The 72089-nt window shown below is 40.4% G+C and overlaps 2 protein-coding genes and 1 pseudogene across 2 annotated transcripts; all 3 read right to left on the bottom strand.

Moving 5' to 3' along the window:
• Nucleotides 1–19840: 19840 nt before the first annotated feature.
• LOC140362291 (dynein regulatory complex protein 1-like) lies at nt 19841–21865 on the bottom strand. The gene has a single exon (XM_072448403.1). The coding sequence runs from the start codon at nt 21863–21865 to the stop codon at nt 19907–19909; it is 1959 nt and encodes a 652-aa protein (XP_072304504.1). The 3' UTR covers nt 19841–19906.
• Nucleotides 21866–29334: 7469 nt separating this feature from the next.
• LOC140362316 (clusterin-associated protein 1 pseudogene) lies at nt 29335–30178 on the bottom strand (annotated as a pseudogene).
• A 1396-nt stretch (nt 30179–31574) lies between these two features.
• Nucleotides 31575–32843, bottom strand: LOC140362315 (dynein regulatory complex subunit 2-like). The gene has a single exon (XM_072448429.1). It carries the CDS (start codon nt 32841–32843, stop codon nt 31575–31577), a length of 1269 nt encoding a protein of 422 aa, XP_072304530.1.
• Between the last annotated feature and the right edge of the window lie 39246 nt (nt 32844–72089).

Here is a 72089-nt window from a genome sequence, read left to right as displayed (position 1 = left end):
AAGATCAAATTCAGAGTGCGCTAAACTACCAAACTCAATTAGTCTTTGCCACTTTTCTAGTCTACAGCAGGTCAAAGAACTGTTTAGGTGCAACGAGATGCTCAGGGACACTTACCATACTAATTTAGCATGTTTTTAGCTATAATCGCAAACAAAAACGGCGACCATTCCTACAGTATAAAACCACACTTTCAGCAAACACAGATAAGCGACATCATTGCGTGGAGCATTTGATTTTCGGACATGAAAGGAACTTATTTGCTGTCCTCAGAGGCAATAAACTCATTAAAGCGCGAGTAGTTTTCATAGCAGTTAGTCCACTAGAAGGAGCATAGCTTGTCACCTCTGCTGATGCAAAACAAGTGAGTACACGTCCAAACGCATATCATATTTTCTTGTCCGTTTCCTTTCTCGAGCACAGTTGAATCTCCTAGTCGGCCCCTAGTCTTTATTAAATTGTGCCATTACATGCAGCATCAATATGACTATACAGACTGGACTAGGTCACTTGTACGGGTTTCCTGGCGTCATTATTTTCATACTATCAAAATAAAACCATATACACAATGAAATGTCCTTGCAATGCTCAAGGCCTGCTTATCACATAATGTAGAGTAAATCAAATACCTCTTGTGGCCATTCATCGCTCTATCAATCAGGTTATATTTCTGTTTGAAGTTTTTATGAGGTCACTTATTGACTGATGTGATTGACAGCTCACATGCTGCTGACTCAGACACCCAGTGCACGAAGTAGAAATCGCTTCATAAGCTGATTTAGATATTGGATGAGTATGTGCGATGCATGGTAATTAATCTGAATAGCTATAATGAGGTATTTTGTATGTAAATTGGCTAGAGTAGCAGAGAGGAGATGGTATAAAAATATGTTGAAACTTAATGTCAGTGCAGAGTTTCCCAAAGAGATCACAACTGTCTCCCGTATTTCAGCGGTGGCAGATGTCAGGAGTAGATACCTCTAAACCGGCGCAAGTCAAACCAAAATAACTGCCATTCATATATTTCCCAGATAGACAGGCGGAAACATTGTCTACTTTTCTGCTATTTAGGTAAAATGATCTCTTAAACCAACCAGCTGGGGATTCAATTGCAATTTTTACACGTCCACTGCAATATTTAATCTAGATTCTTTGGGTTAGAGGTTCAATATATGATTTATCACAGGTCAGCGCAAACACTTGACCCCACTGTGAAAAATGCGTTTAACTTCAAACTCTTTAAAAGTTCTGTCTCAAAGTTCTCACGAGGGCTACATTGGAACGCTCTCGGTACAGTTTTTGCTGTGGATTTATGACAACGTTACCAGCTGCAGAAAGACAACATTAGCACAATATTTAGAGTGCCATGCATCACTTAAGCAGATAGCGATTGCTTGCTCTAACATTATTTATGCCACTTATCCTAATCTAAAAATTTTCTGCTTAAATTAGACGGAAAAGGTGACATGATTTATATGATTAGAGAATAGTCTTCGTTCTATAATATGCCGTAGTTGGGCAGCAGTGGGTCTAGCTTATACCTTCGTTGGTTAAATATGGGTTGCATCTTGTCATCACTCCTACTTGATTCAAATCAAACTTGTGCGCCGAATAATAACTTCCGTTTGCAGACTGCAAGTTTACACCAGCTGTTTTCTAATCTGCACTTCCTAAATTACACTTTCACTATATAAAGCCATCCTTTTCCAGTCATCAGCAGATTAATGTTGGGCTAGCAGGGACCGGGGGCCGGGTTTAGCTGTAGCGCATATCTAATTTGGAGCGCGCTCCATCATGCTGTGTGATGATGAAGCATTAATCTACAGGACTAACCGCCATGTTTGTGTGCGCCCTAACTGACAGCCCCTCATCTTGGCTTGCGTAATGAATAGGCCCTAAAGCTTTTGGGGCTTTTGTCATCACCTATAATTATAGACTCGTCCCAGATTTATACGCACAATTGAAATGAGCAGATAACAGCCTAAAGAGCCTGACATCCATGTGACAGTGTGGTGTACCCGGGGATTGTCATGTCAATTTACAAGATCTGTGGAGAAATTGACTTGACAGGACCAGCCGCACGCACTCAAACCACAATTTATTCATTCATCATTATGCATCCACCAGACATTTTTTATGTTTTAAATCTAAATTTCATTAATTGAAGGTCTAAAATGGAAAGTTGTGTCTCAAAAGGATGTAAATAATTAAATTTAGAGGAACTTTACCGCCGGGTTTATATCAAATGCAAGTCCTATGCAAGTCCTGCTAGAATGCCAATGACACTGGATCAATGCGTGCTGCCACACTGATCTGGGAGCACAGTGGGTGCAGGTCCAGGGAAGGTGCAGCTCTGCTGAACAAATCCAGAAGCAGTCTAGACACTGCAGCAGTCTGGAGCAGTTTTCAGGTAATTGGACATTATCGCATGAACCCATGTGAACCCGCGCTCCAGGGGTCAAATACTGGAGTACACTGTAGTTGGTGTGGCAGGAAGTCTACAAATAACACGCTCAAAATACGAGCAAACGTTCTGAGTGTAAATGAGACTTTCCATAATTATGATCTTTTTCCTTCTGGCACATACCTATATATTCACTTTTTGTTTGTACATGTTTAGTGTTTAGTGTTTTCTCGCTCACATTGATTGGGAGTATTTTTGTAACATCATCTGAATATCATTTGAAATATGTAACATCATTTATCCTAAATCAGAGTGCTCTGTGGTCCGAGTACCATTGGTGGTCCCCTGGATTCTCTGGAGCGGGGCCCTCCACACTGTCTTTGTTTTCTTTTGAGACAAATCTGTAAATGTTGTATTCCTCCATTTAGAATGAGCCTTTCCATGGTTGAGTCTCATTTTAGAATTTTGATTTAAATCTGGTTGTACTCTGAAAGCGTAATGTTATCTTAGGTGATATATTTGCGTGAAAAGTTTGGAACCGATGCCCTTGATACAAAAGCCGCATTGAGAAGATTACAGCACATTCTGAACAATCGACACTTTGATCCAAAACATTTTCTGGGAGATTCTAGGCAAAGCAATATGCAATGCACCTTTAAATTGAGATGTTGTTGAAATATGAGAAAATGTATTTATTGGGCCAAGGACACATCTGATATTACAATGAATTGTGTATTCAAACATTTCAAACACATTACCTCTAATAACCTCTTCGTAAGACAGGAAGATGCGTTTCTACTTGATCATTTCCCCGCATGCATTCTTATTTGATGAGATTACAGATTAATTACTCTTTAATCCCCATATGCCTTCAACAAGCCTGATTGCAGATAAGACTCTCTCACTCATACTCAAAAACAAGCCTTAAAAACAACAGCACCTGGAACACGGAGTCTGCGTAAGATTGATAATTACCGCCACTGGGAGTTGTCCTCAGGGATGCCTTTGCTGTCACTTGATCCTGAAAATTTGCATGTACAGTGTGTTTGTTCAGCTTGCTTCCTCACGGGGAGAATTCATTACAGGCGTCTGGAGCTGAAATGGGCGTGTGCCCCTTCCCTGATGCTTCCAACAGGCAATGGATTTGAATAAGGCTTAATATGTGCAAACAGAGCAGATAGAAATAAGAACGTCTTGCATTTCAATCAAATGTGGTGGTTTTTCATCTGGAGACAGTTTGATGAGGGGCTTGTATGTGTTGATAAAGGGAAGTATCGGGCAGGATATAATTGGATAAAAGAAACATATTAAATAAAAAGAAAATGTGAGTTTGGATTTGAATTGTATAAAAATGCATTTTGAGGCGTAGCAGGGTTGAAAATACATGCAAAGAAATAGCTTGAATGTCACAGCCAAAGCTGCTCAAATGACTAAAAACTACAGTATTATGTATCTGAAATGGAGCAAAGAGTAAAGTAAAGTTTTAAAATAAATAAATCACACTTGATGTCTGTTGGATTTATTTTAATTGTTATCTTTACTAATGTAATAATGTGTTGTGCTGTTTATCCTTTTGTAACCTTTTGCCCAGAGAAAGACACGCGGTGCTGCTGTCGGTGCAAAAGGACGGGGTCAAAAGGGGAACCTTGATATGTTGTAAATCATGACTGCTGAAGTAACAGATTCCCCTGGAAAGCAGAAATAGGCCCTCTGAGCGCCAGAAAGGCGACAGGGGGGCCTCTGAGAAAAGCAGAAATACCTCTCGACGACAGTCTGAACCAGCAACAGCGATGTGCATGTAATTTACTGTGATCCTTCTGGGCTGTCCACATATTTAGGGGCCGTCCAGATTATGTATGCAAGGCAAGGTCGGAAATGTGACGGTCATAAGATTGTAACACTTTCCCTCTGGTCACTCTCTCTCCGGATAATCAACATGCTGTTTCACTGTTTCTTCTTCTCTCTTGTGTATATTAATGATTGGGTTTGTGTAACATTAGAACCATCAATGTCCCTTTTGTATTAATTTTGAATGATGATGAAGATGATATTTTAAATTATTATTATTTTGATCTACTTGACATTTTTTTAAATTTTCAAATGGAATATTGATCTAAAATATGTAATAATAAAAAGGGGTTGGTTATATTCTGCAGTACAAAGAACAACAAAGGGCCGCTTTGAAGAATTGAACCTTAATGAGAAAATGGGTCTCTGGCTGTTTTCACACTTTCACACAATCTCATAATTGGGGCTTAACTGTGACTAAATCAGGAAACAAGCCTTGACTAGACCAGGACTAGACCAGGACTAGACCAGGACTAGACCAGGACTAGAACAAGACCAAACTATGTGTATGTCAGAACTAAACTGGGCTCAAACTAAGAACTAACCAGACAAAGCGTGCCCTTTCCCTCAAACATGTTATGGCTGAGTAGAATTCAATGAATCATCTTTAGTACAAAATAAAACAACTGAATTCACATTTGCATAAAAGCAGTTTTCCATTCGAACGTGCTTTAAATGTGTTACTTTGGAGAAGGTGAAAAAAACAAAGTCACACAGTTGGAGAAAAACAGTCTGGGATAGTTTGTTTAGAGGTCAGAATCACCATTACAGTGGAGCAGAGAATGTGACTGTGAACACTTCAGAGAGGACGGGCCGCATGGAGCTGTCTCCCAGGCAAGGTTAAGAGTGTTCTAAATTTAGAGCTAGCATTTGACTTGAGTTAATTTGAATAACAGTCACAATTGCACAGTACAGTGTATCCTTCTTAAACAATATAATGTGTAAATAACACCTAAAGTAGAAGTTGATTTAGATCATGACTTTATTTCATATTTCGTATAACCTCTGTCCTCTTATTCTGATAGCATTTTATGGAAAATACAAAGCTTGTAAAGAGAAGAGAAAAAAGAGAAAAAACTTTCACATTTAGATGGAGTTGGAGATGTTAATCGCTAACTGAGGTTCAGGAGCAGGACCACGCCTCAACCTCTACTCCATTAGTAAACACGCAACACTCTCTAACCACACCTCGAATTACCCAGAAGCCCTATTTATAAGGCCTATTCACAGCATATCTTGTTGTCTCTGCTCTCTCGACGCCGCCCTCCCACCACATGTCTCTATCATCTCCATCCTTAACACATCACCATCTACGGAGGGGGGGTTCTGAATCGGCTAGGCTGATTACCTGAGACAGAGTCCCCATGGGTCCTGAGTCTCTACCCAGCCAACTCTTGTGCTCGATCGTCGCTGCATCGTCGCTACATCGTCGAGCTCCATCGTCGAGCTCCATCATCGTTATTATCAATAAATATTCTTTCATACTCCGTTGTGGCGTGGTCGCTGCTAGTGAAATTGGCCCTAAAGAAGAGCAGTCTTGATGCCACAGTACTGAAAAATGAGGCCTTTTTTCCTTGACATCCTTGAAAAGATTTTTACTAACAACTTACTAATTTCCTCCCAATAAATCATGTTATGTTTTAGATTCCAGCACAACACAGAGTGCTCTTCTAAGAGAACTAATAGAATTACCTAAAAGTCTCAGTCTTAAACCTGTTAGATCTGAGTGCTGCTTTTGACACTCTTGATCATGGGATGCCGCCTTAAATTGGTGCCAGTCCTATTTAGAAAACAGGGAGTACTTTGTTGAGCTTGATGACTGTATCTCAGACGACCTGCCTTCTCCTGTGGGTTCCCCCAAGGGTCAATCTTGGGACCCCTTCTGTTCAACCTCTTTCACAACCTCCTCTTAGTTGTCCAATCACAACTACACAGACGACGCTCAGCTCTTTGTCTCATAACATTAGCCCTCTGCTTTTCTTTACGAGCATTTCTTAGTATCATCGGGAAAAAAAATCATAATCTGTTGACATATGTAACTGTCAAATGCACATCGCCTCAAAGCTTACTGAAACTATCTCATACAATTGGTTGATCTTTCCCTTTGGTGCCATTGTCTGCTTTTGGTATCCATCCTTGCAGCTTAATCTTGGCTGCGACATTCTTTATTGTCAGTATTGTCAGCTTAAATATGTCGCTGGGCGTGGCGGCGGAAATTCCTCATGAAAGGACAGTCCCATGTTACCTCTGCTGCTGTGAAGGAGATAAGCAAAAGGAGGCTTGTTGTGTCCTTGCAGCTTTGTCCAAAACTTTGAGGAGAAAATGGGATTCAGCCGCAAGTTTCGCCAGTGCCCGGAAAAGGAACACATTTCAGATATGCGGCAAAAGCCAATGTAACTCTTAATTAGAGATTCACTGTTTTTGAAAAAGTATTCAAACAGGAAATCCACAATGTTGAACTTTATCATTTTTGTGAGACCGGATCCACAAATTATTCATATTGGTTGTGGCTCAAAGGTAACTTTTCTAGTGAAGTCATCCGTTTCAATAGGAATATGTTATTGCTTTGCTTGGAATGTTCCACAGTATTAAACTTGTGTTTCTTCATCAAAATGACACCAGGCCAAGTTGCAGGTGAAGCAACCCACTTACGGTAAGAATACATGTTTTTCAGGATAATGTTAAGTAATGAAACATCTTTAATTCAAAAAATACAAGAAAGCAAACTTTAAAAACATACAGTAGAACATTTCGACAAAGCAATGATCTCCATGGAGCCAAGCATACTACCCTATGCTTTTTAATGTGGACAACATATTTCACCTTGTAGGCATTGATTAATTACAGAAATATTAACCATATACCTAATAAAAAAGTCATGAATATACGCGCTAACCACTTCAACTACTCTTGTATTGACTGCATTATCCAGACCTGTCAAGCCAAATTGAGTCGCATCTGGTCCCCACTTGCACTTCAAGATGCAGGGACACAGTTGGCAATGCCAGCAGCTGTTGAGTGGTGAGTTGAAATGCAGTACAATGGCGACTGGTGACGGCCACTTGGGACTTCATTAGGCTCACTTCGCAGTGATATGAGGAGGACGTTCTTAAATGAGGCCATAGTCTAATTAATGTGATCCTTGGGTTTTACACAGACACTAGGCTTCAGCAACAGCTTGCATACTTCTTTACATTTTGATGGAAATACACATTATTGTATGAGTATAGAAAAATATCATAACACACCAACCTTTTTAGCACATGTGTTTATTTTTGTTTACAATTATGAAAATGAGGCATAAGATATTAAGACATTTGCCTGACAACTGCACTCTATAGGACTCTTCATTTGTCTGTGTTTTTGAACACACTCTGCTGTTTTCTCACACATGTGCTCAGCAACACCGCAGTCAAACACCACTAAAATATGATTTGGTCAGTTTGTTTAAGCATCTACCTGCGCCGTTGCCACGAGAACAGGCTCCTCCTCTCTCTCTCTCTCTCTGTCTCAGGGCCTCGCTCGCCCCCACAGCTCGTTTTTTCCTTTCTCCAGGATCTTCTGCTCACACCACAGCCAAAGGTCCCTTAGACTTATATTTCTTCCTACAGTTTGTGCGCAAGTCTAAGTCTACGCCACGCGATCAATAGTTTAGAAGTGAAATGAAAACAAAGAGTGAAGCGAAGCTGTTCGATCTCGCACCGAGACGCACTCGTCTGCGTAAGTCGTCGTGACTCCATAAACGAAAAGAGCAGATTTAAACACAAGTAACGAGCCTGTTTTAATAATGTAAGGGGTAGAAATGGTAACGACAGTTACCTTGAAAAATCTATATACGACAGTGTGACATTACGACAAAAATGTCGTAACATCGTAACTGATAAACAGTAATAAGGAGTTTATTAATCGTATCTGCAGATGTCTAATTAGCAGCAGAGTAAGCCATTACTAAGGGCAGAACATTTAATTAACCTAACAAAAGTATGCAAATTAGAGGCTATTTAGATCATATATATATATATATATATATATATATATATATATATATATATATATATATATATATATATATATATATATATATACATATTGAGCTAGATGGTTAACCATCTCTCACATCCCGGGCTGTGAGTAGCTGGTGCCTGTCCAAGCACGGACCTATCGTCCTCATGCCTGATCCACGCACCCAGGAAAAATCTGACAGTCCGGCTATAGACTTCCTTAGCAAACTGTGAAATGTTTTTCCAATAGGTCACAGGTCAACTTTTGGTCCTGAAACATGATATTTTAACTACGTCTTTGGGGAAATTACATTTGGCAGGAACATTTATGTGATATTTTGAAGTTCTAATTAAGGTTTGGGAGTGAAAGGTCAAGATAAGAATGCCAATATTAAGTCGATGCACTCCATTTCACTCTATACGCATCATGTGTTGGATTGTGCTTTTACCACCATTTCTGAATTTAAAAATAGATATTTATACCATGAAATTTGAATTCACAGGTTTGAATTTGAATTCGAAACTGATAAGAGCGCTATTGTCGAGTGCACCATGCAAGAAGAAAAGAGGAGATAAAAATACTCAATTACAGAAGCTTCCAAAAGACACAGCCACACACATGATAAGACAGAGCAGAAAGGATAAGAAAAATGCATAAAAGGTAAAATTAAAAGCACAGTGTTAAACTTTTTCTGGTGAAGAGTTTGCCACCAGCTTGTCTGAAATAAAAATGCTTTTTCTTGAATGTTCTACAGTGTGGCATTAAACGTATATAGCCTTTGTCTTTATTCAGTACTAGTGTTTTATACCTTGAAAATGATTCGTGAGCGCGGTCACAGTTCAGTCCCGGTGTCGTCACCTTGTCTTTATGGAGATACATAAATACAGTGGTGGAAGAAGTACTAAATGGTGTTACTTTAAAAAAAAAAAAAAATTGAGTTGCTTTAGATCGTTCTCTATGGAGATAGATTAGTGCATGTTTTTCAAGTTTATTTTTAGATCTGAAATGGTGGGGCTTTAAGATACATAGATAACATTACAGATACATAAGCAAGGCATTATCTACTTCAATAAAAGTATTGAAGTACCTATTTAAAAATTATACAGATTCTGAGAACTGTTCAAGTGGTAAATGCAGTGACAGAGCAGTGATTTTTGTTCAACAGAAGCGAGTCAAAATGCCGAATGTCTTTTATGGGTATATTTTTATTTGCTCAAAACTGGAATTTGAACTTAAACCTTGAACTCAATATCGCATCTTAATAATAACAACCCCTCAAACCATATATACTGTAGTACTTTCCACTTTTCTAAGTTTTAACGGGGTAGAAAGTACAGACATACATGTAGTGAAGTCAAATTAAAAAGTACCCACTGTAAGAAAATTACTACAGATAGCTAAAAAATAAACTTAAGTACAGTACTTTTACTTTTGTAGTATAAGTATAATGCCATACTCCATCTCAATGCAGACAAGCATATCTAAAGAGTTACAGAAGGCACCCTGAAACAACTGTATTTATTTAATTGTTATCATTATTTTAATGGGTGGGAAGGACATTCAGCAAATAGTCAGAGCCGGAATCAAACTCAGGATGCTGTGGCCTATTGAAGCATTTTTAAATCGAGAATTGTGATAATTGCCTTATGCCACTTCAAATTCCTGAATTCGTATTATAATTTAAGTGTTGGTAGGTTCTGCTCTGATGAAAAATAATTGAAGTACTCGCTTGACAACATAGATTTTAAAGTATTTAAATATTTTGCTTGCTCTAAAAACTCTCCTGCATTAATGTTCCTTGCAAGTTATTATCCAACTGCATATGCATATTACTCAGGGTGACACTTTCCATAATTACCAGCACCATAACCAGCAAATAAAATAAAATAAAGAGATGTAAAATGGTACAGCGCTGACTGATAATGAAATTCCGTCTACCCCAACCCCACTCACATATCATCACACACCACGCAACACCTCCTCACAATTCTGGTTTCTGTTTTCCTCAGCCTCCAAAGCCTGCTTAGTGTTACGTAGAATAAGCTAAATCTTTATGTGGCATTTTCTGTTGAATAATGTATGAAGCCAGTCTGAAATGTTTTTGTTTCCCTTTGCTAGAACAGTAAATTTGCTTAGTGAATATAGTAAAATGTATGGCTTTTAATAAATAGTAATCATTTTATCTTTGAGTTTGTGAACAGTTTATGGCATGAAGCATATTTTATAACAGGCTGTATGGGAAACCAACATTAAATATTAATCGATTGAGTTAAAGCAATATGTGTAATGTATTGGAACAAACGGGTGTGAATTTAAATATAAAAGTTTGTTTGATGCACAAAGCGAATGCAAAGATCTTATGTCAGTCTTCAAGTGTTGACATTTTGAATAGAATTGGAGCTGAGTTTCAGTGCTGTGGGAAACCTTGAGCTGCACTTCAATTGTTAAGAATACCAAAAGTCACCTTTTGATGAAAAATATTCAGAGAACGAGCACCTAATCTAAAACATTTTCAAATAAAAAAAACTGAAAAACAACAATAAATTGAGCTTGAAGCAAAGTTGTTTACATAAAAAATAGCCTATATATATTTGTTGAATTATTACTGAATTAAAATCACCTAATTCTGCTCAGTTACTGATTATTACAACAACAGGATGACAAGAAGTATCAGATGAGTTTTCTTTTAAAAACTTGTTTTTTCATACCTTGAGTATATTTCGTCCCCTATTTTGGTATTCATGTTTTCTTAAAATTTGTCTTATATTCAGATCTTTAGCTAATATTTATCTTTATAATATGTGTTTCCTGTTACTTTTTGATACTTGCATGTTTTTCAAGTTCATTTAGCTTAGTATTTTCCATAGTTTTGGCTCTTTTTGTTTTTTTTGGCGCCTTCAAATGGACCTGCTCTCCATCCCAGCTCGCCTCGTCGTGTCAGAGCAGGCTAGTACCACGCCTGCTCTGGGGTTCAGTTATGCCTTTTCTTTGGGCTCAGGTAAGTTTTTTTTTGCATTTTTAGTCAGAGGTGTCAGCACTGGCTCCTAGTGCTCGAGTGGGCTCGGTGTCGCACTTGTTAGTTCTGTTTGGCCGGCCCACCAGGTCCACCTTTCTGTTCATTAAGTTTTTACTACTTTTTTGGGGGCACAGTTTGTAAGGGTTCCTTCATAAAAAAGTAACAAAAGAAAAACTTACCAAAAAATAGACTAGACTAAAAACAAGAAGTTAAATAAAAACTTTGAAAACTCTTACCCATATATCTTATGTACTTTTAAGGTGTCATAACACCTTAACTACCTGCAGTGGTAGTGGGACAGCGCCATCTTCAGTCCCACTTCTCTAGGCTATTATCCCAGGTTTGTGAAAGCTGATAGGCCCCCTATGAGTGGGTTTCCTATCCCAATTGCCTCCAAAGTCTAATGTTTGTGTTTATTATTGTCCATCTCAAATATCTTGGCGTATTCCTAGTCAATAATGTATCTCTTTCTTCTGGAAATATGGCCCTGTTCTCTACCATTGAAGCATCTGAAACATGTTATGGTATGAAAGAACATCCCATTGGTCTGAATTAAAGAAAACAAATTGATAATATTCAAGGGAGAGCAAAAATGGACTTTGTTATAGTGCGGTGACGCTTGACAAATCAACTCTGGAAAGTCAGCCTTTTATTTAATAAGCGATGTAAGATGTAGAACTCATACACATAATTTATATACAAAATGTTCGATACCATGTACTCGTAAACAGCTATGGTTTGGATGAATGAGTGACTTTGTTCACTGAGAATTTGCATGAATGAGTACGTGGTTTTTGCAGAAATGTGAATGTGTATTTTTTTTTCAATTTAATTTTAGTTTATTTATACAGGGAACACAATGAGAAAAGTTATAATTGTCATGGGTACCCTGTTAAACCACAATACAGAATAAGCAAAAGACAAACACAGGATACTAAAACACAAATAAAACATTCAGTAAAATTAACCAATACATGTACACATACACTGAGATAAAATTATGTAAAACAAGAAGACTGGCACTGAGGGTAGCCCTTGACCAGTGCTTTAAAACAATTAAAATGCATTAAATGATTCAATATAAAAAGTATCTGTATTTTGTTCACAGGGAGGGAGCAAAGTTGCTGAATGCCTTTTTTCCTGTCTCTGTATTGTCACAATGGGACTGTAAGATAAAACTAAAGTAGCAGAGGTGCAACAAACTTGATAAATAATCAGGCAAATTGCCGACAAGAACCTTATGAATAAAGAAAAAGTCAGAACTGTTCTGTTCTTGCAGCCAATGATTGCTATTCTACTTTAGATTATAATTGAAAGTGGTGAGTTCTTAATCCTTCTCCTGTAATGAACCTTAATCCTGAATGAAAACTGAGTTCAGAGGTTTTAACACTGCTGCTGTAAAATGTATATATATATATATATATATATATATATATATATATATATATATATATATATATAATATATCACCATAATCTAGAACCGAGAGAAATGTGGCCTGGATTAAGTGTTTTCTACAGTGAAGGGGCAAACACATTTTATGTATAAAGAAGAATGACAATCTAGCTTTAAGATTATATGTCAGCTCTTGTATGTGTTTGTTGAAGGAGAGGTTATCATCGACCCAGATGCTCAAACATTTGTAATTGAGTACCTGTTCAATCATATTGCGATAAAGCGTGACAATAGATAAATGTTTTGGGTCACTAGAGTGTCTTTTGGAGAACAGCATACATTTTATTTTATTTGAATTCATACAGTTTTGTGGGATGGAGTAAAAAGTTGTCTTGAATATATTGAATCACTTGTGCACAAGAAGGTGCCTTGGTATAGATATTTGCATCATCTGCATACAAGAGGATGCTACTGTGTTTTAGATTATGCCCAATTAAGTTTATATAAATAACAGTGGTCCAAGGACAGAGCCTTTATTAAGGTAAGACCATTCAGATTGAAAGCCATCAGCACAGCTTGAGCTCTATTTGTGAGGTAATCTGAAAACCATTTTTAGAATTTGTGTCGAACCCAATAACATCCAGACAATCCAAGAGAATACAGTGATCCACAGAATCAAAGGCAAATCAACAAAAACAGCAGCACATTCTTCATGATTATCCAATGCAACAGCAATATCATTTATAACTTTGGTAGCAGCTGTGATAGTACTATGTCCTGGTCTAAATCCAGACTATTAGTAGCTATTAGCTATTTAAAATGGAATAGTTGGTTAAAAAAGCACACACCTGGTAGAGTTTTGCTAGGCAGGATAGTTTTGAGATTGGACAGAAATTATTCAAATATTTTTTTCCTAGCCTCGTTTGTGCAAAGGGAGAACAAAAGCAGTTTTCCAAAGTAACGGGAACAATTTACGATTAGTGGGGCTGAAAACAAAAGCAACCTAGGTTCGAGGGTGGCATCTTACAGTAGCTTTCAAACTGTAAGAAATATATCAAGACTAGCCTACTCTGCATTTCATTTACTCTGTTGGATAGATGGTATGAATAAAAGTAAAATAAATTGATATTAATAAACAGAATAATAACCTTATAGACCTTTGAATTCATGTGCAATTACTGTGAAATTCATGTGCAATCTATGTGCTGTCGTGACACATATTCATGTGCAATTACTGTCGGGATCACATGCAATGGTATTTATTTATTTATTTATTTATTTGTCTATGGGAGTTTTTATTTATTTATAGGAGATCTTCTACTGAAAGTGTTTTTCAGACTTCCTATAAGTGATCTGTTCTTCTGTATCTACCTCTGTATCTACCTGCATTGCACCAATGAAATTTCCCCATGTGGGACAATAAAGGAATATCTTATCTTATCTTATCTTTGCTTTAAAGTTTTAGCATGAACTATAATCCAAAATAGCCCTTGATGTTACGCTCATATCGTGTTATTATAATGCTTCATATATTTGTGAGGCTTTTGGAAATGCTTCAGCAATATTTAATAAGACCTATTTAAAAAAAATGCCACCACTGATCATGTTCCAGTGTTTGTTTTCTGTCCTTCCAGCACAAAACAGATGACCCACACTCCCTGCATGGATTAACAGCCCTGTCTAACTAAAGCTACTTTCCATCCTGGAGGCTATAGACCGGTGTTAAGACCAAATACTTGGACAACATGCAGTACATCATATGGACAGGACCCTGGTCTGATCAATGACACTTAACTGACCTCTTTGTATACTCAATTACAATGGTTAAAGGTAAACAAAGACGGAGAATGAGAGAGGAGAGGAACCCGCAGGCGCTGGGACTATACATGTCCAAAGATAGTGGCAATGAATTTTATGCACAACTGAACCAACAGGACCCGTGCGTCGGTCGATACAGGCTGCAGGTTGGACACAGAGCACCTGCATTGATCACTGGCCTTTTGGCTTTTATAAATCACAATGGCCCCAGTGCTATAAGGTCCACTGTGGGTAGTTCCAATGATGAGGGTGAAAAGGTTCAATGTGTTTGTAATTTAGCAGCAAGTGATCTGCCTTTTGTTTTTTTCCAGCAACAAGGGACGGTCTTCAGTGCAAAAATACTTCAGGCATAATGTTAATAGTAGTCTCATACTATTTACTATAAAGTGAATTGAGAGCGGGCCAAGAGTTGACCTACAGTTCAACACAATTGTAACAGTGATTGGATATGTGCCTAGGCTATTCTGCAAAAAATAAAAAAATAAGGCAATTATTTTTTCTTCACTATTTTAAATACATGGGAAAACACTGTACACTATAATACCTGAGTAGGTCTGGCATGTTTTATCCCAAATATGACTCTCAATGGACTCTCCCCCATGTCTCTGTCTCTAGCATTACATACATGCTAAAGCTGTATGGAAAATATTGTTATATTTTGTACAAAGAAATATTCATGCAAAACTAAGACGCTGGCTATTTTGCGTTCCTTGTCTGCCACTTCTGTCGAGAGGGTTGTCGAGAGGGTTGTCTCGTAAGGCCCAGGTAAATGTATTTTTCAATGTCTCGCAAATCTATACATTATTAGTACCTTCGAGCGGGTCGGGCAGGAACGTAATGACTCGTCGTGGGGAGCCTTGGGGGTGGGGGTCTAGCCAACATAAGCCTAATGTCTAAACCTCTCTCTTTAGGCTGTGGAGATCCAACGGCACTGGCCCTTTTAATCACCGTTTTGTTTACTGTTTTCTGTGTACCGTCTTTGTTTTCTTTTGCTTTTATATCTGGAACATACTGTGAACATGTGTATTTGATGTAATGTGAAGAGATGACCAAAGACTGTGAATCCACCAGTTAAACCTCTGCGAACCAAAAATAAAATCATGTAACTTATTCATTCAGCACTGCCTCGTTCAATGAATTTACCTGTGTGTCCTTTTAGTAGAATTATTTTTCTGGATTAATCTCCAGTGGCAATATTAAAACACTCGCTTGCCACACTTGTAAAGGGAGTTCCACAAGGATCACTCTTAGAGCCCTTGAACTTAATATGATTTTATACTGCTAAATCAAGGTATACAATACAAAAAAAAAGACTTCTGAACTGTCCACAAAAAAATAAATGCCAAAAAAAGAGCAGTTCCTCAAAATGTTCACAAAAGTCTATTATTACGAACCGTAAGCATTTTTAACCCTTGTACTATCCTCCCAGGGTCTGAATGACCCCATTCTGGCCCATTCTCCCCCTGCCTCCACAACATGAACAAAATAGTTGACGTCACACTCTGTCTCCTAAGGGCCCAAAAGACCCAAAAGGTAATTTATTACCGAAAAACAAAAAAAAAAACAGTGAACCCAAACCAAATTTTAAGTAGTTAACCAGGATAAAATAAAACTTTATTAATCTGGAATATTGTTTACTGGAGATATAACTTATTTAATGAGTGAACTTTTTTCTGGTTTAGTGTTTTGTTGACATGAAACATATAAACTCACGTTGCTGTTCTGGTTTACAGTGAATTCCCCAAAGCTTAGGAGCTAAAGCCTGGTCTGTTCATTCCCCTGTCTGTGTTTCTGAACACACAAGAGCTCTGTAACACCATGCTCAAACACCAGTAAAATACGATTCAATCATCATTTTATGTATAAACACACACAAAATAGCAGCTGAATTAATATTAGTATGAATATTAATATAGTAATTGAACATTCCTCTTTTTCCAACAATGGAATCTTCAGCAGCCCAAAGTAATCCCGAACCCTGAGTTGGACAGAGATGAACCACCTCATCACAAGCGTCTGTAACAGAGTTAAAGAATGTAAGTGCAGCATGTTCATTCATTCATTCATTCATCTACTCATTACATATTCATTTACAGAAAGACTAATGTCCCTCATAGGAAATGTGTCACCTGATGTATTTGTAGGGCATTCATACTCGTTTATTCCTCACACATTTGTACCAAGATGTAATGTATATTCTCTGGGATTTTAGGTAGTTAATGTTCATATATATTTCTAAAAAGGGCATCATCTGAAGCTTGTTCTTTTTAAAAGGGAGTACACAATTCATTGACTGACAATTATAATTCTAAAAAGATCAATAAAAAAAGGGCGCTATAAATCAGAATGATTTTGTGTGGTTTAACAAAATATAAAAGCAATTAAATACACATTTGGTTACACAGGCTGTGCCTGGGCTCGACTTAGTTAAAAGAAATGCTGGTATTACGATTTCAGTTTTGATTAATTCTAGTAGAATAATCCAAGGGACCCTGACTTTAATGCCACTCTGCCAGTATCAGCCACTCTCAGGTCTCACGTGTCCAAGGAAAGGCTCAGATGTGGAGCAGGGCCTCCTCAGAGCTCTTTGGGTCCTCAGAGCTCTTTGGGTCCTTAGAGCTGTCTATGGCGCTGATCCTTGCAGGGTTTAGCATTTGAAGAGTTTGATGAGTCCAAGGTTCGTTGACCTGTGCATTCTTTGATGAAGATGTCCGCTTCCGCCATTGCTGGGAGGCAGAGTTTAGGAGACAATGGTCCCTCTCCCTGGTGGGGTAGGGGCCCCTGGGGTCCACGACCTGGTGTGTCCTGGCAGAGGTTCAGATCAAGAGCCGAAGGGAAGAGCGAGGGTAGAGGCTCGTTTGATCTTCTTTTTTTATTTAACCTCAGAAGTGTGGCCTAGAGTGGGAATGACTTTAACTCATAGTTGCCCCAGCGCCCCTAATGAACTATAACAAAATACTGCAACAATGTCAATGAACACACATCATTAGCAGCTAATGAGGACATACATTAAATATGTAAAGGAACACATTTCAAACACTTATTGGTTCTTATGGCCAACTAAACTAAAACATGATTTAGTTACAAGTTTAGATCACACAGTAAGCATTAAGTCTGAAGACAGTGTTCTTGTCCATGGTTGATGGGTAACATTCCTGATCCAGCCAACATTTTGCTTTGCTTTCTGCAACTTTGTCTTGAATTGTGAAAAGGTACTGTGTTTCAAACGTCTTTTTGGGACAGATGGGTCCCCTACATATTCTATTGTACATAAGTGTCATATTTCTGTTCCCATAGTGGAATCTCCAGGAGTGCCAACTGCTCTGACCCAGGGTCATCCCATCTAAGGAGTATAATTTTGGACCACAAGCAAAAATACATGTAAGAACAATATTTGTTGTTGCTGTGTTTCTTTCAATGGCAGTTGGTAGCCAACTGAAAAGGTGCCTTTACTGCCACATACTGTAGTTGTACGAAAGTATGTGTTTTAGACTATACCGTTAAAAAAAAAAGCTGGGGGAGAGAGAGAGAGAAATGTTCTCAGGTGCCTTTATTGTCTCATCAGCCACCTCACAGGTGGGGTGTCTTAAATAATTATCCACGTCACCTGACACTTCGTGGTTCAGCTCCCGCACATATGGAATATGTAACTTAGTGGAGAGATAGTCTCGATACAATAGAGAATACCCCCCCTTGGTATATTTAATATAATTTAATTAGTTAATTCTATTAAATATAAATACATTTAATACCATCTGTAACTGTAACCATGTAAACACTAATAATAGTGAATGTATGCATTGCTGTAATTAAAATGACCTTCCCGCAGTATAAATATACGGTAAGCCCATTTTGCCTTTGTTACCAGAATAGCCAGTAAGTTACTGCAATATTGCAATGAAAAGTTGTTGTCGTTCTGCAGCCATGATGAGGCATTTCTAGCAACACTGGCCAGTTGATGCAGTGTCTCTTGTATTGCTAAGTGTGACCTCTCCATCGCCGGTCAATAGTGGCTGGTAGTGAGGAAGATTACTGAACATAGATCAAAACTTTGGGATTTTCAGCACTCAGTCCTTGGACGTGTAGGCCTTGAAACTGGACTTGATATGGTCTCCTTCTGTCGAGACTGTAAACTGGGTTATACGGTTACCCCCCACGAGACCGAAGGTTCGCTAGTCCGAAGGTTCACAAGTCCGAAGGTTTTAAAGGTTCACTAGTCCGAAGATTCACTGGTCCGAAGGTTCGCTAGTCAGAAGGTTCAATGGTCTGAAGGTTCACTAGTCCGAAAGTTCCTCATAGGGCTAAAGTGAAGGTGCAGACGGCATCGTGATGTAGTCAGTCTGTAAAATGCGCACGAAGCACGAAGACACGCACTGGGGCTCGTCACGTTTAGTGCACCAGCTGCTCACAGGTGGCGCCGCAAGTGTACTGTGTATATGAAAATAACAAGGGAACATATCGAATCCTCCGCTTTATGCGCTCATTTGATCATAAGAAAAATTCGTGAACAGAATCCTCCATTCTATGCCTTCATTTTATCATAAGAAATATGCATGATCAGAATCCTCCACTCTATGCCTTCATTTGATCATAAGTATAGAAATACGTGTGATCCCATCACCGTAGGATTGGTAGTCAAAAAGGAAATTCAGCTCGCCAAGACGAGAGTGTCTACAGAGCCGCGGCGCGTGGCCAAAACTGCTGTTATTTTGTGCCGCGGCTCCTGAAACTGCTGCGCTATTTGACCGCGCTGCGGCTACTGGAAAACGGTTTAATCTCGGAGTTAATTCATTCATTAATAATACGATAAGGAGCTCAGGCTATGCACAGAAACAAGTCGGTTATGGAAAGAGAGTTTAATCATAAAAAGTGCATCAACACTAGAAAAGTCTTAAAAGCCAGTGTGTAGGGCAAAGGGAGGCGAGGAGAGCCCGCTGCACAGAGACACAGCTTTGGTGAGGAGAGCCGCGAGTAGAGCGGACTAGCGAACCTTCGGACCAGTGAACCTACGGATTTGTGAATCTTAAAATTTCTGGGAAATTTCGGACCTGTGAACCTTCGGACTAGTGAACCTTAAAATTTCAGAATTTTCGGACTAGTGAACCTTCGGACCAGTGAACCTTCGGACTCGTGGGCAGCCACCGGGTTGTACAAGTAGTCATAAGTACACTCCCGGCTCACAAATTTGCTTGTAGGATCTTTATGGGGGATTGTGCGAGTGTTTGACTCTCTCATCTTGACAAATATATTTGTATTATTTAAAAAAAAACTGAATTGTTTGAAAAAGCAAGCCTAGTGCTCCAGTGTATTTTTGTCACAGTATTTTTCTTTTTTGAGGAATGAAGTATAGCATTTAGTATAGTAGAGGTCACCCAGGCAGATGAGGAGTGTCCAGGTCCATGTCCAGAGGTCTGGATTGTGGCATCTAAGGTTGGACCATTGGCACCTGCCGCAGAAGCAAGTGCACCATATGCAGCTCTGTGTTCTCCAGCTGCAGACTCTGGATCTCCTGAATGAGCTTGAGGATGTCACTGAGGACAGCCTGATGCTGCTCAAGTTTCTTCTCTGTCACCTCCCAGATCTTCAGTTTGTCACTTGTGATGACATTGCCCAGGCTTTCCCAGTAGGCCTTGTCTTTAAAGTCCCATGCCTTCAGACTCTGCACACTCCATTTCACCTTTCCCTGCTTGTCAAGGAAAGACTTGAGAGCTTGCAGGACATCATTCCGATCAATGGGGTCAGGAGTTACTGGGGCAACGGAACTGGTTTCTACATCTGTGGAGCAACTGGACTTTGTTGCCGCAGTATCTTCACTCTCCTTGGGGCACTGCAGGCCATAATTATGCAGGAAATCCACCAACTTCGGCACATCTTTTCCCTTAATGCCAAGAGTATGAAATAGATAGCCCATTTTGATAGGAGTCCGCTCCTTTTCATCCAAGGTATCGAGCAGTTTCACAATTTTAACCTCTAACAAGAAACCTGCCTCGTCACATAATATTTCCACTAGTTTCTTCACAGTCCTGGGGGTGGCCATGCCGCTCCTTTCCTCTGTTACACTCCCCACCTCTTCCTCGGACTCGCTCTCACTGTAAACACTTTCTACCTCCATGGCTCCATTGTCTGCATTGGATTGTGTGCCGTCAGCCTGGTCCTGACAGCACTTCGAGGTGTGGGAAACTGCGCTTCTCTCCTTCCATCTCTTCCCTGGCTTTACAAAGCTCAAATTTGGTTGCTCCCAGGGTACTCGCAAGATATGTTCGTAGATCATGGAATCGATATACAAAGCTCTCTCCACCAGCTCCTTCACCTCCGCTTCTTCTGTGAGCCACATATTCTCAAATTGCATGGCATCAGCAACAGCAAAGTGAAGTCTCTTCTTCTTAAGGCGTTCATAATCCTGAGTTTTACGGTTCAACTCCTTCTGCTGTTTTTCCATACGTTTTTCTTTTTCTTTGGTGGTTTGTTTACTCAGTTTTGCAAGCTCAGACTTTAAACTATATACTTTAGTTTTCATCTGGTTGTGCATTGTCTTGACTTTAGTGTTATCTGCTTTCAGCTTTCCAATTTTCTGCTCTATAAAGATTCTTTCGGATTCAACCTGGTGTATATCCAGCTTCTGAGTCTGAAAATGATCAACTTCATTGTTTCTGATAATCTTTAAGTTTTCAGATGCTTCAAACATCAAATGGTAAATTTGGGCGTGATATTCCGCCAAAGCCTGCTGGCTCTTCAATATCTTATCTATCTCTGTGTCCAAAAGACTCTTCATACGCTCCTCCCACACTGTCTTTTCTTCAGTGCTTCTAGTTTCTTCCTCCTTCTGAACAGTTTCCTTCCATTGTTCCAGCTCTTCTCGATATGTCTTTGTCAAAATTTTGTCCTGTTCCTCCATTTTTTCCATCATTAGTTTAAGTTCCTCTGTTTGCGTCTTTAGATCTGCCACAAAGCTGTCGTCTCTGGCCTTTAGGTCCTGCTGAATGGCATCGATAATTTTTTTCTTTTCTTTTAATAGCTCGTCAAATAGCTGCTGTTGGTGGCTGTGTGCAGCCTGCACCTCTTGGATGATCACCATCTCTTTAGTGGTGTACAAACATTTGCAAATCTCCTCAATTTTGTCCTTGCTGGATAAGTTATGACCTTCAAGAAGTTCTAATCTTATCTTGCGAGCTTTCTCAATCTCATTGCTGCTTTGAACTTGTCGAGCCTCTGCAGCAGCTTGAATTTTGGTTTCCATTATGTTTAAATCTCTCTTCAGTTTGATGAACTTCTGAGATACAGTCAGCTTTTTATCACTCCTTGAATCACCATCTTTCTCTTTGGAGACGTTTTTACTACAGAGTTCCTTTGAGGACTGTGTCGTTGATTTCATCTCTTTTTCCATATTATGTATTTTACGTTTTTTTCAAATTTTAGACAACATAAAATATTCACCGTAGCCAAAAATGACTAACGCCAACTGTACTTAACCTGTAGCTAAAGTTTAATATTTGTTGTTGTTTTATTTTTAATGGCGGTTTGTAGCCAACTGAATAGGTGCAGGCAACTGAAAAGATGCATTTACCGCCACCTACTGTAGTTCTTCGGTTGTTGTTTTTGTTGTTGTTTTATGGCGGTTGGTTTCCAAGTGTTACATTACCGCCAGACTTTATTCTTTAAAATTCTGCTATTCCCCTTCTTCTTCTTTGGTGTTTTATGGCGGCTGGTATCCAAGTGTTACATTACCGCCAGACTTTATTCTTTGGTGTTTTATGGCGGTTGTTGTTTTGTGTTGTTGTTTTATGGCGCTTGGTATCCGCGTGTTACATTACCGCCAGACTTTAGACTTTCTTTATGGCAGTTCTTCTTCTTCTATGGTGTTTTATGGCGGCTGGTGTTACATTACCGTCAGACTTTATTCTCTAGACTTGTTGTTGTTGTTGTTGTTGTTGTTTTATGGCGGTTGGCATCCAATTGTTGCATTACCACCAGACTTTATTCCTCAGACTTTTCGTAGTCCTCAGACTCTGTCGTAGTTCGTAAAAGTACTCCTTCCATTGCTTTGGTGTTACAAAGCCCATGAGGTAAAGAGACGAAGGATTCTCTAGACTCCTTCGTCTCTTTAGACTTTAGACTTTATTGTAGTACGTCTTCATAAAAGGTAAATATGCTATATGACATCATTCTAATGGTGATGCCATCAAGCAACAACACAAGAACAGATCATCGCTGGTAAATCAGGACAAAGTCTGAGGAATAAAGTCTGGCGGTAATGCAACACTTGGATGCCAACCGCCATAAAACAACAACAACAACAACAACAACAACAGATTGCAGATACGGTGCCTGACCTGGGGCTAGCGGTCAAGAAGAGGTTGACAGATCGCCTTTCTGTTTTCACGTCGGAACTTATAGCGATACAGTTGGCGTTGAAATGGGCGGAATCTGCTTTGCAGTGTTGCGGCATTGTGGTGGCCTCTGACAGCCTTTCTGCATTGCAAAGCATTAAATCTGGGGAATCGGATTGCAGACAGGATGTGTTGAATGGCATCTTCTGTCTGATGCTCTCCCTGTCCAGGAAGGATGTGAGGGTTTCCTTCATTTGGGTCCCTGCGCATGTGGGGGTGGATGGTAACGAAATGGCTGATGCACTGGCTAAACGTTCCCTTCGGCGGCCATCAATTGATGTGGCGGTTGAGTTGGGCAAGTCTGAAATCAAGCCCGTTATCAAGAGTCATGTGGTCGGCCTTTGGCAGGAATTTTGGAGCCACTGTGTTACTGGACGGCATCTCTATCACATACAGGGTAGTGTGGGTCCTTGCGGGTCTATGGGCAGGAACGCGTGGGAGGAAAGGGCCTTCGCCCGCATGAGGATTGGCCATACTGGACTCAATTGGTCACTGAGTAGGATAGGCAAACATCCGACCGGTCTGTGTGGTCACTGTCGGGTGCCAGAGACTGTCGAGCATGTACTGATTTGCTGTAAGGCTTATGATACGGAAAGGGCCTTGGCCTTGTGGTTTCGGAATAATGGGCGGGAGTTCAATCTGCGGAACGTTCTGGCGATCCAGTCACAGGGTTTGTGTCAGGCTGTGGTTGCTTACTTATGTAGCACAGGGCTGGGTAAACGTTTATAGAGGTGGGGGGTGTTGGAGACTGAGCCGAGGATGAGGAGCAAGAGGATGTTCTAACGCGCTTGGACTTCATGGGCCTAGAAACGCCAAAGTGATGGAAGAAGGACTTCTAAAGGATAAAACGACAAAGACGTCCCATGACCTCATGGGCTATGTAAAACAACAAAGACGTCCCATGATCTCATGGGCTTTGTACTTCCAAAGCACCGAACGTCAAGGAGGGCGAGGAAGGTTAAGAAGAGTCTCCCTGGAATAAGGCCGGTTGGTCTCTGACACAACAACTATTCTAGTCACAAAAACACATCATGACCTCATGGGCTTTGTAACGCCAAAGCAATGGGAGGAGTACTTTTACGGACTACGACAGAGTCTGAGGACTACGAAACGTCTGAGGAATAAAGTCTGGCGGTAATGCAACACTCGGATGCCAACCGCCATAAAACAACAACAACAACAACAGATTGCAGATAGTATATTCTATATAACAGCTTCTATTTGATACTCTCTCTGTCCAGGAAGGATGCGAGGGTCTCCTTCATTTGGGTTCCTGCCTATGTCGGGGTGGATAGTAATGAAATGGCTAATTCGCTGGCTAAAAATTCCCTTAAGCAGGCCATCAATTGATGTGGTGGTTGAAATAAGCAAACCTGAAAGCAAGCCTTTAATGACTTTATTAAAAGTCATGTGTATGAACTTTGCCAGGACTATTGGAACTGCTGGACTCAATAGGTCATTGTGTAATTACTGTCAGAACCAGAAACTGTTGAGCATGTGCTGATTCACTGTACGAGAAGGGCATATGAAAGAGAAAGAACTTAAATCGTTTTATGCTTTCCAAATGAACAGGAATTCAATGTGCTGAATTTTCTTTACAATCCAGTCCCAAAAATCATCTAAGGCTGTGGTTGCTTATTTAAGATTATGGAGTTAAGAGCGGCTTTTTCACCCTATAATCTTGGTATTCCGTTACATGGTATTCCGTTTCCGTTGATCTCTTGTCCACACTCAATCCAGTAGGTGGCAGTATATGCACCTCAGTTGGCTGCTAACCACCATTAAAAGCAACCCAGCAACACACACTTTTCAGTCATATGAAGGGAATATGATTATATTTCAAATTACTCTCTCTCTTCCTCTAGCTCAACCTCGGTATATCTTAGAACATATACTTTGAAGACATACAACTACAGTAGGTGACGGTAAATGCACCTTTTCAGTTGGCTGCTAACCGCCATTGAAAGTAACACAACAGCAACAAAAAGTATGCCTGACTCCAGTTTCCCCTACTGCTAAAAACATACAATAGTATGCTGGTGAATAAAAGAGTATTGAGAGAGTGAATGCAAGACAATGGACAAAAATCAGCCCATGGCTACAACGAAGCGTGATTACAGAATGTATGTTCATTAACAAGCAAATATTGCATAGCTAGAGATAATTCCACAACTGTTACCTTGCAACATTAAACAAGAGCCAAAATCTATTTCAATCATACAATAAAAGTCTAAAGAATAAAGTATATGGCAGTAAATGCACCTTTGCAGTTGGCTGCCAGCCGCCATTAAAACAGCAGCATCAACAACAACAACAATTCATACAATAATAATAGTAGTCCCTGAGCCAGACCGCAAAATTTAAAATATTGGTACCATGAAGGCTAAAATTGTTAAAAATATGCAGAAGGCCATGGAAAAATTATGATTCGGTCAGGGCACAGGAAAGGGAGTGTTGCCGGGCCGAATGGAAATGGTGAAAGTCAAAGCTCTAGGTTCAAAGAGAGATTTACAGAGAAGTTGTACATGTACAACCTTTATGTAGAGCTTGGGAAGGATATTTTTCTGAAATAATTGGAAGCTGCGGTTACAACTTGCGTCTCCTGTTTTTCCACAGCTCCAGCTCCGCTACCGTTAGAACTCATTTCTACATCCATCTGTAATGAGTTTGCATTATTTTTTTATGACAAAGTTCAGGGCATTAAAAATGCTAAAAATCATACAATGCAAAAAATAACCCTAAAACCACCTAGACACTTAGAGCTAACTCACTTTGCACCAGTAACTGACAAAACTGTCCAGGAGATAATCATCTTCTGAGTTCATCTACATGCTGCGTCAAAGTGTAACCCACCAGATTTCTAAAGTCTGTGCTGAACAGTTTGTTAGCACCACTCACTCACATAGTTAACATGTCGCTTCAATCTGCAACATTCCCAATGTCTTTGAAAACTGCGGTCATGAAGCCTCTCCTAAAGAGCAGTCTTGATGCTTTAGTACTGAGTAATTACCGGCCCATTTCTAATCTGCCATTTTGGGGCGAAGTCCTTGAAAAAGGTTGTTTACCAACAGCTCACAGATTTCCTCTTAATAAATAACTCATTTGATGTTTTTCAGTCAGGTTTTCTACCTCATCACAGCACTGAGACTGCTCTTGTCAACGTGACAAATTACATCCGCCTGAACACTGACGCGGGCAAAGCCTCAGTCTTAATTCTGTTAGATCTGAGTGCTGCTTTTGACACTTTCGATCATGGGATCCTCTTACAGAGACTTGAGGACTGGGTGGGCATCACTGGCACTGCCATAAATTGGTAAAGGTTCTATCTGGAAGTCAGGAAGTACTTTGTTGAAATTGGTAACTGTGTTTCAGACCACATTACCCTGACCTGTGGAGTGCCACAAGGGTCAATCCTGGGACCCCTACTGTTCAACCTTTACATGCTGCCATTAGGTCAGTTGATACGCAGTAAAAATGTGTCCTATCACAATTATGCAGACACTCAGATCTATATTTCACTGTCGGCAGGTGAATATGGACCAGTGGATTCACTCTGTCACTGCATTCAACACATCATTGTGTGGATGCAAAACAACTTTTCCAGCTGAAGAACTTTTCCAGCTGAGGACTAGACTGAAATCAAAGCTCTGCTTGTGTACAAGTCTCCATGGCCTAGGACCAAAGTGCATCTCGGACATGTTAGTACCATATGAACCATCTCGGACTCTGAGGACCTCAGGGACTAAGGGTCAAGAATAAACATGGATAATCTGACACATTTTTTTGCTATAATCTGGAACAAGCTTCCTGAAGATGTGAGACAGGCCTCTACTTTTATTGCATTTTTTCCTGTTCAACCACGCCTCTTCCTCTTCTGTTCTGCCAACATACACCCAGTATGTTACATGCCCGAACAAAGACAATAAAACACTGGACTTGTGCTTTGCCAACACCAAGAAGGCTTATTGTTCTTCCCCCCTCCTTCCCCTGGGCAGCTCGGAGCGAGGAGGCTCTGAGGGACTGCTTCAGCACCACTGTCTGGACTGAGCTTTATGACCCACATGGGGAGGACAGCAACACCATCACAGAGTACATCACGGACTACATAAACTTCTTTTGAAAACACTGTGCCCACCGTGCGTTGTTTTCCAAACAACAAGCCGTGGATTAACTGAACTGAAGGCTCTGCTGAAGGAGAAGAAGAGAGCTTTCAAGTCAGGGAACAAGGAGGAGCTGAGGACTTTGCAGAAGAAGCTGAGGAGGAAGATCAGGCAGGTGGAAGCCGGCTACAAGAGGAGGATGGAGGATCATCTGCAACAGAAGAACATTCAGGGAATGTGGAGGAGCCTGAAAACCATCTCAGGCTTCAAAGTTACCCCTATCCAGACGGAGGGGGACCTACAGTGAATTCTCACTTCCTGAGATTCGATCAATCACCCACCCCTCCCCATGCACAGCTGCATGCTCTCTCTTTCACAGCTGGACAATGGCCCACACCCAGTCCTCTTCACATCTCTGCTCCGGGCCATCAGCCCACCACTCCACCCGGACCCACTCATCCCCCCAGCACACAGTCCTCCTGCCAACCTCTGACTCAGTGTGTTTACATGCAAATAAAAAAAAAAAAACAGTTTTTATAACATTTGTTTTGTTTGCATGTAAACCCACTGACTGTCACAGCAGCATAGGTGAGGAGAGTGCTGAAGACGATCAAAGTAAGGAAGGCAGCAGGACCCAACGGCATCAGCCCCAGGCTCCTTAAGTCCTCCGCAGATGAACTGTGGAGTTATGGAGAATGTCTTCAACATGAGCCTGAAGCTGAGGTTGATACCACAGGTCTGGAAGACCTGTTTGGTACCAGTGCCCAAGACACCATGGCCAAAGACCTCAACAGCTTATGGCCGGTAGCTCTCATGTCCCATCTGATGAAGCGGCTAGTCCTGGACCACCTGTTCTTTGTGCTCTCCAGCGCCTTCAACACCATCCAGCCGCTGCTCCTGAAGGACAAGCTGGAGACGGCTGGTATGGAGTACCACCTGGCAGAGTGGATTCTGGACTATCTCACAGACCGACCCCAGTTTGCGAGAACCCAGGACTGTGTGTCTGACACTCAGACCTGCAGTGTGGGGGCGCCCCAGGGCACAGTCCTCGCGGCATTTATATTCACCCTGTACACTGCAGACACGACACGGACAGCTGTGTCCTGCAGAAGTTCTGACAACTCTGCCATCATTGGACTCATCATGGACGATGATGTGGAATACCGAGGACTGCTGCCGCAGGACTTTGTGGACTGGTGTCAGCAGAACCATCTCCTCATCAACGCGGGAAAGACCAAGGAGATGGTGGTGGACTTGTGCAAATGCCACTCCACTGCCCCCTCACCAGTGAACATCCAGGGAAGGGACATTGAGAAAGTGGACTCATACAAGTACCTGGGTGTTCATCTGAACCACAAACTGGACTGGACTCACAGACAGGAAGTAAGAGTCGACGCTACCTCCTGAAAAGACTCAGGTTTTTTGGAGTGACAGGGCTACTCCTGAAGTTTTTACTTCTATACCTTTTGTGTTGCAACACTGGAATTGCCCCATTGTGGGACAAATGCTGTAAATAAATAATGCTTTTTTAGTCCATCGGACTTAAATAACGCTTTTTAAAAAAGTCCTTCGGAGCCAATTACGGAGCGGGAGACTTAAGAATTAAACAATGACTTTAATCCAAAATAAGACAGAAAAATACAAAATCTTCAGGCAAATGTCGAAGAGCAGGCGAGAGTCGTAATCAAAATCTTTTCCAGGTTTGGCACACGGGCTAATGGCTAATAGCGCTATCAGGGATCAGGCAGAAGGAGAAACACAAGGCAGTCCAGGATCAGTAACGGCAAACAGGAATAACAAAGGTCAGGCAGGAATCAGAGTCAAAAAGTCAAAACAGCGGATCAGAAAAACCCGCTCGAATGCTGGGTCTAATAGGGCAATCACAGACAATCTCGCAAAGAACAAAGGAACGCAGAACCTAATATACTACACCTAGTGATTAGAAATGAGGTACAGCTGTGAGTGAGCAGAGAGACAAAGGGGGCGGTAACCAGAGGAAGAACAAGAAGGGAGGGGGAACAAAGAGGAGCAAGACTGAAAACTATAAACACCAAAACAGATCATGACACTATGACATCACTTGACTTGAATGTTAAATAGATAACCAAGAAATAAACATTGAAAATACAAATATACTAACTTTTTAACCACATGAACCAAGTGCTGTCCCCAGGGGTCTGACCCTTTTATTTATCTTTTTAGAGTTATAATTGTCAGTCAATGAATCGAGTACTTCCCTTTCAGAAAATGAGTTGGTTGAGGTTGCCCCTTTTAAATATAAATATGAACATTAATAATTATGAACATTAAATACCTAAAATCCAACACAAGCCCACAATGTAATGGCTAAGCCCAGAGAATAGGCATTACATCATCATGTTCCGAAAGAACCTGGCTTCTCTGCTTGCTAAGATGCCATTTTTAGTTGGACGCAGCTTAGGTGGACAGCCATTCTTAATGTCACTGCAAGAACCATTATCTTCTGGAACATCGAGATCTGAATCCTCATTTGATCAGGGTTTTATCTTCTTCCCTTAATTTCTGTTGCATCCTTAATGTGTTTTGCTTCCTCAAATCTCTCCTGTTCAATTCTGTGGTATTCATCTAGCTTAGTCTCTAAAAATTAAAGGTTTCTGAACTTTTCAACATATAGGTTGTACTGGATATCTTCTTCAATCTTATCATATTCATCCATAAACGCCGGTCTCAAGCTCCTCTTTTTTTCAATCTTTGCATCGAGGCTCACCTCATCAGAAACTACTTTGCCCAGCATTTCTTTTGTTTTCTTCACATTTTCCAAAATCTCTTTGATGACAGCTCTTAATACTTTTTCAGTCTCATTTATTTCTAAAGGTCGAACAATTGCCGCAGTTCGCATTTCCTTTAACTCTTCTTCCTTTCCTAATAAGTCATATAAAGATGCTTCTTTTGAAGTGACTTTTGATGCCAGCTGCAGTGCTGCTTTGAGATCTGAAATTCGGGAACTTAGGTCAAACTTGAATTTGTCTTTATTGCATTATAAAGGATAGAGGTGATCTTTAATAACTCTTTAACTGAATATCCATCAGCTTGATGAAGATGCGTTGTATTTAACTTAATGTGAGCCTTTGTAGCCATGAACCGGGCCACCGCTTCGGACTCAGTTTCCACATCTGTTGGAATATCCATTTTAGGTTCATATCTTTTCACAAGCCAAACAAGAATTTGTTGAAATTGGTGAAAGTGTTAAGGAGTTGAAACGCATCAAAAATCAGGAAAATACTGGAAAACAACATATAGTGTCTGCTTTATGACGCACACTCAATTATAGAGGTAACGATTGTTGTTGTAGTGTTACACTACAATCCCCTTCTTGGTATTATGGTCCCCGTTGATCTCCACTCAATCCAGTAGATGAGAGTAAATGCACATTTAAAGTTGGTTGCCAGCCGCCATAAAAAGCAACATGTATGGTGAACTTTGCTGTTTAATACGTATATGACAGGTTATAATATAATATACTTTTCAGTCATTTGAAGGGAATATGTTGTTGTTGTTACTTGTAATGGCGGTTGGCAACCAACTGAAAGTTACCGCCACCTACTGTAGTTGTACATCTTAAAAGTATATTTTACGCTGTGACATATTTTAAAAAAGCCCATGAGCTTTTATATTTTAATAAACACTTTGTTTTTCCCCAGTTTGACCATTTTTGTCAGTTTACCCTGAATGAGTGTTATTGTAATATTGTAATTGTGAATACAGATGGAAATTACCGTAATCCATGGCTACAATGAAGTGTGGTCTCTGCATGTGATGTTTCTTCCACAAGCGTTGCCTAGCCAACCATAAACAAGAGCCAGACCCCAAAATTTCATGTCATACATATCAGTGACACTCAGGGGGGCAATGGCCATCAGGGATTTTTGAAATGGTCCATATCTTAGGTTAGGTTTTCGTCATGATAAACCTTCCTGAATTTATCAGTCCTGGGTATCTAGTGTTTCTGTGGTGCGTTTTGAGCATCAGAGTGGCTTTGATGCCGCATTTGACAAAGCTGAACTTTTTGGTGGCCGCACTGGAAAATACAATTCCATTGCACCTGTGCGCTGGTGAGTATTTTTTGGACGTGGGTCCAGTGTGTCCTGGGTGCGCATCCAAAGGGTCTGCCTTCAAATGTATAGGTGTCCGACTTTGGTCTAGAGTGTTGCTGCGGTGACCAGATTTTCAAATCTAAAAACTGGGACACATCCGGGTTGTAGTGGGGAAGTAATAATAAAAGAGTAAAAATTACAGGGAATTAAGTAAATTTTTTTGCACTCAGATCATTCACGGCTCACTCAATGGCAGTCAGTGTATAATCTGAATCTGAGAGACTTTTATCCGTGGAAATTAGTGCATCTTTTGTGTTTTTGTTATTCTAAAGCCAGATTTTCTCTAGTTTGGCTAAAGAAACTTTAAAATGGGACAACTGGGACATGTCTTGAATAAAACTGGGATAAATCAATGGTTTTGGACACATCTGCTGGGACATGGGACACAGAGCTCAAAACTGGGACTGTCCATGGTAAACAGGGACATCTGGTCACAGCAGCTACATTCTTTTTTGATGTCAGATCATGGGAAGCTATGTCCGTTTGACCGTCATGCTTTCCTGATGCTGCCGTAGCTGCTGAATTTTGAGGTGCAGTTGATTATTTTCACGATACTTGGCATCTCTGTGCCTCCTCAGAAGCTTCCGCTGCAGGAGAGCTAAATTCTGACAGGTGGTGAATAACTTTAGCTCAGGGTACTCCCACAACTCTTCTTCCTCTTCGGTTAGTTCATTTCCAGGTGGAGCTTCCAGCTCCTCTGTGATCAGCATCTTGTCCTCCAGCTTCTTAGAAAGTTTAGCGAGACGTAATATTCTCTCACCAGTGTTGACAACATTCTGCAGTTTCTTTGCTGCTTTGTCACTGTCCACAGTGAGCGCAATCAGACTTTTCCTGCTTCTGCAGCGTTCCAACTCCATCTCGGCCCTGAGAGTTTTAACGCCCTCATTGGTGACACTCAGCTGTTGTTCTATCTCAGACAGCCCATCATCACCTAAACTGTGCAACGTTTGCAATTTAAGCAGCTTTTTCTGTAGATGCTGCAGTTTTGCATTGGTCTTATCTTTGGACTCGATATTGTCATGGTTGTCTTTGATGAGGGAGTCAAGCTCTTGGCGCTTGGCAATGTGATTCTGCAATAGTTGCTGGTGCTTTTTCCGCTGTGCATCAGGAATCTTCTCCAGTTTATCTATGTTTTTTAAGTAGAGGTTCTGATAGAATGACATGCCCCTTTTGTACAAATCAGCGATCTCCCTCATCATCGCATCATATTTGTATTGATTAAGGAAAGAGTTGTCCTCAATATCCTGGTGTTGTTGTTGAATTTCTGCTGTAATTTGCTCTCTATGGGACGTGTACTGGTTCTGGATTGTATCCATGGTGTTCTTCCATCCCTGCTCCAAGTAGTCCATGCATTTCTTCTGCAGCTCCTGCAGAGTTTGTATTTGCTTTAGGTGAGCGCGGTGCAGCTGAGCCAACTGGTTATCGGCCTCATCCACATTAACCCCTAGGTTCTTGATGATGCTGTCTAGGGTGTCCACTTGCCTCTCAAAGGTCTGCTGTTGGACATCCATGTCTTTCTTGATGTCAGTGGCTTTACTCTGACGTAGGGTTGACCTCCAGCTGTCTTTCAGCTTCAGCCGATTCAGCACACTATTTTTCTCCTCATCCTGGAGCTTGTCCCTGAGGGAACATGTCTTTATCTCCAGCAGGACCTCAGCCTGAGCCATCTGCTTCAGATTCACAGCTCTGTCCACAGAGCTCACCATCATAGTTCTTTCGCTATTCTTATCTTGCGGCGTCATGTCTGCTCCAACAGGTCACCTCTGAACTTTAATAGATCCTGTGATAACTTGCCGGAAGCTTCTATTTTGGTGTTTTTTGGTGGTTGGTATCCTAATGTTGTTAGTCTTCTTCTTTGGTGTTTATGTTGTTGTTGATGTTTTTGTTGTTTAATGGCGGTTGATATCCAAGTGTTACATTATCGCCAGACTTGATTCCTTAGACTTTATCCGAGCTGGCCTTCTCCCACGCCAGACTCCCTTTGGTGTTTATGGTGTTGTTGTTGTTGTTGTTGTTGTTGTTGTTGTTTTATGGCGGTTGGCATCCAATATGGTGACCGGTATCCAAGCGTTACATTACTACCACCCACCATTTTTCACACACTCATAAGGTAAATGTGCTATATGACATCTTCATTCTAATGATGATGTCATCAAGCAAGAACACAACAGATCATTGAATTTGGTTGTCACAGTGACACAATCTTCTAGAATGCCTAGAGTTGAAATAGTTTAGGAAGGGAAAGGGTGGGGATGAGTTGGAAAGAAGTCTTGGTTGTGGCAGGAACTACAATAAAATCTGGCGGTAATGTAACACTTAGATACCAGCCGCCATAAAACACCAAAGAAGAAGATGAAGAAATCTAAGGAATAAAGTCTAAAGTCTAAATAATAACGTCTAAGACGTACAACTACAGTAGGTGGCGGTAATGTAATACATGGATGCCAACCACCATAAAACACCAAAGAAGAAGAAGAAGAACTTTGCTGTTTAGTGTGCATTTGATGGGTTAGAATACATTTTTCAGTCATTTAAAGAAAATATGATTAGATTTTAGATTTTAATAAACACTATGCCAGTTTTTCCCCAGTTTGACCATTTTTGTGACTCTAGTTTCCCCTTCGGCCAACACCATACTATAGTATGCTAGAGAGTGTGCTGTGATAGTGACTATGACACAACGGAGTGAAATCAGCTTGTATCATCTGTATTTCATGTATGTTGATTAACACGCACTGTCCCGACGAAATAAATAAACTACCAGAGGATTGTAGAAAAAGCTTCAGTTGTAGTCATCTGAACTCAGTTAGAAAAAATAGACGTTTCGACTCTCATCCAAGAGTCATTGTCAATAAAAGAATTTAGGTCGAGAACTCCGATATTTATACTATTCTGTGGTAAGTCCAGCCCATTGGGAGGAGCCTTCCTGAAGAGGAAAGAGTTGTTTGTTTCAACAGAAACTTACCCTCTTGGTATCTACCGAGCCTATTCAATCCTTTAATGGGCTATTAGTCTCCCCTTTGTCTTTTTGCGACCCTGGCTCACCCACCCTGAGTACCTTATCAACATCTAAATGTCCTGGTACTGGTCCTCTACCTCTCCAGGGGTTCAGGATCCCATTGTAGACTACAGGAAGATTGAACCTTAGACCTCCGTTTCTGTTTAAAGAAGGTTTTTCGTTTTTAACAAAAATAGCTTCCTTGACTCCTCTTTCAAACCATCTTTTCTCCCTGCTTAAAACCTTCACCTCACCGTCTTCAAACGAGTGATTAGAGGCTTCAAGATGGAGATGCACGGCGCTCTGTGGTCTTGAAATTGTATTTCTTCTGTGCTGATAGAGCCTCTTGTGTAGAGGCTGTTTAGTCTCACCTATGTAACGTTCTTTACAACTTTCTTCACTGCATTGGATCGAATAAACTACATTGCTCTGTTTTCGAGTTGGCAACTTGTCCTTAGGATGAACCAGTTTTTGTCTTAAACTGTTTCCTGGTTTAAAATAAACAGGGACTTCGTGTTGTCTAAAAATTCTCTGCAGTTTTTCCGACAGAGACATAAGGGATAGAAACACCCTTCCTTCTCTGTTCAGTTTCCCTTTTGTCCTGCTTCTTGGTTCTCTTCACTCTGTTGAGAGCCCAAGCGGGGTAACCACAGGCTGAGAGGGCATTTCGGACATGTTTTTCCTCTTTCTTCTTGCCCTCTGAGCTGGTGGGCACACCTTGAGCTCTGTGTTGTAAGGTTCTGATCACACCCAGCTTGTGCTGTAGTGGGTGGTTGGAACCAAAGAGCACTTTCAGCACTAGAAAAAGATCATAGCATCAACATCCTCCCAGCAGACAAGGGACGTTGCACTGTGATTCTCAACGCAGCTGATTACGAAGCCAAAGTCCACACCCTCCTCGAGGACACGACCACATACGAACGCTTGAAAAGAGATCCGACCAGTGGCTTTTGTAACAATCAAGAAACAAGAGTTGGAAACCTTCTCTGAGCACATCAATGCAGTGGACCCACAAATCAGGTTTACAAGAGAAGACGCTAAGGAGAATTGCTTGGCCTTTCTTGATTGTTCCACGATCAGAGGAGAGGACGGGAAACTCCAAATAGAAGTATATAGGAAACCTACACACACGGACCAGTATCTGCTCTTTGGTTCCAACCACCCACAACAGCACAAGCTGGGTGTGATCAGAACCTTACAACACAGAGCTCAAGGTGTGCCCACCAGGTGCGTGCGGCTGGGGAAGAATGTCTCGGACACGGACTATCAGCACAGGAGCGCCACAGGGCTGTGTACTTTCACCCCTGCTCTTCTCCCTGTACACAAACTGCTGTATCTCTAGCCACGACAAATGGCAATAAACCCCATTCTGATTCTGATTCTGATATTTTGGGCTGCCCAGGCTTTCCCAATAGCCCTTATCTTTAGACGTTCCAGGCCTCCAGGCTCTGCACACTCTATTTCACCCTTCTCTGCTTGTAACTGTCAAGGAAACACTCGAGAGCTTGCAGGATGTAATTTGGATCAATGGGGTCAGGTGTCATTGAGGCAACACAACTGGTTTCTACTTCATCTGTGGAGCAATTGGGCTCTGTAGCTGCAGCATCTTCACTCTTCTGGCCATATTTATGCAGGAAATGTACCAACTTTGGCACATATTTTGAATGCTAAGAGTATTAAATAGATAACCCATTTGAATGGAGTCTGCTCATTTGTATCCAAGGTCTGCCCACCTGCTGTGTTTTCTCTCCACTCCTGCACTTGCACCTTGTTTTCATTTGTACCATTGGCTCTACCCTGTTCTTATCATCCGTGAGCTCAACAGCCCACATTAGAGTGCCGACAGAATGCCTAGAGGTACAACTTAAGTGCAGGGATTATCTAAGGAGTCTAAAAAAATATCCCCAGGCATTTCACTACTGAAACACAGGCAATGGATTTTCATGATATTTTGATCAATTCTCCAACGTTCTGCTTACAGCTGGGCTTATGCCAGTTAATATCTATTTAGAAATGGTATTTGCAATCAGGGATGTGATAATATATCCAAATTGCGCTGGATTTTTATAATACTGAACTCAACGCTGTTGCAGCGGTTAGCGCTTCTGCCTCACAGCAAGTACGTCCTGGATTTAACTCCCAGGCAGGATGGGGCCTTTCTGTGTCTGGATTCTCTCTGGTTATGACAGTTTCCCCAATACCGCTTATAACATGTACACCAGGCTCTTATCTGGAGCCAGGAATCCAATTAAAATGAGATTCTGAATCTAAGTAGTACTATACAGGTTAAATAAAAATAAGAAATAAACTGATACAAAATTAAATTTGGGACACAAAACTCCATTTAGTTCAGGACTGTACAATGTTATACTTTTATTATAGATTGGGAATGTATATGTACTTATGTATAACATTATTGTTTGGATGATTACACTATTACTATGGTGTTTTTGCCACTAGAATCACATGCACACACACTCACATACCCGATTGTCTTGGGGCTGAAACAAAAGGTTTTAAAACCGATAAATCTGGTCAGGATCGGATTACATTCACATAGTCACTGTTACAAGTAGGGGAGGCCTGAAGATAGCACAAAGAACTATGGAATTTGGATGTAAGGTAGAAGCAAGATGATACGGAACCTGTGATGAAGTGTAGTGCTGCTTCTCTCCGCAGATCTACTTTGTAAACTACCTGGACTCCTGAATATCAATAGATATATTGGGTTTAGTAATCATTTAAGGGAAATTACCACAGGAAGAATCGGGGAAGGAGGTGACAAGGACTTTGGGTGACCTTTTGGGTTACATGATGACATTTTGGGTCACATGATGTCTCCTCTGGAGCACAAGGTTCCACAGTATATATTGTGACTGCACTTTTAGTGCAGTGACACAGTTAATTATGCTGTACTTGTGGAGTAATTACAATGTATCTTTGTAGTTTACTGTTTTTCCACCTACTTAAATTACTTTGTTTTTAAATACCATGTTAGTCCAAGGCAGATTTAAAATCAGACTAAATCTCATTACAGCTGTGGCTGGAGTTTGTTCCTGTTGCCCATTTGATACTCAGAGCTCAGGCCCTCTACTCCCTGCTGGTCACACATACTTTTAGAAAGCCCTGTAATATTTATTGTACTACCTACCTACTTTACATATTATGAAAATGTACTGATGGAATTTCTGTTAGCTTGATTATTGTTTTCTCGACATGAAGATTCATTCAACTTTTGGGTTAGGATCAGGTGTTGAACTTTCAGTGATTGAATAAATGGTAATTAATATACATCTAATTGAAAAGTTTCTGACATTTTGCACCTTTAGCCTGTCCAACCAACTCCAATTACACAATAGGCAATAGTGATGGGAATACAATACCACTGATTTTTTATTCCATTCGATATCAAGTAATGTGGCAAATATTGCAATATCAGTCTGATTCCAATACCAGTGAACTTTGTATTAAAATAGCTTTGAAACGCCTCAACTGTTAATTATTTTATTTTGGTCATCATTATTTTTCTTTCAATTTCTGCTTGAACTTCTATGAATAGTTCATCTCAATTGCAGAAAATCTATAATATGAACAGTATTTTACAAAAATACAAATTCAATTTATTTAAAAAAAACAAAACTATTTTTGGAGGTATTTTAAATATTGATATTTTAAGTATCAAGACTTTTGGATCCCTCTGTCAGTATCAATATATTGATGTTTGGTATCTGCTTGTCACCAATGGGAGAACAGCACCTCAAATAATAAGGTTAATAGCAGACATGTAGGCGATGCAGTTTAGTATTAATCTACAGGGAGGAAAATAAGTATTTGAACACCCGGCAAGTTCTCCCACTTAGAAAAAGGGGTCTGAAATGTTCACCGTAGATGCATTTCTACTGTAAGAGACAGACTCTAAAAAAAGAAAATCCGGAATGATTTTTAACACATTTATTTATATGTATACGTTTTTGAATACCTGAGAAAATCAATGTTAATATTTGATACAGAAGCTTGTTTAGCTTATTTACAATATGGGTTTCCTGTAGTTCTTGACCAGGTTTGCGCACACTGCAGCGGGATTTTTGGTCCACTCCTCCACACAGATCTTCTCTAGATCTATCAGGTTTCGGGAAGGTTTCCAAAGATTTTCTATAGGATTTAGGTTTGGAGACTGGCTTGGCCACTTCAGAACCTTGATATGCTTGTTACAGAGCCACTCCTTAGTTATCCTGGCCTTGTGCTTTGGGTCATGATTCTTCTGGATCATCCAGATGGTCACAGGCATGGGCCTGGACATGTGCTGACTTAAGCAGGGGAACCTTCCATGCGATAGTAACCTTAAAAACTGTGGTTCTAGCTTTCTTCAGGTCATTGACCAGCTCCTCCCATGTAGTTTATGGCTGATTCCTCTTATCATTAGTTAATATTTTTTCTCCAAATCAATTGCTCCATAGCCCTTTCCAGCCTTGTGGAGGTCTATAATTGTGTCTCTGGTGTCTTTTGACAGCACTTTGGTCTTGCCCATGGTCGTAGTTGGAGCCTGACTGATTGTGGGGTAGATAGGTGTTTTTATGCAGCTAATGAACAGCTTTTTAAAGGCAGACTTACAGGTCTTTGAGAGGTCTTTGATTGGCAGATGCTCAAGTACTTAATTGCGAAAAAAAATGAAAAAAATAAAATCATACAATTTCATAAATTTTTCGATTTCAGACCCCTCCATAATTTTGAAGTGGGTGAATTTGCAAAATTGCAGGGTGTTCGAATACTTATTTTCCTGACTGTAAATGTCAACAATAGATGAAAAAAGTTTGAGTTCTGTTGTCTATGCAAAAGTCTTCATAACACATGTACCATGAGCCAGATCTCTTCTAAGTCCTGGGAAATAGATGGTATAATGCAGTATTGATGTCACTGAGGAGTGGGTGCGAAAAAGGCGATAATTAGATTTGGTTTTCACTCTCTGTGCAGTGTTGCTCAGATATACAGCAGCTTTAATGAGGGATCGTCTCTCACCAATAATTACCTCTGTATTTAAAAAAAAGAAGCCTTCTCAGCATGGCAAACGGCAAACCTAGCTAGCTTGACCCCAACGTGGCCCGGCATTAGCTGGTCACATAATTAGGTGCCATTAGATGATCAAATGTGTTGGGGTGTGCACTATGCAAGAGGCTGCCTAATAAACTTAGCTAATGCATCTAGTGAATCTATTCAAAGCTGTCAAAGTGCCTGCTTGGGGTCTTGTTTCAGGAAGAATTATGTAGTTTATTGGAAGGTATCAATACCTACAGACAGGTCGACCACCTCAAAGTGGGCAGTTTCATCCATACATTGTATCAGCCTTGTCAGTGGGCATAGACTGTCTAATCAATGTCTAATCAAAAATGTGCTTGGCATAGTTAGCACATCCAGTTACAAACTAGGATTTTCAGATGTACGTAAAATAGAAATAATTAATATGCATTTAGGCCGCAGTTATTTTATTACTTGGTTTACGGATTTTTAAATGAAATATATTGAATAGGCGGGCGAAATATAAACATAATTTCAATTTCAAAAGATTTTTTCTTCACAGAGTTTTCCTTCACGGAGATCATACTATTTCATTGAATGTACGCACCTACACAGACAACGGTCGGAAACCTTTTCAACCTTTGGCTTTATAGTCGCATACATTCTCTGGTTAAAATTCAGTTTTTGATTCACTCTTTTTGAAGTGAAGGAGAAACCACAAAAAAACGGGTTATCTTATTGATGCAGAAAAATGACAAAACTTTGTTAGACATTGTCACATACAAATTTGCTATTTTCAAATTCATATTTTACATGTTGCTTAAGTGATGTGCCAAATTTGAATGTCATCCATGTAGATACACGGTCTAAATCTGAGGATATAAATGTTCAGAGTTGCTACCTTGCACAATATTTTTTTTGTATGGCAAATTTGAATCCTTATGATGATTATGTTTGTATGGGACAATGTCTAACAAAGTTTTGTCATTTTTCTGCATCAATAAGATAACCTGTTCTTTTGTGGTTTCACTTCAAAAAGAGTGAATCAAAGGTTGAAAAGGATGAATGAAATAGTATGATCTCCATGAATGAGCACCTAGACCATGACATGTAACAGTAGATTTAGCGTGTTTTGCATTGGTAGAATTGACGCTTCTAAGTGTGCAGTCTTAGTCACGGCAAAACACGCTGGAGAAAATGTGGTAAACGGGTTTAAAATGTGTATTTGCAATATAAAGGAGTTAGTGCTGCGCCTAGCAGACAGAGAGACGGGCGCGTGCGTCTTCTCATGCTCTCCCGCGGGACCGCGCTCAAGATGGACTCGCGGCGTCCTGAGTCTGGGACGGCGCAAGTCCATCTTGAGCGTGGATTTTGGCGAAAAATTGCTTCATGCGCTCTTATTTTTTGACTTAATACCGCGTTTTACATTTAATTTGAAGCTATTTTACATTGTCTGTGGTACTTTATATAAAAAAAATGATAATAATTTATTTGATTTATATTGTAGAAATCAATAATCTAAGTGCGGCGGATCCGTAAACGAAGTAATAAAATAACTAAGGCCTTAACAGTACCACAATTTGTTTTTTGTTTATTATAGGGGCGAGTGATATGCAAAACAAATTAATATTGCCATTTTCTTGGAGCCAGATAACAATTTTGATTTGAGTATGATGATGTTTGAGCCTTCAGGACAGGAAGATTTGTGAATCACAATATGCAACGATTTGATCAATATGGCAGATCATCACAGGATTGAGATCACAATTTGATTTTCATCCCCATATCGTCAGTCCTAATATTTTTAAACATACTCAGCACTATTGTTGGTCTCTAATGCCATTTATTTTAGTTTAATAATAGTTTAATAAGAGGATGTTTAGTTTATAGCCTTAATTTTCAAGAACAAAAAGTTGAAGCGCTAACCTTCTTTTCCAATTGAAACTTTTTGATTTCAGATAGAACAGCATACAAATGATGCATTGTGATTATTAACAGTTTTATCAGTATTCAAACGTAGAATATCCAGTATTTGACAATAATGACTGATGTCAATATTGCTGTTTGTAGCTGCCATACTGCAACCCAATAAATGACAATACAAATAATGGATTAGAGTTAAATTGCACTTTCCCTGCCAATTTTCTCAACATGTCCATCCATCCATTTTCTACCGCTTGTTCCCTTTCGGGGTTGCGGGTGACTGGAGCCTATCCCAGTGACTTCCCAGTGGACAGTGGCCAACTCATCACAGGGTTAACACAGAGACATAGAAATTACAGACAGCCATTCACTCTCACATTCATTCATTAGGGCCAATTTAGAGTCACAAATTTTGCCTAACACATGCATGCCTTTGGACGGTGGGAGGAGCCGGAGAACCCAGAGAGAACCCACGGTAACACGGGGAGGACATGCAGACTCCACCTAGAGAGATCATGTGATGTTGGTCTGGTCTGGGAATCGAACCCATGATCTCCTTCTTGGGAGGCAAGAGCGCTAACCGCCTTTGCCACCGTGCACTTCTCAATGTGTCACTAGTCCATAATTCATAATTCATCATTCGGACAATCCGTTACGTTTTTCCCGCAGTTTGAACCCATACAATGGTGCGGTGAATTTATAGATTATGGCCACCGAGGCGAGGGGCACTCTAGCTGGAAGCACAAGCATTTGACACACTATTGAAGGTAGACGTCAGTGGACAGTAGTCACTGTATTTTAAGCTTCAAAACGCTGTCTGTTTTATTATAACCAGACTCGTATTCACAGAGAAATTTGTCTGAGGAAGTGACTGTAGATGTGGCGAAACGCAAAGACACATGCGGAGCACAGACATGCAATATACGGCGGTCTGCAGTTTTCCGCATTGAAATGAGACTTTCTTGGCCAGACCTGGCCCCTGCATCACTACCATGGACCATAGTTTTGAGTAAATATCTCATGTTACAACATAAAACTCACTCACTTGATAAGTACGAGCTCAGGAGCAGATGAACCAGATGTGAAGACACAGACACAGGTAAATCAGCTCACACAGAGACATCAAGGACAGAGGGGACAGTAGGGACAGCTCTGATGTGTTTTCTGTTTGTTAAGCTTAAAAATGCTGCGTGTTTTATTACAATCCAACTCATATTCACTGAAAAGTTTGTCTAATTAGACTAACCTTACCCGCGGTCCGCTGCGCCGTGGTTCAAAAGACAACTGGTACGTGTAAATATTTCATGTTACAACGTGAGCACCTGCGGTTTATTAAGAGGTGCGGCTGTATATGTACAATTTCTTGTTTCTTTGTAAATTTTGTAAGAGCAGCTTTTATTCAGGAGCGCTGTATTGCCCAAAATCAGAACAAAAGTTATCAAAAGTTAAGTTCAAGGTTCATCTTGTAAATCTGGCAGTAAGGCATTGATCAGGAAAACCACACATTGTCTCACCTTATTGAGTGAGACAATGTTTCACTTGATGGGAACACAGCATTAGACCAGATGATTAAAATATTGAAGCAGTAAAAGGTGTTAACTTGACTAAGGTCAGGTAGGTGGTGTTGTATTTTAAGTCTTTGCCTTTTTTGGGTTTTAAAGAACTGGATCATTATTTGATTGTAACATATTCTTTTATAATTGCAAGTAAGTACAGGGAGACAGGGGTTGTAAGTGACAACATTTATTTTCTGAGCACTTAATCCGATCCAACAGTATTTCTACTCACTTAAAAAAAAGCCAGTGCTGAGACAATAAAACAGGTGTGATGTAGTTGCAGGTGAGTTGTAGTCGTGCAAGAGACGTTTGGTTGAGACCAACATAAAGTGCATCGCAATAATCTAGGTGGTTAGTAATAAAAGCATGGATTAGTCAAGCCTTGAATAAAGGAAAAATGCAAGGATTCTCAAACATGCATTAAAATAATGATGAGGGAAAGCCATTGAAACATATGTAAAATATACTTTATGCGCTTTTAACTAATGTCTCTCCTTTAACAAAGCAGTTATACAGGCAAAATAGGAGTATGTAAAGGTATGCAGTAATATTGTGCAAAGATTTTCTTTTTAAACTTTTCTTGGCAATCCTTGATATCCTCTTATGATTTCTTTATTGAGAACATATGTTTGCATACCTTCGCAATACATCTCATTATGTCAGTTTATCCTCCACAACAAAAGGCACTTGTCAAATATGCCAGATTTTCCATTCATCTCACTCCACATCAAGGTCCCACTACATGCTGATTTCCTGCAATTGGATAACAGCCAAAGACTCTTTGCCTTTTCATTTGACAAGAGTGTGACCTGTAGTGATTCCCAAAGCATTTCCACTCACACAGACACATATACGCACACGCACAAGCACAGATATACACATGCAATCTGCTGCAAATCGCCAGGCCAGCCCTTTTCTCCATTACCCTCCCCGGAGACCTCATTCACACAACTTTGAAATGATTTTGATCTCAACCAGGATGCACTGAACCAGCAAAAGCACTCTTCACATTTGGGTCTCCTGGCAATCGCACACACACACACGCACACACGCACACGCGCACACACACACACACACACACACATTTGAGCATCTACGCACACACTCGCTCATGGAAGGTCATCCCATTCCTTCAGCTTGACATGGCTGCTGGTGATCCGCGGTGTTCTTGCCATCTCCACACCTGGTTGGATCTCTGGATTGGTTCAGCTGGAGTCACTTTTCAGCGTGGTTATGGTGGCCGCATAGAGGTGAGCTGTGTATTGGGAACAATCCGGGCTCAGGTGGTATATATTGAGTGGTGTTGTGGCATGTAAGTCGTGCTTTAAAGTGAGATCATGCTCGCTTTTCCCGGTCGCCCATTGTTTTTATGTTTGTGGAAAGTCCTCTACTACTGCTACTAAATGTTTTTGAAGTTGAGAACTGCATAATATGGCCTTTTATATAGAACTCAATTTGGACGATTTGTACCAGCCATGCAGAATGAAGCAAAAGGGTATTATGTTTTTAAGTTATGTTCCACCATTTTGGAATAACAAAGATGTAATCCAATCCAATTCTTGATGAACTCGTTTCAAGGTTTTGTTTGCTTCATGTAAAGTAGGATGGTGTGCGGTTTTAATATGAGTATATATCATTCAGACCTTTGTTGGCCTTACTAGCTTGACTCATTCTTATTTTTTATTTCAATCCAGTCCTTGATCATTAGCTCAGTTCTTCCCTGCTGCCAAGTATATCCTCCAAAAGCATCCGTTTATACTGTCCATGACAGGAGTTTTGAGGCCCAGACTTTTGGTTTTGAAGTCAAGTGGGATGCTAGTCGACCCCTTCCTACATTTTACTACTTTAGCATTTGATTGTCAAAGTGGAACAAAGCAGACAGAAAAAGGCCTAAATGGTTAGGGTTACGGTAATATGGGTTAGGGTTGGATATGGCAATAAGAACAACAAGATCTAGAAGAATACTGAGCTCTCAGCACTGAAGGATGGATCATATGCAGTGGACAAATTCTATTTTTGTTCTCCATATAACGTTCTGTACATTACGTTTGAACATAGTAATCTGCAGTTATTTGCCGCTCACCATAAAGACTAAATATGTAGTAAAATTCGTTTTCAAATGTTCATTCATCACTTGCATTTCCCGCCATTACACAGCAGCCGAGACATAGCATTTGGCACATTCAGCGTGTCGTTTGTGCTTTGCGTCATCCTGGACTGATGTCGGCCTTGCGGTAATAAAGCACCGCTACACCTTATTGCCTCATAAATCCTAATACTTTTCATAAACCGACTGGTGCCCCTCACCATACTCTTACTTGCTCGCGCGTGTTCATTTTGCTACAGACACATTTGTTCAGCAATGCCCCGGAGCCACGCCGCATCGCCGCTGGGAGCCATTTGCAACACGCCCTTACAGTATTACAAGCCAGCATTGCCATAATTTCCATCAGTGTAAATCAAATGTATCTTTAGCTGGCTTGCACTGTGGTCTGGTTGGACATAATGTGTATAGTCACTGCGTGTGGGTGTGCATCAGGGAGGAGGCAGCCAGCATGCCTCGGGGGATCAATATGGAACCTTTTTGATCACTGTAAAGTGGAGTTGCGTCTCATTTTGTGCCATGAACACGATTGAGTACTGATTGTGCAAAAGGATAAGTGAATCAGCAGCTCCTCGGGCACATACTCAGATCCCCCTTTGTGATATTTTGAAATATTCAGCTTCTCTGCCATCCCCTTTTTGAGATTGCCACATTTGGACAGTGTGACGATGACACATATTGCACTAATTTGGAAAGTTACACTTGTGTTTGTTCAAACACAAAAATGTTTATCTAAGGGGTTCACAACAATGGTACAGGCGTTGGAGTTCGTGCCAAGGCAATAATTGCTGTTTTAATACTGTTACCCATGTTGTTAAAATTACATTATCAATTTGGTTTTATTAATTTCTGTTTTTACATTTCACTACATTTTAGCCTTTAAAGAACAAAAAAGAAAAAAATTGCCTCTGAAATTGTTAGAGAAAATAACTGTAGATTGCTTTTGGCCCAGTCTTTGTTTTTCCCCATATAGTTTAAATGTACTGCAAAGAAATGGAAAGCAATTTCTCTACAATTTTAACCTTGAAACCAGTTCTTCTTGTCTGAGCCACAAGGCTGTGATACTCTGTGCCTAATTAAAATTGCTTCAGGAATTGGAAAAAAACCCATATGTTTGAATCGTCGCTTTTCTTTCTCTATTATAAAGGTGTTATTTATTTTTTTGTTCTTGTTCAGGTGTCAGTGGCACAGAGGCATTTGTGCATTAGCCCTGCTTTTGTGACTCATACCAGTGAATGATGAGATCTTGGCAACACAGACAAAGGAATAACACGCTAGATTTGCCCTGGAAATGTGCTGTGGCCGACCCTCACAGAGACATCAAGATGTTTTGTATAGAAGTGGAGGTGAGGTTGAACCAAGATGGTCCCGCAGACGGATGCACTGGTGTTTCGACGCAACTCACTTTCCAACAAACTAGATGAACTCGAGACAGAAACACAGCTCAGCGAAAAAGGAAAAGGAGAAAAGGATCTATTCCGGGGAAAAACACAAGGCGAAAGGAGTCTGTTTTTACATCCTAATCGCATGGTCGTCCGGTGTGACTGTGGTCTCCAAATACTGCTCTCCTGCTCTGGAATATATTTTCATTAACTGCAGTTTGCCAACAGAGCAGACATGTCTGTAGACAACGCCGTCAACCTGGCACTCCACTTGATCTGCAGCATCTGGACTCCTCGGTAACCTACACCAGGATCCTGGTTGGGGACTGTATTGAACAACATCCTCCCTCCTCCAGGACAAGCTCTCCCAGCTCAACGTGCCTGACTTCCTGGATCACTGACTTCCTGACAGATCGGAGGCAGTGCATGCAGCTGGGGAAGAATGTATCAGACACATGGACTATCAGCACAGGAGTTCCACGGGGCTGTGTACTTTCTTCTCTGCTCTTCTCCCTGTACACAAACTACTGCACCTTCAGCCATGACTCCGTAAAACTGATCAAGTTTGCGGACGATACCACCCTCATCGGGCTCATCTCAGACAGGGATGAGTCCGTCTACAGGGGGTAGATGGACCGGCTGTTGTCCTGGTGGAAACAACCATCAGAAACAACCTGGTGCTCAATGCCCAGAAGATTGTAGAGATGATTATGGACTTCAAGAAAGTCACAGCCCCCCAGCTCCTCACCTTGACAGACTCACCCATCCTCACCACAGAATCCTTCCGCTTCCTCGGTACCACCATCACCCAGGACCTCAAGTGGGAGCCCACCATCAGCTCCCTCATCAAGAAGGTTCAGCAGAGGATATATTTCCTGTGGCAGGGAAGCCAATCTGCCAGCGTAGATGATGGTGCAGTTCTACACGGCCATCATTGAGTCCATTCTCACCTCCTCCATCACCGTGTGGTGCGCTGGAGCCACAGCCAGGGACAAAACAGAAACTACAGCACATTCTGCGCTCTGCTGAGAAGGTGATCGGCTGCAGACTTCCATCACTGCAGGACCTGTGCGTCTCCAGGACTCTTGGACAAGCAGGTCGGATCACAGCTGACCCTTCTCACCCTGGATACAGACTATTTGAGACACTTCCCTCAGGCAGGACGCTACCGGATACATCCGGACCAGAACAAGAACAGTTTTTTTGGACTCATGAACACCTAACACCTGCTATTTCCACAAATATTCAACCAATACTATATATGCACTGTCCACTTTCTGCTCTATTTCCAACCATCTGTAAAGTTTAGTGTAAATATCTGTGTAAGATAAGATAAGATAAGATATTCCTTTATTGTCCCACATGGGGAAATTTCATTGGTGCAGCGCATGTAGATACAGAGGTAGATACAGAAGAACAGATCACTTATAGGAAGTCTGAAAAACACTTTCAGTAGAAGATCTCCTATAAATAAATAAAAACTCCCATAGACAAATAAATAAATAAATACATAAATACCATTGCATGTGATCACGACAGTAATTGCACATGAATATGTGTCACGACAGCACATGAATTTCACAGTAATTGCACATGAATTGCACATGAATTCCAACAGCAATTGCACATATGACAGAATTGCACATGGTTAGGTCAGTATTGCGAGTGTTCAGTACTAACAGTGTTTGTTATAAAGTCTGACAGCAGCAGGAAGGAAAGACCTGCGAAACCTTTCCTTCACACAGCGAGGGTGGATCAGTCTCTCACTGAAGCTCCTCTCCAGAGCGGACAGAGTGTCCTGCAGGGGGCGACACTCATGGTCCAGCATAGATGTGAATCTAGCCAGGACCCTCCTGTCCCCCACCTCCTGCACCGAGTCCAGAGCACAGCCCAGGACGGAGCTGGACTTCTTGATGACTCTGTCCAGCCTCTTCCTCTCCCTCTCTGTGATGCTGCTGCTCCAGCAGGCCACACCGTACAGGAGGGCTGATGCCATCACAGAGTCGTAGAAGGTCTCCAGGAGTGGCCCTGTCACTCCAAAAGACCTGAGTCTCCTCAGGAGGTAGAGCCGACTCTGGCTCTTCCTGTACAGTGCGTCTGTGTTATGAGTCCAGTCCAGTTTGTGGTTCAGATGAACACCCAGGTACTTGTATGAGTCCACTCTCTCAATGTCCCGTCCCTGGATGTTCACTGGTGAGGGGGCAGTGGGGTGGAGTCTGCGGAAATCCACCACCATCTCCTTGGTCTTTCCCGCGTTGATGAGGAGGTGGTTCCGCTGACACCAGTCCACAAAGTCCTGCGCCAGTCCTCTGTACTCCGCGTCATCGTCGTCCGTGATGAGTCCGATGATGGCAGAGTCGTCAGAGAACTTCTGCAGGACACAGCTGTCCGTGTCGTGTCTGAAGTCTGCAGTGTAAAGGGTGAAGAGAAAGGGCGCGAGGACAGTGCCCTGGGGCGCCCCCACACTGCAGGTCCGAGTGTCAGACACACAGTTCCGGACTCTCACAAACTGGGGTCGGTCTGTGAGGTAGTCCAGGATCCACTCTGCCAGGTCATACTCCACACCAGCCGTCTCCAGCTTGTCCCTCAGGAGCAGCGGCTGGATGGTGTTGAACGCTGGTAAGATCAAAGAACAGGATCCTCACAGAGCTGCCAGGCTTTTCCAGGTGAGAGAGAGAGCGGTGCAGCAGGGAGATGACGGCATCCTCCACTCCGATGCCAGGCCGATATGCAAACTGCAGCGGGTCCATGGCTGAGCTCACGGTGGAGCGGAGGTGGTCCAGGACCAGCCGCTCCAGTGTCTTCATCAGGTGGGACGTGAGAGCCACTGGCCTGAAGCTGTTGAGGTCTTTGGGGCGCGGTGTCTTAGGCACAGGTACCAGACAGGAGGTCTTCCAGACCTGTGGTACCACCCTCAGCTTCAGGCTTATGTTGAAGACATGCTCCATAACGCCACACATCTGCGCAGGACTTAAGGAGAAGGAGCCTGGGGCTGATGCCGTCAGGTCCTGCTGCCTTCCTCACTTTAATGTACATACCGGGACAAGTTTATTGAAAAAAAAATACCTTATTTTATTAGTAAATTTGTATTTTATGCATGTCATATAATATATGAAATGCATAAAAAATAATATTTTTTATTTTATTATTCATTGTTTTATGTTGCACCTTAATGCTGAGACAAGCTCCTATGTTTGCATAGTGCTTAATGGGAATAAACTTTTTCTGATTCTGATTCTGAAAGTGCACAATTGAGCCTGATAATAGTAAAAAGCCCAGTTTTTGGATTATTGGCTACTTTCATTTTTCTTCTTGAAGAAAAAATAAATACATTGGATTTGAACTCATGACACTGCGGCCAGCTGCATAGTGTGCTCTGCCATAACAAGTCGACCACTGGGTAACACACATTTTTCATTCATTTTCTACCGCCTACATCTGTGACTTTGAGTTTTACATATAGACACAGATAACCATTCGCTCTCACATTCATTCACTGGGGGCAATTTATAGTTGCCAATTTACCGAACACATATATGTCTTTGGACAGTGGGAGGAAGCTGGTGAAAGCGAAGAGAACCCACGGTAACACAGGTAGGACATGACGCAAACTCCACCCAAAGAGATCATGTGATATTATTGCCTACAAAGCTTCAATAGTGATGTTCCATTCATACTATTAATATCATTGGATTCAACTAGGTAAGTTTTGATACCAATGTATTATAATTATTTACTTACACTTATTTTTCAATATGTTAAAAATCCATTCTGTTCAGCTTCTCCAATGGCATCAGAGAGGCATAATTTATAATATGGACCCAAAGTGACCCAAGCCTGGGCATAATTCGTACATGTTTTTCGTGAAATTAAGTTTTATTGGCTGAATAACTCCTTGTGCCCAACTGTCCTGCTCCTGAGTTTACACGTTTCTCCCTGTGTCTACACGTCTGGGATGGTTTATACCCACTGGTCTAGATGAGAACTAAAGTATCAAGCTCCTGGGGTTATTATTTTAAAGCTATAATCCAATTTATTTCCAGGCCAATCAATTGTTCTGGGAAGAATCAGAAACAGTTTGTTCTCCAAACCAGAATATTAAAATTAAATACATAAATAAATAATTAAATTAATATGTCTAAAATGCCTTTTGTATGCATTCCGTCTGGACTTTTTAAAATGTATTTATTATAAATCGGCTTCAGCCTCCTTCAGAGGAATTGCCAAGACCCAACAAATGCTCAATCAGCCCATTCCTCCAGACAGCAGCTTTGCTCTACATGTTTACCACAGAAAATGTGGTGGGATTTCAAATCGGATTCTTCTTTTATCCTTGTGACCAGAATAAGAGTAAATCTGAATCCAAAAACGAGAACTGTTGTTGTTGCAGAGGAGTAGATGGTCCTGGCAGCCCCAGACCATCATGAACTTGTTGACACAGTTCACTTGCGTGCTAATAATCACTGTTCTCTCCACACACGGCCAGCTCTTTATCAGAGTAATAGTGTTTGTTCATGTACAGTACAGTAGTCCACAGAGGAGGCATCGAGCACTCAAGCGTTATCTAACCGTAATGCCGGCCCGCGGCACACTGCATCCGGATAATAAAGCGGAATTTTATTTATTATTTACGGTAACGCTCTCTTGGCTTTGACAGCTCTGGAAGGCTTCATGGAAACGTGACTAACTTCCACACAGAGAGAAACGCTGGGCGCACAGGGTCACCAGTCTATTCCAGCTTTTATTTCATTGTCAATCACAGCCTCTTTCAACTGGCTCTTCAAACAAACCCACATTGCATCATGGCTGATCTGATTCTCTCTTGTTGTTGACATATCCAAGTATTTCCAAGTATTTTTTTTGGCTATTCCGCATACAAGTCTTTTTATATATATATATATATATATATATATATATATATATATATATATATTGATTATGACGATATGCAGATGATATTATTGGCAGTCAAACCATCAGAAATGTGATAAGGGTTAACTGTGAACATCTTAGTTGAGGTTAAAAAAAATCACACAGATAACATTTTAGAGCTAAAACGTGCAGGAATATTACCTGATACCTGTGTTTGGAAGATTTCACAGCTAGTTTCTGTTCTTTTTCAGCCTTTTTAAACTCTTTTTACATATTATCGATGTTGTAATTGTGCAATAAACAATAAACCTTTGCAATATTATCCATTTTTTGATATACCTCCCTCTTTCTGAATCATCATTTAAATATCTCACCACATGGAGTCAGAACGTACATTCCAACGAAGACAGGACCCCACAGAACATGAAATAATACCATTCCTTGCACACATGCCACCGTGTCTTTGTTAATTAGTTTGACGAGTGAGATAACGAGGTAATTAATAATCAGATAATATGATGGAGCTTTGGGAAAGGGTTGTTCTATTAATCACAGTCTTGGTCTTCTCACTGTATCTTCCATCTCACAGACGCAGTCTCAGGGCTCGTGTAATTGCATAGCAGTCTGCTGATTGTGCTCATTACTCACAGAGAAACCAAATATATGATCAATATTGTATTTAAAGGTGCTCTATGTAACTTTTCTGGTAGAGCCAACTGCTTGTCTCCATGATAATGTTTTTTTGCTTGGATTATCGAACAGGAGACAAGCATTGACACCACCGTGCAAAGTTACAGATCAGATCTAAGGAGAGGCGACGTATTACAGGCTCATTTATGCTTCATTTTCTTAGGTAAAAAGCTCTGTGCATTCTAAGCGCGGTCATCGCAACTTCATTTATACTTCCAACCGTTTCTAATGCCAAGTCTGGGTTCTGGAAAATAACCACCAGGGGAGTTAAATTAGCCAAAACGGAAGAAAAGTGCAACAAGTAAAACAAACAGCACCCAAGGCAGTTTTGACAAATTGCATATGGACCACATGATGGACAGAAATAAAGCAGAGGACGGACAGAAGCCTCCATGTGATTCCATCTGCACCTGGAACGTAGAGCATCAATGAGCCTAAGAATGTTTTTCAAGGTATGTTTGAGCAATAGGAACAGAATTACTAGATATATTTAGAGTTAAATGCCATATGTCTAACATTCCAGGCAGAGCAATAATATCTCCATGGAGACAACCAGAAAAGTTAAATTTTAAGAATATTTTCTCTGTTTTTTATTTCTGCATTCATATCTGTTCAAACTATTACTGCCACTATTGACTTAATTTACACTTGCCTTGTTATTGACATCAGGAGCAGAGATTGCATCACGACTCTTGACATATTAGGGTTACCTAAATCTCTATCTTTTCTGTAGAAAATAAGAGTCTTCTGCACGCTCCATGGTGGCTGAGGCTTCAGTCTTGACAGGTGTGAGCTGTGCTGATGAGGAGGTGATAAAACAGCTCCACTCTGCTCCATCAGGCAACTATCACACAAAGAAACACACTCCCAACTTTTGACTACAAAGCACTAACTAAAATTAGCAGTCTGGGTAAAAGAAGTATGTCACTTTAATGAAGGACTCAATATGGCTGGCACAGAAATAGATCTAAGACTGATTGATCAAACATACAAAGGGCTGCACAATGGCACACATCTATAATTCCTGTTTTTCAATAAGTAAATGCTGAAAAATGCAAAATAGATTATACTAATATTAAAATTAAAGGTAGAGCGGTCATCCCACAACAGGGCCGTATGTATGAAAAGTCCAGGGGAGCACAGGATTGGCCCCGGTGCCCCCCAACACAACCCAACTGAGACGGCATTTTTGGGCTTAAAAAGTTTCTCTTAAATATTACTTAATATACAAATAAGCTTTGTATTTTACAATTTGAGCTTATTTATGTTTCATTATTTCAGGGTTAAAACCACAACATAACATTTGGTCAGGCCTGCAGTCAAAATAAATCTGGTCAAGCCTCTGCTACAACTTTAAAGAATGCAGCTTTCCTCCAATTATACTAACACGTCTGTTGCAAAAAGCACACATCACATTTTCATCCAAAAGGGCTGATTTTCATACTTTCTCAGACAGAGATCTCTGTCTGGCCTTACCAAAGGTTGCATAACTCACCCGAATGTTAAAATCCTTTTTGCAGCTCTTTACCTGTAAAAATGCGATTTGGTTGTAAATTTGCTGCATAAAAGAGGCCTCACTGTGGGAAAAGTCACATCTTGGCCAAAGGTTGTTGTTGTTGTTTGAAACTGGAAATAGACCATCGTTTTTGTGAATGTGTGACATCTACGCTTTTAAATTGAGAGTTTACAGTACATCCATAGTTTCCCAGTTTGTCCAACTGGATTTCCAATAAAATTCAGTTATTTATCCATCAATTTATTTATTTAGTTGCACATGACATAGTTTACAACACATATTTCCAGGATTTATACACACAGACAAACTGCTTGGTTTGAAAAGGGGGATGGTGGAAGCTTTCGCTCTTTAGAAGTCAGACCCCCTTACTACAGATCATTACAGCAGTAGGATTGTACAATACCTACAAAATACAACAACTCTAAACGACAAACAACAATCAACAACACAAGACAAGGACAGGCCCGAACACTCACTAAACTCTACTCCCTCTCTCCTCATCTACATTACATTTCCTCAAACTGCTTTGCCTTTTTTGTGTTAGATAAAGCTCTTCAATCAACACATTTGTTCTTCAATTCAATTCAATTTATTTTTGTAACATCAAAATCACAGCCGCAGTTGCCTCGAAGAGTGACAGGGAAAAAGAGAAGCAGATTAAATAACGTTCACAGGAAAATAGCAAATGGATAAATGGCCTAGCAACCCTTGTCTTCAGACCATCCTTCTCGGCACAAAAATGACAAACCCCTGTGGGAAAAGTGACGGAGCAATCTCTTGCCTTGAGTATATCCAAGAACAAACTACTTCTGCTTTTCTGTGCGGCCGTACATCTCGTTTCAGCTGTTAATCTCTAAATGTCCCCTTTGGTGCATTTGAACTTAAATGTGTCGTGGTAAGCACACGTGGCCCTCTATTAGGCAACATTTCCCCGACATTATTCACTCACACTGTACGGGTTACGTATAGAACACTTCAGAAAAGTCATGCGCTCAGCAGAACGACAAGTGAGGCAATATTTCCCCTGTCACAGCCCCTTGTTGGCTGGTGGGTTGCAGAAGGGGGGGCGGCGGAGGTTTGGAGGGGTGAGCGAGGTGGGGTTTGGGCGGCCATTGCAACTGAGCGAGTGACAGGGCGCGAGATAAATAGTCTCAGTGAGGGAAGCGATAATGGACTTTTCTTGTCTCCGCGGTGTTGCTGTGGCGATGACAGACATGCTGATGTGTTTAAGCGCTCTCACTGAGAAGGAGGCCGGGCGAGGGGGAGAAAGAGAACGCAGAGACCGATCCGACGGCCAATCAGAGAGCGGAAAACTGCTCATGGTCGGAAACCTGCTTCCACGTCGCCACCGGCAGCGGGACCTTCGGCGATGCCTTGACAGATGCCTGGTAATGAAGCCTGCTTATGGTGAAAGCAGGTTCTTCTTCAGTCATTACTTTCCTATATATATATATCCATGGAAACAAACCTATCTCTAACCTCTTATCGGAGTGTTGGAGGCTTTATCAGACTACGCACACACATCTGATAAAAGGTGTTTGGTAAATGGAGATCTTACAGATGTTATAGTGGGATATCTTTTAACCAGACATCGTCCTTGTCCTAAATGTAATCTGACACTTTTCACTATTGAAGGGTTAACCAGAGTCAATGTAATCCAAATCTGTGCATGAATTTAACTGTTACATAATGGAAAGCGCTGCACAGTGAGACAATGTGAGGGATTTTCCCCGCTTTATTGATCATCTTGTCGATTCTATCAAACAATACATGTATTTCTCACGTCGGGGCCAAGAGTTGAAAAGAATAAAGTGTAAAGAATAAACGGCAGAAGATGGCAGTAAATGTACCTTTGCAGTGTGAGATGTATTTGAACTAATATACAGGAGCATTCATACCTAACAGCTACTCTAACAAAATTGCTTAAGAATAAAATGGTTGAAGTGAGGAGCTAGTCACAGTACAATGTCATGAGATCAACACACTGTTATTTGAAGCAGAGATGTTTTAAAGGTACTACAATTTATACTGCCTTGAGTCCGATTAGTCCTGCGCTAAGGGAGGCGTTAAACCGTGATCTTCCTCGTTATGGGTGGTTGTACCTTGTTTTCTCCCTTGCAGCTGTTAAACACCTGATTAATATTTGGCTGTCTTAATTACTCATTTGGCCGAGGCAGATTGTTGTAAACAGGAGGTAGATTGTATCACACACCAGTTCTGTTCAATTGTCTAGACTCTTTAGAACTTTTTTACTGATTTACAAAAAAATGCCTCCATAACCCCTCAAACCCTTCTCCCTGCTTCAAATGTGAACCTCACTGTCCTCAAATGAGTGGTTTGTGGAACTACTATTAGCACGTACCACACGTCTGCACACTCTGGATGGCACAGCTGTAAAAGTTTGTCACGAGCCTCTGGGGGAGTTTAATAAACACCAACCATCTTTCGTGTGAATATTAAAGTGCCAATGGGACAAACTGATACAACTGAATAAAACTAGAACATTCTGTTTAATGCACAACACTATATAAATATGAACATTCTCCTTTTATCCTCCATTCTCTTTTAATTTATTAAGTGACATTCCTAACTTGATTTAAATGAGTGTTTCGGTAACATATCCAGATTTGTTTCAGCTTCTCCAACGCTAATGATTTTGCACAGACTAAATGCAACTTTGCAAACCTTAATTTGAATGTATACACACTACCACTGCAGCATTTTCTTCCTAATCACAACCAGCAAATCCACATCCGTCTCAACTAACTAGAAGCCCATTTATTAGGCATGGAAACTTTTGCAAACAGTTCGTAAAGTAATTTTTAGATGGGAGTACATCAGGGGGACAACTCCAAATAGAGATAAACGTTGACTATTATAGCTTAACAACAAGACAGAGAAAGTAGTCCTGGTTGTCTGAGCTATTGGCCGCTCCATCTTGTGTTCGCTTTTTCCAAGGAATTCATTTGTCACTGCCTCACGTCTGTGAAGATGGGAGGGCTCGGTTAGCTGGGACATAGACGGAGATAGATGGTCGAGCTCCCACTGCTCACATGCGTTTGCAGTCTGCCAACAATATTCAGAACAGAATTACATGAGGAGCTGCACAAGCTGATCTTAAGTTAAATCAGGATTCTGTACTTGGAAAACATAGTTTGGTTTAGTTTAACAGTGTAAATGATTCAAAGTAGTTATTGATCTACCAGAAGGGATTCCATAAGGCTAGATATCAATAAGTAATAAACTTAAAATATCTGATTGTTGCTCAGTACATCGCTATTTATGATTGGATTTATTATTGTTAAAGGATCGGCCGTTGCAAGACCTTGTCACAATAAAGCTGCGTTTGTTGCTGCAATACATGGAGACTTTTATTTTGTAAGTGCCACAGGAACTAGTTCTATCTTTGCAATAGTCCACATGTACTTGGTGCAATATTCTCTGTCCATATAACAGCTGTAAATAAGAGTGTTACTATAGTTTTTTTATTAAGAGTTTAAGAGGGGTATTTAAGAGTTTTCATCATCTGTTTTTTTAATTATTATTATTTACTTCTGTACCTACTTCATGTTTCCCCATTGTGGGACAAATAAAGGCATATCTTATCTTATCTTATCTTACTGTATTACTTACCCAACAGTATCACGGTCAATAAGAACATTTTGCTGGAGTTACAAAATAAATTGGTGAGCTGAAAAGATGGTTTGACATGAATGATTTTACAAAAAAAAAGAAGTACCTTATTTGGAAATTGTAAGAAATTATGCACAACGGCAATTACTAATCAATAGACTTCCGTTCGAAGGAAAATAATTAGCACTTCCTCAAGTGGAGTGTCGTGGAAATTGGATAATGTAAGCGAGGACCTAAAACATTCTATAAATCCAAGACAATTTTTCAATTTTCAATAACTACATGGAAGAAATGAGAGCGGAATTGTAAATGTGTCATTGTTTAGTTATTGATCATATTTTGTGTGCTGCAGCCTTACGTAAGCCAGATAAACTGCAGCAAGCATCAAATTGTTCTGGAAGTGGGACTTTTGTGAACACATATTTATATGTTTCTTTTATTTAATACCAGTGTTAAAAATAAATGATCACGACTACTAATGTACATCCATGGAAATCCAACTTGACTTCTGACCATTTCTATGTAGATAAAGGACAAGTACAAACTGAAGTACTGCCTTATATAACTGTTCCTGCTCATTATACCCATTGTCCGCTGCATCTGTCCATCAAATCAGTGAAGAAGTCTGACCTACATACTGGGACAAGCCAATCAGACGAAGCCAAAGAACCTACTAAACCACTTTTCCAGGAATGTTCCACAGTATAGCATTAAACATAACATTTTTTTCAATTTTAAGGCTTTTTATCGGTAAAAAAAAACATCTTGACACCTGCTTGTCCATGAAGATAAAAGCTAGTATTTTTTTTAAAAAGTAAAGTAATTTCATTAATTTGGTATTTTTCCATTTGGCTTAAAATCCAGACAAAAGCCTGTCTGAATATATGAACACGACATATCTTCCTCCAGCTTTTTTCCCCCCAATTAAAAATCCAATTGTCCTATGACGGCTCAGGCAGCCTGGTCACTGGGGTGCGACCGCTGAAAGTGCTGATTGGTTGTGAATGGTGGGTGCGTCCGGACCTCTGCGCCGCTAACTGGGCCTCAGCAGTGATCTGTGGTGACCCAGCGTGGTGCACCTTGTTCCTGAGTGTGACAGGAGCAGATGTTAAAGCTCCGCGCTGGCCCTGGGGCTAACAGCACACCACATCAAACCCGCACCACCACATCCCTCCCGTCAGACTGCGTGGGCACGGGTAATGCCAGTGGGGGGAGGCGAAATGTCAACTCCAGGAACGGGACATAAAAGTTGTTCTGCTTCTTCTGTCGCAAAGTCTGCTATTTGGTATTTATACAAATATGCTCTGACAAAGTACTACAGCGGCTCGCAAAAAGGCCAGCTGCCACCACTGCGAGGAGTCCTGAGGCTCCAGGGGTGGGCTACGATGCGTGATAGAAGAGAGGCTGCAACAGGGATGGGGAAATATGAAACAATGTCATAGAGAATGGACATTGTTTCATAACTTGATTATCTACAAGTTATATCAGATCTGTGGAGAGGCGCTCGCTCATGGTAAGAATGCATGTTTCAAGATATCCTTTTATAGCAATGTAACAAATGTCATATTGTGGATGAGAAGCATCAGCAAGGTAAGATAAAGCCCAGACAATAGTGGTGGTGATGATAGGTTGAGGTGGTGATGTTTGGGTGGGGAAAGGTTGTGGGTACAATCATTCATTTATTGTTGGTTGACTCTTGATATGAACGTATTTGTTCATCATGATAATCTAAAAATGGAAAGCCACTGATGGAATGATGAGTAACTTAAAGCTGAACTATGTGAGTGTTATGACCCCAAAGAAAGGCTGCAACATATTTAAAGGACATCGGAGACGAAAACAAGTTTATACAATTTTATTAGGTTTCACACCAAAAATAAATGCCAACTTGCAGACCCCCGTGCCCCAAAAATATCACCCAAAGTTGAACCTGGTGGGCCAGCCAAACAGAAACAAATAGGAGCGACACGCCCGTATAGGTCCGCCAAAGCCGGTGCCGACACCTCTAACTATAACAAAAAAAAGGTACAAGAACCCCCTATTTACGCCCCAAACAAATACGAAAATGGGACTACCGGTCCCACCAGGCCAAACAAAGAAGCTAGCGCTACCGCTAAGAGTGCCAGCTGGGAGCAGGCAAGCTGAGTGGGACAGCAAAGCGGGACGCATAACGGGATGGGCGGAGCCGAGCTGCGAGAGAGCGAGGAGCACATCCGGCCTCTAGGCGCGCACCCGCGGCCGGGAGCCAATCTAATAAAAAACTAAACAGATTAAACAAGAAATTGAACGGACAAAATATTACTACAAACAATAGGGAGGAAGAGTGCCCAAACCTAACAGTGAGTTTTCTGGAGGAGGGTCTCCAGAAGAATCTGCTTAGCTCCTGTAATTGCTTTGCCAGAAATGTTCCACAATATGGGCTTCAACTCAGTCCAATGTACGGGTCAGATCAGTCATATCAGTGGTGAGGCATGAAAGGAGTGTAGATACTAGGGCCGGGTATAAATACTACATGTATCCGATACAGGGTTCACGATACAATACGAATCCTGATACTCGGAACTTGATACAATTCGTGATACATGGATATCCCTTAAAACCAGGGTTAAAAGTTTACTAAAAAGTTTGATTAAGTAGATTAATCAAATGCGCTGGAATGTCATGCTCACAATGTCCCTAAGAAACAAAAAACAGAGAATTAAATTGAATCATTTTATGCCTTTTGATGATTTTACAGAACTGGTCAAGGACTACCCTCAGTGCCAGTGCTCTAGTTTTATGTCATTTTAATTCATATTGTATGTGTAAATGTGTTTTTATGTATTGGTTACATGTATTGAATGTTTTATTTGTGTTTTAAAATCCTGTGTTTGTCTTTTGTTTATTCTGTGTTCATGATCCCCATGAAAAAGAAAACTTTTCTCATTGGATTTTCCCTGGATAAAAATAAAAACAATATACATTCCTCAGCTCCTTCAGCCTTGATGCAGAAGTCTGTAGATAAAAAGTATAGAACTTTTTAACAATTTATAATGACTTTATGTTGTTTAAAAGTATCACGACGTGCATAACCTCTCCATTGAGACAAGCAGGTGGCGGACCTCCAACCAGAAAAGTTACATATTGCACCTTTAATTATGAAGTTATTGTGACATTTTACCACTTGTTTGTTCAATTGAAGTTTTGAAGTCGTAACTTCTGCATCAAAACAAAGTTAGTAATTACTTTATTCACACTCTATCTGCATACGTTTATTTGATGTATGTAAAAATTAACGTGTCTTGTCAGATGTGGAGAAGTCGACTTATTTTCACGCCGCTTTCCCCGGCTTGTAAATGGACACTAATGTATACGGTGCTGACAAGTGTGAAGCGCTAACAGTTCACTTGTCTTGCATGTCTTTGCGTCAGCTCTGATAAACGTGCTGCTCCAATCAGCTCTCGTGAAGCTGAAGGGAACAAACGCCAAGTTTAGTTTAGTTATTAGAAAGATGTTTTGAAAGTTCAGTTTTCAGTGGGAGTCACACTTGTGTCTTCAGTATCTGCCAAGTGCCAAGATTAAATATGAATAAAAGAAGAATATAAAACATGAGCACAGGGGCTTGTCTTTTGCAGTTGCAGCCTTCATGTTTGTCACTGAAACCTTTTCGGAGGCTTACACCACTAGCAATCATAAAGTACAATGTTATAGCTCTATTGGGAAAGTGTATGAATTATTGCTATACACTGTAAAACAAACAAATAATAGCAAATATCTTGGCTCCAATTGTAATTTAGAGATGATTTACTTGAGGCAATGTTATTAAATTGCACGATATATTTAAGTGTGGCACCTCTGGCCTATCCTAAGTTAATGTAGCAGTCTTGGGGACATAATTTATAGGAGATAATTGTGTTTTTATATAGCTTGCTTGTTCCTGTATGCTAGATTGAAAACACGTGTGTGGCTGAAAGCATGTTTGAATTATTTAACAACATTTTATTGCTTCTTTCAATCAGACCCGAGATTAAAAAACGCTATAGGTTCTTGCATTATTATAATTCCAAAAGTTCATTGAAATGTGTTCAGTCAGATTGCAAAGGGAATGTCTTTTAACTTCTATAATGAATGTTTTTGGTAAGATGGTAAATGATAATGATGTGCCATATGCTTCTGAACATTGAGCTAAGAGCTACAGTGATGTGCCTCAGCTGCATTCAGTGGAAATGGCCGTATTGATTGATATGGCTGCTCTCAAGTCGAGGTCACACACTGATGAGATGAGTGCTCACGACTCCTGAGAAGAACAGGCCTAAGTAGGATCTTATTCATTCTGGTCATCTGCAGCATTAGTGGTGGAGATTGTATGAAGCTTCCAGAAAAGGTCAGAAATGACAAATGGTTGGACCGCGTGTGATCGCACAACTGAACAAATGGGCACCCATACAACATTTATATTGAAAAGGATGGGGGAGGGTCCACCGCCTGGTCTCCATGGTGATGTTAGGTCTTTAGAATGTATTAGACTTATTGTTTTTCATGGGGATGTCACCAAATCAAGGTAAGTTCGACTGTGTAGAGATGATTTAGTTGTTTTAAGATATACATCAATGAGCGCCTGTAACTGAATGAATGCGAGCAGCTGGATGGGTGCATGACCCGCTCAGAAACCGTATAGCACCGTTGTCTTACTTAATCTACATTCTAAGCAGTGTGGAGATTTCTCAACTTCTTTGATGGTTGCCCTCCATTGTACTATTGTGAGTGAAGCATCTTGCTAAATGTCAGTGTGCGCAGGAAGTTTAAACTAATAAAAAATTGTAGGTTCGATCAACACCTATAATTTAGTTTATTTGTACGATTTAAACATTGTCAGTTGAGCCGTTTCTCTTTCAAATAATTGTAAATGTCAATTGCATTCACACAAAATATTATTACATGCGTTAATAATGATGAAAATAATATATTTGTTCAATTAAAATACCAACATGATTCATTTTATAATGTGTTGAAATGTACAGAGATTTATTTTTTTCCAGGTACTTAAAAAAGACAAATTTACATTATTTTGTTAATTGTAATATTGATCTAACCCACTTAAGTAATAAAACAGGTCTATTGACTTCCTGTTCAAACTGCAGAGCTGATAAGACATTCACCATTTGGAAGTAACAAGCAGCAGATTGTCATTTACATGTTTTTATCTTGGAAAAGTGTGACATTTTAGAACCCAACACGTTTCACTCGGAGTTCCATATAACCACTACAACGTACAGGAATGTGGGCGGGGATATGGGGTAGGTGAAAGCAGGAATTCTCTGTACATTTGAACCTCAGTTGCAGGACATTACAGGATTACACCCCCATGCAGTGAGTAAACTAATAATGAGGAAACACTGTTGTAACAATGTTAAAGGTCATTAACGTTGATTTTGCCTAATGTGTCGCCTCTAACATTTCGGATTAGGTTCCTCGGTGTAATAACTCATTAAGTAGGCCTAAACACAGCAAGCGCCAGTAAAGACCTTAAATCAACTGACTTTTGCCTCAATCCGTGAAAGTGTGGTGGATTTAGCTAAAGGTGGTTTCCATGACGACATCTGTTCTACTGTCTTTCTTCTTTTTTTTACCCTGCTGTACCTAATTCACCTCTGCCTGCGGGGCTGCTTTCCACACTGAGGCAGGCAGAAAAAGCTTCCCCGCCAAGTGATAACAAAAAACGGCAGGGAGCGAACCTGATGCACGAGAGGAGCGCTGAGATGACAGGTCCGACAGGCCACGGAGAACAAGCAGAGCAAGCAGATGGCAGAGAGAGAGGGAGAGAGAGAGGGAGAGGCGGGGCACGGGTGGGATTATTATGGGACGTATTAGATCGATTTGAAGCCATTTATTCTAAAATGGTTTGAATCTATAAGGAGGAGCAGAAGGATGATAGAGTTTTATTCTTGGGGTGAAGGGTTGAGTGTTTGAATAGTGACAGCCCAGGGTATTTTTGGTGGTAAGTTATATAACCCCGCCTAAGGCCCAAAGTCACTGGGATAGGTTCCAGTCACCCTAATGGGAACAAGCGGTAGAAAATGAATGAAGTTATAAACATTTAGCAAAGCCTGAGCGCAAAGTGTCATCATATCTCTTTATTAAGAACAAAATCCATGAATTGATAGCAGCAAGTGGGTGATATGGTTCTGTTGGATACAATGTTTAAATATTAATCAAATGTTTTTAGTTTGGGTTAATGAAATATCCCCATGTGTGGAATATCTTATCTTAAGTCATTTTAACAATGAGCACCTAATTCTGATCATAGGCTCAAGCATTAAACGAGATAAAGTTATCATTCTATAGCAGGGGTGTCGAAACGTTTTACACCAGGGGCTGCTTTGTGAAACGTTGAGGAAGCAGAGGGCCGATCGAGGGCCAGAGAGCAAAGCTTACTCATCTTTATTCATGTCTGGCCCCTTTAAGGCAAGTGGGTTTTACACCAATATGTTTGAAATAACAACTCCTGGCTGATTTTTCCTAAATCGTCAAACTAAAATGAGCCCTGTTTCTATCTGAAGCTGTTTCTGAACCCTTTGAGTATAAAAAATGAACTCTTTGAGAAGCTGAGACTCAATCGTTTTGGCCGCTGAGGCATGATTTTTCCATTGAACATTTGCTGGGTTACTCTTGTTTAAAAGCCGAAGCTAATTTAACCAGAAATGAGATTTAGGGATTTAATAAAGTGAATAAGTTCTCCTTTATCAGATATTGAACAAAAAGGAATAGATTAAGACAAAATCTGATGGCTCTCCGGAGGGCCATCGGTCTCATGAGGTTTTGATGGCTGAGAATTTCCAAACTTACAACAAAATGAACTACTTGAGATAATCTGTGTAAATGAAATCATAGTTTGTAGTTTGTATGACCCTGGTCTTCACTCTTCAGGCCGTAAACGCTTCTACTGTAAAAGCTGGTGTTTCCTCCCACTTATTTCTGGGCAAACCATACTTATGCATTAGACTGATGTATATAAAATCACATTAGCAATGACTGCAAACATCACACAACAAGGTCTTTTCAGGAAATAGAACCAAATCGGCTGCTTCCGGTGAAGTGCTGTCTTTGTCCAAACTTGGTTAACTGCTCTGTGGATGATCTCATAAAACAGATATTGTGCAGAGAGGATTTTCTAATTGGATTACTCTGAGGCATTTGACCACTGTCACTTTAAGCAGTCTGCGATGCAAGTTCATGGAGATCAATGGCCAGACTGCCCTTTTTCATTAGTTTAGTATCAGACATATTTTGTGAAGAACATTTTTTAATTTGATTTTTAACCAAAGTTTGTATATAATGAAAGGGGCATATCCTTCATCTGTGCACCCATTCTAGAATGTGAAAAAGAAAAGAAAATACTGTTAATAACAATAAACATCTTCCACAAACCTCCCACATAGCCACTTCCAACTTCATTGCTTGGCCATTACTTTTTTGTTTTATTCTCCAGACCTATGTTTAATCTGTGGGTAGTGTGGATGATGTTTGTGGTGCGATGTGTGTCTGAAGCAGTGGAGTGTATACAGTGTGTTTATCTGCACAGATGGTGCTTCAGCCAATTAGACGAGCACAGTGGAGAGGGAGCCGTTAGTGCACAATTAGCTCTGATTGCCTCAACATTGTTTCGGTGGGCCTCAGCGCTCTGTGAAATGACCAAATGGTTTCAGGCCCCTGCAACCCACAAGTCCACTAAACTGTTGATCCATTTTAGAAAGACGATCTTTTACTGTCTTAGGATTTAGGATGAGAAAAATGAAAACATGTTAAAGTGACACTTCATCAGGTCATACCCGAAATATTACACAGTATTTATTTGTCTTGGATTTATCAATTACAGGCATTATATTGCAATAAAATATGATTTAAAACTTGAAAAACATGCACTCTTAAGGAGCGTTCACATTGCTGCGTCAAAGTATCTAAGAGTGAGCAGGCTCGCTTCTCCACAGATCTGACCGGTAACTTCACCAGGTGTATCCATGGAGATATATATGTTTAACTATATATATGGATTATGTGAGCAGAATCATGCAGAAAAGCCGGTGGCAGACCATTGATCAGAAAATATAGAGCACCTTTTAAAGTTTGGATTTTGGTTTTGGCCGTTTAAGTATAAAGGTTTTTATTCAATCCACACTGCATTAACTGCTGTCTGACCTGACCTTTCTGACACATTCGCTTTCACCTTATATTGCTTACCTTGAATATTTTCATTTCCTGAGAACTTTATCAGCCTTTTGCAGAGTGAATGCTTGCAATCATAATTATGACCGTGAATGTCTCTTTAACATGCACACAGCACAGCAGGTTATATTTTCTTTTCACTCGGCTGCCAGAGGTCAACTGTGATATACTGAGCCAACAAATAATTCTGTAGGACTTTTTTATTTCTCCTCATAATGTGCAATACACCGACTCTATATGGCACAATTATTTTTCAGATAAATTATTTTAGATAGGAAGATTCCATCATTTACACTGCATCTTGGCTCGCACTCTCACAAGATTGGCCTGCATTTGATTCCCAGGCTGTGTTGAATAGTTTTCACCTGTCTTGGTAAAGGTTTCTTCTTATACTTGAAAAAAACATGGGGTGCAAGAACGTAAAAAATAATAGAAAAAAAATAGAGTAGTCCAGAAAGGTAAGGCTGGTATATGACCCCTTTTGTCACTTTGTCACTGCCCATTTTCAGGTTAGTCTGTCCATTTTGTAAAAAATCCAAAGTTATTTCAGTCCAGTCCTTGACAGTCGGCTCTGTCTCTGTCATCCATCTCTTTGTCATTGGAATGTCAGTGTTGAAGAAGTTTTTTATGAGTAATGGGGCAGTCCCAAAACACATGTGATGAGTTTCTCCAACAATTAGTATTTCCCTGTGAATAATGTGCCCTTTCACATGGTGTTCAATTTATTTTTGTAACACCCAAAATTACAACAGCAGTTGCCTTGGAGGGCGACAGTGATGAGGCGATGTCCCAGGGTCCCCTGTCCTTAGACCCTCCTTCTCAGCCAGAACAAAATATAAAAAACCTCCTTGGGAAAAAGTAGAAACTTGGAGGCGTTCCACAGTGAAGAGAGATCTGACTCCCTCAGACAAACAGACGCGAGATGGACAGTGAAGCTGGAGCCACTCAGGAGGAGAACCAGTTCTTCAGGAGGAGAACCAGTTCTTCAGGAAGAGAACCAGTTCATCAGGAGGAGAACCAGTTCTTCAGGAAGAGAACCAGTTCTTCAGGAGGAGAACCAGTTCTTCCAAGCAGATGAAGAACAGCTCATGTGGAGTAGAGACCGCTTCTCCAGGGACTCGAGGAGCATCTGGGTCCACAGGTCATTTATGTGCCTGTTCCAGTCTTGGCCCATCAAGCTGCCATACTTCCCCCAGCACAGTTGCTCCTAGGGCAGCATAGCTGAAACTGTAGCTTTATATTTCTGTTCCTAACTGGTCTGACCATAAGCGATTTCAAAGAGGAACGTTTTAAGACTGGTCTTAAGTGAAGAGACTGTGTCGGCATCTTTAACATGAACTGGAGCTGATTCCATAACACAAGAGATTGGTAGCTAAATGCTCTAAAAGCACATTAGAAGGTAGAGACTCTTGGGACCACCAGAAGGCCAGCATTTTGAGAGTGAAAAGCTCATGATATTGTATAACACAATATCATGAGCTTTTCGCTCATTTTACATTTTTCCAACAGAATTCTTTCCAAACATGTGGCAAAAATGATTATATATATATATTTTTTGGGAAGTTGTTTGAAACCCTGTCCATTTTAGTCTCTGCTTCACTTCCTCTAGCACGGACAGGCTTGATGTACTTGAGCATGCCCATGTGAATGGAGCTACTCGTGTGTATAATAGAGTAAGAAGTCAGCCTTTTTCCAGGAGCCTTCATCCGGACCGACTCCCTCACTCCCTTCGTCCCTCCATCCCTCACTCCCCGCTGGCCCGCAGACCTTAACCAGACCAGCTGTAATTTGTCATTTGGCGCCAATCGTGTGTCGTAATCGCCGGGCTGCTTTTTTCTCGCTCGCGGCTACATGCTAATCCCCACTCCGCTTTGAAGCCCGGCCAATCCAATCCCACGGCTGCCACTGCCTCAGAGCACTACGCTATTGTGACCTTTATGGTACAGCAGCTAATCTTTCTATTTCTTTTTTTTTTTTTTAAACTTCTGTATACGAGAAAAACTGGCAAGGAGTTCAACAAGATTACTTGCCCTCAATAACTGCTGTTCTCCCGGTCTTCTCCACGTCTACATTTCGAGAGAGGCCAAAGCCTATTTCAGCTCATGCGCTGTCTAGTCACTTTACCCAAAAAAATATGAAAGAAACGGCGCATAGTCCTCTTAGTCACTTGACATTTGGCAAATCCTCATTTTTCTCCCTCTGGCTTGTGTTTTGGGAGTGGAGACAAGGCAATGCTGTTAGTTTCCAAAGCCAGCATTTGGCTCCGAAATAATGTGCCATCCTGTGCAAATATTAAAGGCTTTCACAGTCAGTCGGGTTAACTCGCTTATCGCACTGGCTTCACCTTTAATTTGGATGCTAACATTAAGAGAACAGCAGGATTTGAGAGTGATGCCACTGATTCCCAAAAAGTTTCAAAATTGTATTAGCATTATAAAAAGTGACGATATTATCTATTTGATGAAGGGAATTAGGGGCGGGTTGGGGGGCAGTGACCTGGGGGTTGTGAGATCATTTTGAATGTATAATTTTAACACATGTTCTTTTTACAAAACTTTATATTTTGTGTGTTGTGTTCACACCATTTGAAGATAGATGCGACTCTGTGTGGATCTCTTCTATACTTAGTCAAGTGAAAGTTTCTACCTTTCTAAGCAAGGTTCTAGTAACGTCCCACATTGATTTGAAAAGTGATGCTTTCCAAACTCATCGAGCTCGTCTGCTTTATCAAAAAAATGATTCTAAGTATTTGTTTTGCTTGTATGTTTGGTATTGTTTTCCCAGCTAAAATAATTGTATATAATGTCCCAGTTGTGCTTCCTAGTTTCTTTCAAGTTCTGTTTAAACTGCCAAGTCATTTGTGATATATAGTTTCACACAGTTGAATACAGTCTATATTATTTCAATAACTCAATTGTATTACAATTCATGAAAGATTTCCAAGTTGGTACACAAGAAAGCATCTGTGTTTCTTTCTTTCATTTTTCAAAATGAAGAAAAAACAATTAAAAAAAAGAAAATATTAAAAAGCATTGAATTGGAAAATATCCCATTCAGGTCAGTTTCTGTTGAATGTTTCCATTTCTAAGTTGAGGTTGTAAGTGATCCTTTTTCCCATATTTTTATTTTATTTTACATTGTCCATATGTCAGGTACAATGTCGGTCCAGTCCTTAGTCATCGGTGCAGTTTGTTTTCAAGGCCTTTTTCAAAGCCGACAAAAATATGTTCCAAAGGTCCATTTGTGTTGTCCAAAGAGGGATTCTCTTCATTTACATTTGTGTGAGTCGATGCAGTGAGCACCTTTGATATTGCCGTAGCATTTGTTAATCACTGTGTCATTACATTTTACATATTGTTATGTAATAGAAATTATATAAAATAATTTGCACTGGTTAAAATCCCATGACATATTGACGCTATACTCATCCTCATTTAATCCTCTTACCAATTTGGATGATGACCACCATTCTTAAAACGAAATATGAACACTGTCAAAATAAATAATGTGTTGTAAAAATAATAGTAGCATTATAATATAACATGTAAAACAGACAATAATAGAGAAAACGCTTTTCTGTTGTTAGATACAATAAGATCCATTTTTTAGTCAGACTATGTCATTCTTCTGGCCCTATGGAATCATCTGCACATCTATGCATACCATACTTTCATATACTTCTACGCACTGATGGGAGTTAATACAATTGACAGCGATTAATTAATTGCAATCCAAGTCTGTTAAGCCAGTCAGACACTATTATGGTTTATTACTGAAGGTCATGGAAATACAACAAAATGATGGTCTTTATAGTATGTTGGGCCTGAGCAATTATACATGTAATATTTTACATAATATTACATGTATAATTGATTAAATTTTTTTTCTTTTATCGTACTTGTATTTGTACATGCATCCAATTTTGAACTATGATAACACATAACAAGCAAAGAAATGTTGACCATCTCCAAAATCTGTTTTCAACGCACTAATTCTGAAATTACATCAGCTTTGTACAGTGCAAACCCGAGAAGCCTTTTTGACTCATTAAACATTGCTGCCAATAGTTATTAGAGCGGTCTGTGGCGCCAGTCCTAAAATTGACTCTTTCTCTTATGTAATATCAAGAAGTTTATCGACATTATGCTGTGCCCTGAAAGTTGAGAGTATGGTGCAGTTGGATGAGGTTCGTCCATCAACCAGAAGGTTACAACTTTACCAGAGCACATGTCATCATGCATCTTATTTATTTAGTAGTCTTTATTTAACCAAAATAAACCCACTGAGAAGTATAACCTCTGTTTGCAAACTTCACAAAGAAAGACCCTGCACCGCCTAAGAGTTGAGCCCAGCACCTTTTTGTTGTGAATCAAGAGCACTAACCGCTGCTATAGACAGTGGCAGAGTGATCCTCTTTTCTACTGGCAATCTTAACATTTACAACTACTGGTCAAGGGTTTCAACTTCCTGTTTCATGATCATTCAGAAGGTGCAATATTTGGTTTTAATTTGTAAACGTGTATGGTAAAAATGCTGTTTTTCATCATTCTAAAACCCATGGATACTACCACCCTATAAATATGCATATCAAGAAAAAGAAATCTTTGAATTTGTGCACTTCCATCTTTGTTCACTTCAGGCCATGCCATGGTCTGGCGCAATTATTTTTCAGATAAATTATTTTAGATAGGAAGATTCCATCATTTACACTGCATCTTGGCTCGCACTCTCACAAGATTGGCCTGCATTTGATTCCCAGGCTGTGTTGAATAGTTTTCACCTGTCTTGGTAAAGGTTTCTTCTTATACTTGAAAAAAACACGGGGTGCAATAACGTAATAAATAGTAGAAAAAAAAATAGAGTAGTCCAGAAAGGTAAGGCTGGTATATGACCCCTTTTGTCACTTTGTCACTGCCCATTTTTCAGGTTAGTATGTCCATTTTGTAAAAATCCAAAGTTATTTCAGTCCAGTCCACAAAATGCTGCTTTTTCATCATTCTAAAACCCATGGATACTACCACCCTATAAATATGCATGTCAAGAAAAAGAAATCTTTGAATTTGTGCACTTTCATCTTTGTTCACTTCAGGCCATGCCATGGTCTCGGATTGCATTCGTGACTACACCATTGTACCCTCCCTCCCTTAATCTTAATGCTCTGAGGCTGAACAAAGGCGGTCGGTCCGGGTGCTGGAAAATCTATTTGCAGCAGAAGCCTCAATAAAGAAGCACGTTAAGTGGCTCTCTTGCTGGGTGACATTTAGTTACGTATTATTTTGGTCCGCCGGTTCCCCCGTAGATCCATCTCCTTTTTGTTCCTGCCAGACCGGGCCAAAAGTCGCTGAACAAGCTCAGATCAGCGGGCTCACCCAATCTCCTGCTATTCACCAGCATGCCACCAATCAACAATGTAGACAAGAAAAGCAACTAACAGAAGAGACAGTAGAGTGAGAGCTGAGAGGAAGGCCTTAGACAGCCAGTGTCCTAAATTTACCTTATGTGAGTGGTAAACACACACATAGATGTTAAGTAGGCGACTTAAGGAAATAGGTGTAACAAAAAATAGCAATATAATTCCAGCATTCTTTGTCATTAAGTATCCAAACATCTAAAATTAAAGTTAATTGGTTGGAACCCTCTTACAAGTGCATATTATTGTACTGTTGGGTTTGAAATTACCTCACATCTATATTTAATACACATGGATGGTATCTAAAAGGAGTCTATTCACTAATAAAACCAGCTTCAACATTTATGAATTTAACCTTTCTGTATGTTTCTTATAAAAATACCATATTATATAAAAAAAAAAAAAAAACATTTGGGAAAAACCTGCGACATCAGACTTGTGATTTTGGGCTTTACAAAAATAAACTGAATTGAATGGAAATTGAATTGAATCGGGAAACCTTGCTCTTGCACCCCTTCTGGGAGTATAACATCATCCCATACTTGAATCATAAAACCACCAAGAGCTATTTTACCTGACATAATGATTTTTTTGCTTGAAGGATTTATTAGACAGGAAAGTACAGTGTGAAATGGGGATAAGAGAGAAGGGAGGACACGCAGCAAACTGTCAGAGTCGAGATTCACACTAAAAACACTGCGGTCGGCTGCGCTTGGAGCCTGGCACATGTGCTCTGTGCCATAACCACTTGACCACAGAGACAGGTTAGAATTCTATGGCAGAATTTACAGTCTTCTCTGTCAGCATGAATGAACAAATTCAATATTTTTCATAATAGCATCAATAAGCAACCTATGCATGATGCTGGCTGTTACAGTAAGGTCTGCCTCCAAAAACATGCTGGGCATTCCACGCCAGGTTTAGCATTGGCACATCCCAAAAACAAGGGGTTAGTTAAATGGTCTAAATATCAAAATCTCTGGGTGGCAAACGTTATTGTTAAGTCAATTAACACTAGTTTATGTGGAATAGATGATCAACATATCAGACACACTTTACTGAGCTGAACTTAACTTGGCAAAGGTATTTTCTTGTCCTAGTGGAGCCAATGCTGTTCCCCTCCTTGCACACAATCTTCCAGCTTTTGAATTGACCCATCTTGCCACCAGTTTCATTCAGGATTTTCCCCCCATGCCAAAAAGTAACTAAGGGCAATATAGAGTTCTAATTAGTGGACACAACAGCAGGAACATTTGGTACGACCCAAACCCTCTAAACGCAAATACAACCTATTTTGAAAAGAAGACAGCAGTTTATTATTATTAAGAATTAGCACATGCGCCTACATATATTTTCTGTCAAAAGTGATGTACTTTATTTGTTTCAGCACTGTTAAATGAGCACCAGCAAGGTTATTTTTATTTTACTATAGTTCATTGAAAGTTAAAAAAGTTAAAAACGGGTCGTGTGGATATCTACTTTCCTCGATAATTGCTGCTGTACTTTTTTGGTACTTCTGCAATTTATCACGCCGTGTCCTTGCAGCCTAACACGAATACTATTGATCCAAGCAGCGCCGTGATAAATGTAATCTTTTATCCAATGGCAGAAATTTACAAACGAGAATATAAATGGTTCTGTGGGTCGGCCTTTTCACATGCAGATAGTGTATTCCTAAAGACACTTCGA

This window comes from Eucyclogobius newberryi, unplaced genomic scaffold (genome assembly GCF_026437365.1).
Source record: "Eucyclogobius newberryi isolate DKJ021-1_F unplaced genomic scaffold, fEucNew1.0.hap1 SCAF_16, whole genome shotgun sequence".
NCBI classification, from domain to species: domain Eukaryota; kingdom Metazoa; phylum Chordata; class Actinopteri; order Gobiiformes; family Gobiidae; genus Eucyclogobius; species Eucyclogobius newberryi.
Note: the sequence above shows the minus strand (reverse complement) of the source record. Positions and strands in the feature narration are given on the sequence as shown.

Bases quoted from the DNA above. Each gene is read 5' to 3' on its own strand.
- LOC140362291 (XM_072448403.1), bottom strand. From the start codon at position 21,865: ATGGAAAAAGAGATGAAATCAACGACACAGTCCTCAAAGGAACTCTGT.
- LOC140362315 (XM_072448429.1), bottom strand. From the start codon at position 32,843: ATGACGCCGCAAGATAAGAATAGCGAAAGAACTATGATGGTGAGCTCT.